Source organism: Cryptomeria japonica, chromosome 11 (genome assembly GCF_030272615.1).
Source record: "Cryptomeria japonica chromosome 11, Sugi_1.0, whole genome shotgun sequence".
Lineage (NCBI taxonomy): Eukaryota > Viridiplantae > Streptophyta > Pinopsida > Cupressales > Cupressaceae > Cryptomeria > Cryptomeria japonica.
In genome coordinates this window covers 515404658-515476746 of record NC_081415.1, presented here as the reverse complement: position 1 = coordinate 515476746, position 72089 = coordinate 515404658, and positions in this window count along the sequence as shown.

The following is a 72089-nucleotide window of genomic DNA, read 5'->3' as shown; positions in this document are numbered from 1 at the left end:
AAAACCCAACTCTGTTGTAGCCAAAACCGCAAAAGGATTAACAGATGTAGAAATTGGAAGGGTCGAGTTTATACCCCCCAAATCATTCTCAATTGAACAAACAACTCTAACAGTAATACCCTCATCCATTTGATGTGCATGATTGTTAAAAATATCATTTACTTGCTGAACCAAATTCTCATCTAGTATAATAATAGGGACAACCTTTGATGGATTACTATTCCCTAAGGAAGATTCATTAGCCATATTAATTTCAACATTCAGAGGGGAATTATTAGACACCAAATTCTTAATTTCCTGAACTAAGGAAGCATCATTAGGAAAACATATGGCAAGTACCTGTTTAATAGTTTCCATATCAACCACTGCATTTTTATCTAAATTCACATTCTTTGAAGAATCCAAAACCTCCTTTTGAGTGCATGAAGACAAATTGTCATCCTTACCCTTTGTGTGATTATTAGGCATCTTAGGGAAATCTATCATCAATGGATGATCTACTCCATTCATTGGGGGATTACCATCCACTATACCCTTGTTATTAGAAAATGTCTTTAGTAAAGATGAAAGTGATACCGAACCTGAAGTGTGATCATTTGGTTTCCCAGAACTACGACACAATGGATTATTTTCAAGATTAATGTGACCCATTTCTACCAATTTATGCGAAGAGACATTTCCACATCCTTCAATCGAGGATCCTGCCAACAAACTATCTTTATTAAGGGATTTAGGGATAGAGCCAACAACCTGCTAGTTTTTCTTAAAATTCATAAGTAACGGAGCATCCAAAAGTAAAGGAGACTTAAGAAGCTCTGTATCTAATTTCTCAATTGACTAGTGCCAAATACCATCATGAGACTTGATATTACAAGTACAGGGGCAAACATTGTTAGGGTTAATAAGAACAAAAAATTTTACCAGAACCTACCCCTCCACAAAGTCCATTTTAGATGTTAAAAAAGTTCCAATAGTATTTCCAATTTTCTCAAGAACATTTGGATCCATAAATTTAAAAGGAATTTTAGGTAAACCAAACCAGAAAGGAATAAGTTTCAAACTACACCAAGAAGGAACAAAAAAAGGTTTCCAAGCCGCAATTGAAATTAAATGTTTTCCAAACCAATGATGCCAAGTTCTTAATACCTCATCTCTGAAAGAAGGAGAATCAAAGACAATAATAAAAGCATTTGCAGACAGTAATTCAAAATAATGCATATTCCCCCATCTTTTCTACAATTTATGATAAAGCTTTAACAAACTAATTTGATCACCCCAAATTTCCCTAGAAATAGCATTCGTATGAAAACAATTCGCTTTCTTATTGACATAGGAACCAAAAAGATTGATACAAGGGATATGAGCCCAGACCTGTGATGAAGAAACCCTCGATAGAATAGGATCAGAAGGTATCTTACTTACCTTTTTTGGACTAGCTTCCTTGAGGTTCACATTTACCTTATTTCCCACTTCTTGTGAAGAAACAGAAACCCTAGTTGTAGTCTCCTTATTTGCCAAGCCAACAACCCTAGCAAACGTTCACTAATTGCCTACATCCAAAGACCATTTCCTCGAAAAGCCCTTGATTTACTTCTCAGAATTCCCTTGATTTGCACCATTATTGAAATTCCCTGGAGTGAATCTCCTTCCATTATTATTCTGCCTCCATGCCACACTACGTCTATTCCCAAAGAAGCCTTGAAAGTATTTTGAAGCTGGCTAAAAAACCTTGTTATTTCCGCTCCAGTTTACTTGTATCGCCATGTCCTTCCATTTGTCATTCATGTAGAGCCACTATGGAACATGAGGCAGGTCTTCCCAGCCCACATCTGCCCATGAACCCAAATATCCTCTACCAGCCATGTCCGATCACTGTATTAAATTTTTACTGAACCTAAGAGAGAACAATTGAATAAAAAAGCTACACTCTTGATCTTCCTCTGGGTTCAAAACATTGTCTGCAACTATTTATGGAGTCTGTACATTGTTTGGAAGAACAAATAATTCTCATTTTACAAGCTTAGCGTCTTCAAAATAGTGACAATGTGCTGCGATCTCATATTTATTTTTGCAGTTTTTGAGAGATCTGGAACAAATTTCTTGCCACAAGCGATCTGCACTCTTTAACATCTGCAATTATTACTATCTTCAGCTCCTTTTTGACTATTTCAGGATGAAATAAAGGCTATTGGCTTCTTTCTCTTTCCTGACCACAATGCTTCTGATAAACCCTAGCTTTGACAAATGTAGCAGTTGCAAACATCTATTGATAACAAATAAGAGAGCTCTACCCCCTCCTAGTGTAGTGATAACAATTATGAACAATGGCTATTCAGATAATATTGGAGAACAAGCTCGATAAAGTGTGGAATGATATGCTGTGTCTAAAATTATAGTTGGCTACAATGCGAATTATTATCAAGTTCAAGATGACTGTATATAAGATAATGCCTTGATCTGCTCTATAGGATGTTCCTATATCAAAGTATAATTCTTGATCTTTGCACTCTTTGGATACAATCTGCATTTGTTTGTATAGGCTTGCACCAGTAATGCCTATAAGCAATTCGCTCTTCCTTCGACAACTAAATGTAGATGTGATTGAGACTAAGACTAAGCGCAGAGCCTTCAATGTGTATCTTCCTCCCTCCTCAGTAGCTTTGTCATTCAATCTAAAATGATGAGTAGGCCAACCTCCTCTCTCTTAACCTCGCTAATCCACAAGAATAGTCTCACTGCCATTTGCAATTTCGCAATTAATTGTTAATATAACAAATTTTACTTTATGCTTGTTAATTGATAAGCATTGATTAATAAATTATTTTATTAGCAGATGTATTATGTTGTATTTTTCTATTTCTATTAAAAATATAATAAGAATTAAAGTAATATAACACGGCACAACATGTTCATTAACGGTGATCATAATTAATACCATCTTGATAAAATTTTAGCACATAGGACTCAAATTTGAGGTGAAAGATTGACATAAAAAAATTGTAGAAATAGGACATGATGATTTTTAAAGACAACCAAAATTCCAATTTTTTTAAATAGATTTATAGAGTTGAATAACACATCAATCACGTATAAGATTTGAATACTACAAGTAGATTCTAGCTACAAAGTATAATAATTGTATTAACAAATCACAATCACCTTAGATTGTAAAGTGAGCAATAATTTATTAAATTTAACTAGGAGACTAGGGTCTTATCTTAAACCCCTAAGTGATTTAATAATCAACTTGGATTTTAATTTGCTTAACAATTACAATAATTACCATTATCTAAACTGAATAATTTAACCCTATAAAGTCGTCACAACTTTTATAATTAATTAATTCGCCCAAATCAATCTTCAATTTTAATTATATTATGAGCTAATTATTATTTCTTTATAGTATTTAAATAATTCCAAAATTCTTTAAATTAAGATTAATACAAATTAATTATATTTATATAAATTATTTAACTAAACAAATGAACATAAAGTTTCCAAATCATCTTTAAATTAACTAATCCATTAAATTAATATTTAATATAAATTCATTGTTTTAATATTTAATAATAAACAAATAAAAGTAAAGTACCATACATCATTAATTTAGCTAATTCATAAATAAAGTTGCCTAGAAAATAAATCTTCCACATTTGGTGACTAATTCCCCCTCATAGATTTAAATAATCATTTACCCCAAAATAAAAATATAACCCCTTTAAATTAAAACTCCATTAAAATTAAATCCACAACCTAAAATACAAACATTATAATAACCCCTTATTTGGAATGGGGTTTCCCCCCATTTAACTCCATTAAGTATATTAAAAATACAAAACCCCTTTTAATATATTATTATTATATTTTAAAAACATGTGGGTGAACCCTATTTAAGGTTCCCCTTTTTTTTATAAACATAACTATCTATATTGTTTCTTTTATTATTTCCTTTTACTAACCATAACCTGAAAATTGGGTTAGGGTTTTCATTCTCTGCTAGTTTCTTGCAGGTCGGCACGGGGAGGAGGAGGTCAAGATTTTGGAAGGCTGAGGCTTTGAGGGAAGGCTGCTCCCCTATGGGTCGTGACCCATAGTGGCGGCTGAAGATGCTTCTATGGGACGTGGCCCATAGTGGCGGCCAAAGTCGCCCCTGCGGGTCGTAGCTCACAATGTGGCCAAAGCCGCTTCTATGGGTCATGACCCACAATGGCGACCGAAGCCATCCCTGTGCGTCATGGCCCACAGTGTGGCCGAAGCTGCCCCTATGGGTCACAGCTTGCAGTGGTGGCCGAAGTTGTCCCTATGGGTCACGACCCACAGTGCAGCCGAAGTTGCCCCTATGGGTCGCGACCCACAATGTAGTCAAAGCCACCCCTATGGGTCATGACCCACAGTGTCGACCGAAGCCACCCTATGGGTTTTGGCCCACAGTGGCCCTTTGATGACAGTTGGGAAATTCACATTTTTTTTACAGCTCTTTCCATTTTTATTTAAAATATACATACATACATACATATACATATATATATATATATATATATATATATATATATATATATATATATATTTGTGTATATGATAATATAGATAAAGTGCAAATATTTTCTTCTATTGTGTCTTCACAGTGGTTTGCCAGTCCAATATAATTAACAACAACATTTAGTAATTTTCAAGTAATGTATTTTAAGATGTATATATATATATATGCATATGCTCAAAATTGAACTCACTGCAATTTTTTTCAGAGATAGTTTATTACAACATTAGATTATATTTCTCTAACAAAAACTTTATTTTTATACCAATTTTTTATAAATCTTGTGCAAGTTAGGAAATATCAGAGAAAACTATAAAAAATAGATTTTTGTTTCATCATTCAAATAAGATATTAAGTTGTATGAATTACTCATGTGTTCTGTAAATTAATAGAAATAGTTGGTTTTGTTTTCTTTATGCAGATCTATGAAGGCTCGTGTGAATATGCAAGGTCCATTGCCACAAAATTGATGGAAGTTGTAGATTGTCCAACAAACTACAATTCTAATCTTTGAAGTACCATTAAAGAGTTGATGTATTTATACCTTAGGCGATTGACTAACAAACATTTTTTTTTTTATAGAAATGACACTTGAGACCAATTAGATGGTGGTCATATGAGACTTTAGACACAAATGATCACTGCCCTCATATTGCAATAGCTCTTAGAAAACCTATTATAGTTCATTCTTCACTATTTAGAAAATTGTGAGCATAATTATTTTTCATGTATAACTTGTGATTATTATGTGCTCGTACAAAGTCTTTGCTAATGCATACAATGTACATTTGGAGTATCTGCTCATTATTATAGAGCTCTTTTTTCTTGCTTTCTATTTATAAATTGTTTAGTTATGCAATTGGTATTTTTATGTTGTTGTTATTATTGTGTGCTCATATATCACTGTAACAACAATCAATGACTAAATTAATGACTAAATATATGACTAAATAAATGACTACCATTACTAAATTAGTGACTATCATCACTAAATAAATGACCAAATAACAACAATCAATGACTAAATTGGTGACTAAATATGTGACTAAATGAATGACCAAATCTATGACCAAATCAATGACCAAATTGATCAATCAAAACAACCAGTGGTCATGTGACCAAATTGATTTATGACTACCAATAAATTACCAGTGGCCATGTGATCAAATTTAGTCATTTATCTATATTTTTTGGTAGTTTATTTAGTCATATACTATTTTTTTTGTGCTAGTGTTGGAACTGATCTCATGCATTTTGAGATGCAATCCTTTTCAATTCAATCCTACCTATTGCAATGAGAATTCCAATAGTAAGTCATCTTTTGTATCTTTGCACTGAGCAGTCCGACAGTGAGCCACCCTTTTTTAAAACACCATATAAATAGTTATATTCTCTTAAGAGCTAACACTCTCCATGATTTTTTCCATTTGGGTTTTCCTCTTATAAATATGATGTTTCTCTTGTGGTTATGTTTTCCATGTTTATTCTACATTTGTTGTTTTATATTTTTTAAGCATAATCGATGAAGTTTGATATTTCAGCAGAAGGTTAAAGTTTGGTAAAAAAATTAATATTTGTGGGAATATTGATTCACTCCCCCCTCAGTATTATGATCCCTTCAACCAAGTCAACAAGCCTCAGTATACATGATTACTTCCTTTAAATCTCATTCTATTGCTATCATATTACATAAGGATTATAGTTCTAAGGGATCCTTGACTATTTTCTTACCTTTTCCTTTGCAGACCTAAATTTTGAATCTTTCTACTTCAAATTCTTCTAATTCTTCTTCTTCTACATCAAAATATTTCATTTGACTTTTGTAGTATTTTCTCTCTTGGATGGAGTGGATGTGAGAATCTCCTTTCTACTCTTAGCCTATTTTTCCTTCATTTCTACTAGAGATGCCTTCGCCTTGATAGGGGTAGTGGATGAATCATCTATCTTGCTTCATCCCTTAATCTTCTCAACTTATTTAGTAGTAACACCATCCTACTTCATAGGTTCATCAATAACCTTTTGAAATTTTTCTTCATATCCTTCTTTATTTGTTCCATGTGGATCTTCATGGACTATTCTTGAGCTATCTCAAACCTTTCATGAGTTTCACCAACAAGACTTTCTAATTAAAATTTTGCAAGTCCTTCCAACATCTCCTTTGAGACTTCATAGCCTAATGTCAGAATCCAATTGGTTCTTGGAATAACGACTTCCATAATACACTAATCTGTCAAAATTACAAATGTGATATCATCTTTGTACTTTTTCAAAATAGACTTGGGAATCATTTCCCTGTTATGCATTTTATATTGGAAGATGGAGAAGAATGAAGTAAATGTTGGTATTATGGATGTGTTGCATTGGTTTGGTCATTTATGTCAACACTTATAAGCACTCGAGATGTTTGGTTATGTTCACCAGCATGTTCAGTGACTTATGCACAGTCACTGATATCTGGCTCACCGATAGGTTATATTGTTCACCAGTACTGAGGATGATTTGTTATCATCTACATATTACTTGGTCATATCGAATACATTGTTTGGACACTTGGTTTTGATGATTTGGTTATTTTTCTAATCGAGTTTGCATATTTTTGTTGTTACCGACAAATAGGTCCTGGTTATGGACCAACAAGCGTTATCTATTCCAGATTAGCATGACACATTATGGAGATGTTTTATTGATTGGTTATTATTGTAAATGAATTGAGCTGACATGATGCATCATATATTGATTTATTTGTAATTGATTTAATTGTAATATTCTTAGTGAGTTGACCTACACATTTGGTCTTAGGTTTTGGTATATATGTAGGATCTCATTTGTGAGATTATGGGGAAGGAGAGAAAGGGAATGTAATAAGGTATATGTGGATATGAGCACAGCTATACATACAGACATCATTTGAAGATTCAAGGAAGGTATGAAGTGTTACTACTTATCAAGTTGCCATTAGTTTTATGTCAAAGTTATTCTATATACTCTAGTCGGTTATCTCTACCGAGATATTCAGTCGGTATGCACAGTCTAGTCAGTTATTGAAGAAAGTAGTCTCGGAATGTAGTTCACACTGAGCTGTCTATGAAGTATCATTTCATGTCTACCGAGCAACAAATATGACACACGGAGTTGATATACACCGAGTGAAATGTGTTACCAGATTCATTGAACCTAGATATACATATGAAAAAGTGTTACAAGATCGAGGAACATCTAACTGTTATCACATTGGACATTGCACTTAAAGATTGTGTATGATTTTGAGGTCATCTAACCAATGAAATATTTTGCATGGTTATTCATTCGATAAAACATGTTTGTAAGATCAAAGCAATGAATGGATCACCAACATAAGAGATCTATTTATATAGCATGAGTTAAGAATTAAAAAGGTGTGTGCATGAGAGTAAGAAGACTGTTACAGAGACACATAGGTCACTGAGAAGGTTTTCAGAGAATAGTCGAAGAACAGAGTAAACAAAAGGGTTTACCAAGTTACTATATGGGTTACCAAGGTATGCTATAAGCACGGCAATCTATTATGAGCACATAGAATCTTCTATAACATTCCAGATGTAAAGTTGCAGATATTTGTAATGATTTATTGTAATATTTTGAAGTTGTAAGAGAAACCTTTAACAGGGTAAAAGACTGTAAACAAGTCTATAAATTGTAAAGCCTCTAACCAGGTGCAACATTTAGTTTAAGTATTGTAAAATCCTTTAGCAAGGTAGATCTAACAGATCATATTACTCCTAACAAGGTAAGCTATCAAAAATAGCTAAACATGTAGTTCTAATCGAGCACTCTTTATTATTGCAGTAGTGAAGTTGTGGGTGCCATCCCCACCTCAGTTTTTCTCTCTAACCAAGAGTTTCTGCATAACCAATATCTATTTGTTTTAGCTTTATATTATGTTAATGCACTATTCGGTTTATGCATAACAGTAAAGTTATTATTGAAGAAAATTTTTGGAGTACTAATTCACGCCTCCTCTCTCAGTACACTAGCTTTCCATATTGGGCCTAACAATTGGTATTAGAGCTTGAATCTTGGAAAAGGGTTTAACTGCCTAAAGAGAAAGATCTTATCAATGGAAGGCTATAAACAATCTCAGAGAATTGTGTATCTACAAGAAGAGCTAGATCATGCTAATCAAGTGATTGCAGACATGCAAAGACAAATGCAAAAATCTCTGAAAGTAAGAAGAAGATTATTTGATGATTTGCAGGACTCTCAAGAGTTAGTGGAACAAATTGAGACATCATCTGAGAACAACATGTCTGAAGAAACTAGAGAAATGATTGGAGTATTGAGAGAAAAGAACAAAGCACTGGCTGATCAACTAAAAGCAATGAAAAGAGAACATGAACATTTTAGCACCCAGATGACTAAAAATCTTGATGCATTAAGGACAGCTGAGGATAAAGTAAGAGATCTACAAAGAGAGAAACAACAACTTGAAGTCTTAGTATTTGATAAAAATGATGAAATCACAAGGTTGATTGGAATTCAGCAAAAATTTGTCAGATCAACTAGGTTATGCACATCATGAAGCAATTCTGAAGGATAATGAGAATCAAGCATTGAAACTTGAAGTATCGAGGTTGACCGATGAACTTGAATCAAAGAAGAAATCCAAAGAAACACTGAAGAAGAGTTATGAAGCATCAAAGATGTTGGATGAGCAATTGAATACAAGAAAACCCATCAAAGATGTAGGACTCGGTTACAAAGGAAAAGACTCTACTGAGAAGGGAATTCATACCATCGAGAGGGGAGAATCATCAAAGCAAGCTAGAAACAAGAACAACATCAAAAGAAAGAAGCCTATTTGCAACTACTATGAAAATCAAGGTCACACTGCCAACATGTGCCAAATCAGAAAAGGTAAGCAACCGAATGTCACTAAGTCCAAAGGTTATTGTTATAATTGCAATAAATATGGTCACACATCTAATCAATGTAGGACAAAGTCTATAAACAATTATCAGAAGGCAAAATTCAAAGGGTTTTGTAAAAACTACAATAGATATGGACATAGTACCGAGAAGTGTTGGCTTAAGCAAAAGAACTATATGTGGTATGCACACTGAGCAAATGCTAGAGGTTACTGAACTCACACAAATCCTTACCGACAATATTCTGCAGTACCATGGGATTACAATACAAGGATATGGTGTGAATGTTGTGGAAGATATGGACATATAAGTGCCAACTATTTTATAAGGTTTGGAATGAACAACCAAAGATCATGGAGAAATCCTGGTATGGCATGTTTTCATTGTCACAAAGTTGGACATTTAGTTGGAGATTGCAGAGATCAACCTAGAAAAGACACTGAAGAAATAAAAGACAAATTAAAGATGATTTGGAAGAAGAAGGAAATTATGTCAAATGAAAAAAGCACCTTACCTACCGAGTTAGGTGCTCCTATTCCAAATTAATCGGTAAAGGTATGAAGGGACTGCATTCTATCAAGGTTAAATCTTAACAGTTCCTATTTTATTATGTAATTAATCTAAATCTGCATAATTAAGATGTATTAGTAAGTTTGAAATTCTATCAAAGTCCTTTGAAGTACTTTATAGGAAACCTGTCAAGTCGGTGAATACAGAAAGCCTGTCAAGTTGGTGAATGAAGGAAGTTTGGTTAGTTAGTGAAAGCAAAAAAAATGAAAGAAAGTTAAGTGGAACCGAGTGCATTTAATGTTTTTGACCTAACCTGTACAAAGCCCAATAATTCATATTGTGCACTTAAAAGCATCTTCGCAGTCATTTTCAACTCACCAAGATTTCAAGAGAACAGAGCAAAGTGAATCTAAGGTGATCAAACCTCCTACAAAGAAAATTCAAGGTATTTACATCAATCTCAATGCATTATTAAGCTGGTTTACCGATCTTATCAAGTTGCTATTATTTGCTAAGTGTGAAACGTCAGTCGTTTGAAATCTTGAAACCCTAAGGATTCTTTGTTAGCTTTTATCTGAAATCTAAAATGGCGCCTAAGATCCAAGATCCCATTGTTGTCAAGAATGTAGAGAAGCCCTCACTAAAATACTCTTTAACTCCCAAATTTTCATCTAAACCAGATGACAAAACCGCTTTTTCACTCATCTCGGATAGAGTGTTGTTAGTCAAGGATGTGTGATTCTTCACCAAATGTCATGTTGAAGAACTCGATCATGTTGAAATCAAAGACACCTATGATGAGCTGTGTACCGATGGTAAATTGAATAGCAAGTATGAGCACATCAAGATCAAGGGATTAACTAAAGCCCTAACGTATCCCTATGTGTTCAAACCCCAGTGGGTCAAGTTTGTTCTAAGTAGAGTTCATGATGATTTCATTTGGCTAGAAGAGCAACCATTTAAGATTACTAAGGAAATCATTCATCTGATTACCGGTTCCCCTATTTATGATCATGCCCGAGCCCAAAAGATGATATCACAGAAGGAATTGATCAGTTTAACCAAAGTGAAATCAGATTATAGAGGATTAAAATTGAACAATGTCACAGATGAAGAACTAAAATTTTCCATAAGAGTAATAGGTTACCGTTTCTTCCAATCAGCAAGGGAAAATAGTGTACCCTGTGCAGCAGTAGACCTAGCATACAAAATTGTGAAAAAGGGAATGAAAATTGATCTATGTGAGGTATTGCTGAAGAACTTGTTTGAGAATCTAAACACCATCAGGAAGTCAAAGAAAAACAACTCGGCTAATACACTAAATTTTGGATCATTACTTGTATGCATGTTTTTCTATCTTGAAAAATTCTTTCCATCAGTTGGTAAAGTTGTTTGGGAACTACACCGATGAATCACCCATCAGATCAATGACTTCATCAAGAAGTTAGATGATAATTTCAATGATATTATGGATGATTACTTCAGTAAATTTCAAGAGAAAATGCATAATGGAGAAATATAAAAATGACATATGTTTTGAAGTTGACATTGATTAATGTTATGTGAATATTGTGGAACCAAGGACTCAATCTTTGTCACCGATGGGTTACAAGATTGATTTTGACATCACACAATAGAAAATTGATGCATTTCTTACATCACCAAGGTATGCTACCGAGCTAAGGTATGGAACCTATGAGGAAGTAAAGGAAAAGGTAAAGATGAGCATTGTAGTACCCAAAGCTACAAGAAAGGCATCAAAGATGACAAAGGCATTATCAAAGAAATTCAGAGAAGACTCTTCCTCTACACCTATCAAAGGCACCATTGCCATTACCAAAGAGGAATCTGAAGCCCAAGACACAGCTATAACACTAAGCACTGAATTGCCTAAGGGACAAGTGTTGAAGAGAAAGAAACAGGACACACCAAAGGCCTCACCAACTCCACCTCCAAAGTGACCTAACACTAGAGCATCAGCGGCTTCACTGAGTAAGAAAACAAAGAGTGTTATTATTCCCAAGGTAACAAAGACCTAGAAGAAATATACTTGGAGACTCATTTTGGCAAAAGAGTCTAGTGATACCGAATCAAAGGATGCAAGCAAATTTCAATTTGTTAAAAGCAAGAAGGTAAATGTACATAGTGTTGAAAACTTCTGTGCTAATCTGAAAGAATATGGAGGATTTGGATCATTTAGATATGTTAAGTATGAAACCAGAAATAATGATGATAAGAGACAAATTAAAGAAGCTATCATCTGCACACTTCTAAAATTCCGGTTAGCTCCATTGGAACTAGCTAAGTCACTTCCGAATGAACTTTATTTGCATATTGATAATAGGTGGAAGTATGCAATGGACTCGGATAAATAGATCAGAGAAAGAAGTCTAGTTCATCTCTTTCCTGACATGTCAGTAGCTGAAATAAAAGAACATTTGACAACCTACAACTCAAAGTTTCTTGTCAAACAAAGAGCCTTAAAACTGATGAATGGGCTTTATATTGAAGTTAAAAATGAGACAAAAGCAAAGTGGTAGGAAATCTTTAAAATCAAGGATGCTGGTGAGCAAGCTACAATTGAAATTGTTGATGTCACCGAGCGAGATCTTGATGTTATCAAGCAAGACCCTACTGACACCATTCAAATAGATGAAGATGTCATGGATACAGAGGCACCAGAACAGGAAATGGTAGAAGGCAATGCACATGCAAAACTTGTATCTAGTGAATCAATCTTGGAACAAGTTCAGCCTTATCCACCGATCAAACAACCTATCTCAACCGAAACCCCTCATGACACAGAGCAAGGCACCGAAGGCCACAAGTCTACAACAAGTGAAGGTACTACTCAAGAATAGACATCTCAAGCACCTTCTAGCACTGAGAATGTTGCAACTGAGACACCAAGTACCGAGACACCGAAGGACTCTACAGAGGCTAAAGAAACTGACCAAAGTGTTGCCTCTACCGAGCAACCTATCGAGGGTCATCAAGCCTCACAAGCCATTGTCTTAGTTCCATCGGTAAATGGTAAAGAAAAGAAGATGAAAAAGCATAGTTTTAAAGTTTATTTGTCAAAACCAATAGTGTTGCCCAATATAGATATATCAAAATTAAAGGGGCAAGCACTCACTGATTTTGCTGAACTATGCAAAGCAAAGGCCAAACAAGAGAAACAAATGGCAATTCAAAAGAAAAATAAGGTACATCAGAAGGTGAAAGCACTCTTAATAGACATGCTACCTGAAGCTATAGTATCAATAGATGCAGCCATCCACATTCAACTAGATGAACTCCTAACAAAGATAGAGACATTTGGAGTAGATGCATCGGAGTATTTGAGAAAGCGAAAAGACAAAGAGCTCACTGCAAAAATGATAGAAGAGGTACAAAAAGCTATAGCTATTGGAAAAGTTAAACTTGTCAAATTTATTGTTGAGTTGACTCCTCAACTCAAGAACATTCTTTATTTATTTCAGAAACTCTCCACATTTTCTTTATTCATTAAAGACATTAAAAATAAAACAGAGGCAATTGAGAAAGAGATCACTGATCTCTCAAACAAGTTGACAACAGAGCCAAATTCAGTTCAAAATTTCTTTACAAGGTTACAATAGCTCATGGCTCAACAATTGGACCTAAGAAATGAAGAACACAAGATCAGGATGGACATAATGACACTTCAGACATTATTCCTTCCTCATCTTTCATCCATCCAAGAACAGATCAACCGAGCAACCTCCTTCTCTACTACACAAGAGGGAAGCACTCTAGATGGCTTAATATCCTTATTGGTTGATATTCAAGCACATAATTATTTAATGGACAGTGTAAAGAATGCCCTCTCTATCACTCTCACCAAATCACGGACCAGGTACAAATCCATTTTTGACCAGTTACCACCCCCGAATGGTAATTAAGTTTTGATGTTTGTCAAAAAGGGGGAGTGATATGATATAGTATTAGGGGAGTGATATAGTATTGGGAGAGTGTAGTATTCAAAGTATCAAACAAAAGGAGTATAGTATACAAGGGGAGTATATCGAGTAGAGCAAGTAGAGTATCCAAGAGTAGTGAACCAAGCAGTGAATAGGACAGTAAGCAAAGATCACGAGCAGCACACAAAACATTGATCATCGATCATGCAAAATCAGAGTTTTGTACAATATATCGATAAGGGGAGTATATCTAGATATATTATTTCATTGACTGTTGTATATACTATCAGTATAGTCAAATTTTGCAAGTATATAGATTATTGAGTTATAACTTTGAAAGCAGTTTTTGTCAAACATCTCAACTAATGTCAAAAGGGGAGATTGTTACTACTTATCAAGTTTCCATTAGTTTTATGTCAAAGTTATTCTATATACTCTAGTTGGTTATCTCTACCAAGATATTCAGTCGGTGTGCACAGTCTAGTCAGTTATTGAAGAAAGTAGTCTCAGAATGTAGTTTACACCAAGCTATCTACCGAGTATCATTTCATGTCTACCGAGCACCAAAGATGACACACTGAGTTTCTATACACCGAGTGAAACGTGTTACCAGATTCATTGAGCCTGGACATACATATGAAAACATGTTACAAGATCAAGGAACATCTAACCGTTATCACATTAGAAATTGCACTTAAAGATTGTGTATGATTTTGAGGTCATCTAACCAATGAAATATTTTGCATGGTTATTCATTCAATAAAACATGTTTGTAAGATCGAAGCAATGAATGGATCACTGATATAAGAGATCTATTTATACAGCATGAGTTAAGAATTCAAAAGATGTGTGCATGAGAGTAAGAAGACTGTTACAGAGACACATAGGTCACTGAGAAGGTTTTCAGAGAACAGTCGAAGAACAAAGTAAATAGAAGGGTTTATCGAGTTACTATATGGGTTACCGAGGTATGCTATAAGCAAGGTAATCTATTTTGAGCACATAGAATCTGTTATAACATTCCAGATGTAAAGTTGCAGATATTTGTAATGATTTATTGTAATATTTTAAAGTTGTAAGAGAAACCTTTAACAGGGTAAAAGACTCTAAACAAGTCTATAAATTGTAAAGCCTCTAACTAGGTGCAACATTTAGTTTAAGTGTTGTAAAATCCTTTAGCAAGGTAGATCTAATAGATCTTATTACTCCTAACAGGGTAAGCTATCAAAAATAGCTAAACATGTAGCTCTAATTAGGTACTCTTTATTATTGTAGTAGTGAAGTTGTGGGTGCCATCCCCACCATAGTTTTTCTCTCTAACCAAGAGTTTCTGCGTTACCAAAATTTTTACGTTATGGAGTGAATCATGTATGATTGTTATCTATTTGTTTTAGCTTTATATTATGTTACTGCACTATTTGGTTTATGCATAACAGTAAAGTTATTATTGAAGAAAAGTTTTTGAGTACTGATTCACCCCTCCCCTCTCAGTACACTAGCTTTCCATATTGGGCCTAACCTGAAGAAGACAAGCAGAGCTTAACTGGTACCGAATCTAGTATATGAAGATGCTATTTTGAGTAGTACATTATCATTGGATTTAACCATCCAATTGTAGTCCATGTGACCCCCATTTGTGATTGAGCAGTGAGCTCTAGGCAGTTGGCCTTTTAGCATGTGCATACCCCATTTGTACACACATACTATCTGCAGTAGTATCATCTGATTGTGGGTAAGGTTTCCCATTGTGGTTTTTCCCCTTACAAGGTTTCCACATACAAACATCTATGTAATGTGTTGTGGATGTTATTTGTCTTTCTATTTCATGCATTAAACTTTATCGGTACTATTATTAATTATTAAACTATTAATGAACATTAAGTTTGGTTAAGTTATATTTGGGTTGAAATTAATAGACAACTGATTCACCCCCCCTCTCAGTTGCCTCTGGGTCCTAACAATTGGTATCAGAGCTAAGTCCTCTTTTTGCAGAAGTTTAACAAATTAAGGAGATTCTATGGCAACTAACTATTTTAGGAAGGATAGTCCAAAACTTGATGGAACTAACTATGGTATATGGAAGATTAGAATGGAAACACATCTGAATTGCATTGGAAAAGACATATGGGATGTTAAAAAGAATGGCTATGTTGGTCCTACATAGAGTCAACCTAATCCACCTACCTTGGCTAAAGATCAGGAGAATGATTTCAAAGCAAGAGAAGCACTTTTGAGCGCATTGTCAGATTAGCAAATCATGGGATTATCAGACCAATCTATTGCTAAAGCTATTTGGGATAAATTGGAGACATTTAATGAAGGTGATACCACTATCAAAATTGCAAAACTGGAATGCTTTCGGGTCAGGTATGAAAGTCTAAAAATGGAAGAAGATGAAATGATTTGTGCTTTTATGGAAAGAGTTAATGAAATTGTTTTGGGTATACAATGTTGTGGAGGATCCTTAAGTGAAGATGAAATTGTTTCTAAAGTTTTAAGAGCATTGCCACTGACATACAAAATTTAAGTAACTACTATTAATGAATTGAGAACAATGCCTAATACATCAATATTTAGAGATACTTTGGTTGGAAAAAATTTCAGCATTTGAACTTGAGGAATTTGGTCCCATTGCTACAATTAAGATAGATTTGGCTTTCAAAGCATCATCATCATCATAAAAATATCATTGGAAAGCTCTCTATGTTAGAGAACCTGAAGAAGTCAGAAGAGAGAATGAAGAACTTGAAGAGCCTGAAGCACTATTTGTAAGGAAAATGCCTAAAGGTCTAGTTGGAAGTAAGTATGAAGGTAAAGAACCATTTAAATATTTTAACTGCAATAAAATTGGTCATATATGGCATCTAGGTGTCCTGATAGACATGCAAGATTCAAATAAGTAGCTAAAAGAAAATACAAGCCTAACCCTGAATATCAGAGATACAGATTTAATAAGAATAGAGAGAAATCATGTTACTATGTTGATGGAGTTATTGATGATTCTAATGAGGAACTGACAGACAATGGATGGGATTTTGTTGCAATAACAGAAGATCAACCGACACCTACTGTTCAACCGGTACAGCAGGCCCTGGCAGCTAAAATTGAAGAAAACGATGAATGGATCATTGATTGTGGATGTTCACATTATATGACTAGTGATAAAAGTAAATTCTTAACCTTTTAGGAATACAATGGAGGTCTAGTAAGATTTGGGGATGATAAAGCTTGTTTGATCAGAGGAAAAGGCACTATATCTTTTGATGGTAAGCACAATGCTAACAATGTTTATTATGTTGAAGGTTTGAAACATAATCTTTTGAGTGTTGGTCAATTAGTTGAAAAGGGATTTCAGTTACAATTCAAGAATGGTAAATGCAAAATCATGAATAGAACTGGTTTGGCAATTGCAACCAGTAATCAGACTAGAGGTAATATCTTTCACTTGAATAATAATGAGCAGATATGCTTGATTGCACATATTGATGAAAGTTGGTTATGGCATAAAAGACCTTGTCATGTAAATTTTGATTGCATTGTGAAAATCAGTACTACTAAGGCAGTAAGGGATTTTCTTAAGATTGTTAAACCTCACAATCTGGTACGTAAGGAATGTCAATTTGGAAAGCAAGTTAGAGAAACTTTTAAGAGTATTCCAGAAAAATCTAATAATGTTCTTGACTTAATTCATACTGATTTATATGGTCCAACAAGAACTAGAAATATACAAGGAGATAGATATTTTATGCTAATCATTGATGATTATTCTAGAATGTGTTGGGTTACTTTTCTCAGGGAGAAATCAGAAGCTTTTGAGAAATTCAAACTATTCAAGGCAATGGTAGAGAATGAAACTGATAAGAAAAACAAATGTTTGAGATCAGATCAAGGAGGTGAATTCACATCTAAGGAATTTAATATATTCTATGAAGTGAATGGAATCAAAAGACAATTATTAGCACCTTGGACACCCCAGCAGAATGGAGTTGTGGAAAGAAATAACATAACTATTTTGGATGCAGCTAGAAGCATGATATCAGAAGCAACACTACCTCACGTGTATTGGAGAGAAGCAATAAATACAACTATTTACACATTCAACAGAGTGCACATCAAAGATGAAACCGGTAAGACCCCTCATGAACTATGGTTTGGTAATACTCCTACTCTTAAATATTTCAAAATATTTGGAAGCAAATGTTATGTTAGGAGAGATGATTATATTGGCAAACTTGATCCTAGAAGTGATGAATGAATATTTCTTGGTTATTCATCTAAGAGAAAGGCATATAGATGTTTTAATAAGAGATTGCAGAAAATCATTGAGAATGAAAATGTGAAGATTGATTAACAATTTAGAGGTAATCCAAGGTCGATGGACTCTGAACCGGCAATTGAGATAATCACAAATGAACCTACTATGAGTACACCAGTACAGAATATTGATCCAATCACACTAGCATCATTTGAGAATTCCACAGTGACTGAAGAATAGTAGCAAGTGAATACACCTAGGTATGTAAGATTGAATCACTCTGAAAGTTAGATTATTGCGAATAAGTATCAAGGTATAATGAGTAGAGGAATGAAGAGGTATGTTTAATTTCTCAAATTGAACCAACAACTATTAATGAGGCATGTGAAGATAAACACTGGATTAAGGCTATGGAAGATGAATTGGAACAAATTGAAAAGAATAACACATGGACATTGGTTCCCCGACCTAAAAACAAAAATGTAATTGGAACTAAATGGGTATTCAGAAATAAACTTAATGAAGATGGTAAGGTAATCATAAACAAAGAAAGATTAGTGTGTATGGGATATTCACAGAAAGAAGGAATTGATTACAATGAAACCTTTATACCGGTAGCTAGAATTGAGGCAGTCAGACTATTCTTAGCTTTTGCAACACACAAGAACTATAAAGTATATCAAATGGATGTTAAATGTACATTTTTGAATGGTGATCTTGAAGAGGAAGTTTACATTGAACAACCTGAGGGATTTTCTTTGATAGATGACAAAGATATGGTTTGCAGATTAAGGAAAGCTTTATATGGATTAAGGCAAGATCCTAGAGCTTGGTATGCTAGATTGGACAAATATCTTTTGAAGCTTGTTTACACTAAAGGTAATGTTGACAATAACCTATATTACAAAGTGACTAATGATGACATCTTGGTTATTGAAGTTTTTTTTTATGGTATCATTTTTGGAGGAGAAGAAAGATTGTGTAAAGACTTTTCTAATAAGATGCAAGAAGAATTTGAAATGTCTATGATTGGGGAGATAAAATTATTTTTAGGATTGCAGATCTCACAAACTAATAAAGGTATATTCATAAATCAATCAAAGTACTTGAAAGAACTACTAAAGAAATTTGGTATGGAAAACTCTAAACCGGTAAGTACTCCTATGACTACAACTGATAAACTATCATTGAAGGATGAATCAACACCTGTTAATCCAACAAGATATAAGTCTATGATTGGAGGTTTACTTTATTTGACACAAACAACACCTGATATTTTGAATGCAGTATGTATTGTTTCAAGATTTCAGAGTAATCCTAAGGAAAATCATGAATCAATAGTGAAAAGGATTTTCCGGTACCTACAAGGCACAACTAATCTTGATTTATGGTATCCTAAAGATGAATTTTTTTATTTATGTGCATACACAGATGCAAATTGGGCAGGAGATGTAGATGACAGAAAGAGCACCATCGATAGCACATTCTTTCTTGGTAGCAGATTAATTTCATGGTTGAGTAAGAAACAAAGTTGTACATCACTATCAATAGCAGAATCAGAATATAATGCAGGAACAACTAATTGTACATAGGTATTATGGATTAAGCAAATGTTGAAGGACATAAAAGTAAAATGCAAACAACCTATAATCATTTACTGTGATAATATGGCAGCAATTGATATATCAAACAATCCGTTATTTTACTCTAAAACTAAACATGTTTCTAACAAATTCAATTTTCTGAAAGAAAATGTTGAAGCAAAAGAAGTGAAATTGGTTTATGTGAATACTAAAGAGAAGATTGCAGATATCTTTACGAAGCCTTTGCCTAAAGAAACTTTTGAATATCTAAGAGAGCAGCTTGGAGTTATACCCTCACTAGTAGAAACTTAGATAGTTGAAGCATGGCATCAGACCGACATAATTAACAGAGAAATCTTTTTTTGGCTTTGATGAAGGAGAGCTACTTCTCAGGGGGGGTAGATTGGATAAATTTGGTTATAACAATTGGTATTTGTAATAAGTTCTATGAACTGATTGTATTTGGTTTTTTATTACTTTGGCAGTTGATGTCAAAGGGGGAGAGATATTTATGGAAAAACACATCATCTTTTGGGGAGATATTATTCCTAGGGGGAGAAATATTATGTATTTTTTATTTCTGGTAATTGATCTCTTTGGGAGATTCTTGGTTTTTGGTTTTTGGCATTTCTGCTTTGGCACTTAGATGATGTTTCCATCTTGTGTTGCCATCAATGCCAAAGGGGGAGATTGTTGGTATTATGGATGGGTTGCATTAGTTTTGTTATTGATGTCAACATTTATCAACACTTGTGAACACTTATCAGCATTAGAGATCTTTGGTTATGTTCACTGGCATGTTCAGTGACTTAAGCACAGTCACTAGTATCTGGTTCACCGACAAGTTATATTGTTCCCTGGCACTGAGGATGATCTGTTATCATCTGGAGATTACTTGGTCATGTCAAAGACATTGCTCGGACACTTGGTTTTGATGATTTGGTTATTGGTCTAATCGAGTTTGCATATTTGTTGTTACCGACAAATAGGTCTAGGTTATGGACCGGCAAGCGTTATCTATTCCAGATTAGCACGACACGTTATGGACATGTTTTATTGATTGGTTATTATTGTAAATGCATTGAGCCGACATAATGCGTCACATATTGATTCATTTGTAATTGATTTAATTGTAATATTTTCTGATCTGACCTACACATTTGGTCTTAGGTTTTGGTATATATGTAAGATCTCATTTGTGAGATTATGGAGAAGGAGAGAAAGGGAATGTAATAAGGTATATGTGAATATGAGTAGAGCTATACACACAAACATCATTTAAAGATTCAAGGAAGGTATGGAGGAGACAATTAGAGCTTAACCAGTACTGAATCTAGCATATGAAGATGCTATTTTGAGTAGTACATTATCATCGGATTCAACCATCCAATTGTAGTCAGTGTGACTCCCATTTGTGATTGAGCAGTGAGCTCTAGGAAGTTGGCCATTCTGCATGTGTAGACCCCATTTGTACACACATACTATCTACACTTATATCATCTGATTGTGGGTAAGCTTTCCCACCATGGTTTTTCCCCTTACAGGGTTTCCACGTACAAACATCTGTGTCATTTGTTGTGGATGTTATTTGTCTTTCTGTTTCATGCATTAAACTTTACTGACACTATTATTAACTGTTAAACTATCAACCGACATTAAGTTTAGTTTACCGGTATTATGCATTAAGTTTGGTTAAGTTATATTTGGGTTGAAATTAATAGACAACTGATTCACACCCCCCTCTCAGTTTTCTGCGGGTCCTAATAGTAAATGCTTCTTCTTGTGCAATGTAATCTTGGCACCTCCCCAATTGGTCTACAATATGATGTGCCACAAGAATGTCTTTAATCCAAAATACCTTTGCAATTCTGGGAATCTCCTACATGAAATAAAATAGGATGCACAATTCTAGGGTTACATATTTCAATGGATACTTCTTCTCTTTGCATTACTTAAGGTTCTTAAGAAATTTTTGTTTTAGTTCATAATCAATGTTTTTCTCTGCCATTTCACAAGACATGTTGATTAATGTGGCTGAAATTGAGTTGTCCATATTGGTGAAGTGGATCTTGTTGCCAATCCTCATTGATGTATATTGAATGACATAATTTGTAATAGTGCTAATGATAAGAGAATGTCTGTCAAAGGTTTCGTTGACTAGATTCTCAACAACTTTTTTCTTTGCACCCTTAGGTGTCGGAATAGTACCCAGGAGTCACTTAATTTATGCCGACCTTCATCACATTCTTGCTAATATATATTTTTTTTTCAAGCCATATGAATACATCATAGAATTTTCTCATTGTCTTTTTGATCCATTTTTCATCAAGGCAAAAATTAGGAAAATGGTTCCATAAAACCATCTTCTTGTCAACTAGGATTTGATATTCTAGCTTAATTTTGAAATTATATCCAATCAACTTGTTAGTCCATAATTTTTTTAATTTTCCATTATCATATTCTTCCAACTTCACAATGAATGTAAGCCCTGATGTCCCTAGCCTATACAACTCCAAATGAAATGCTTGAAAGTGCACCTATCAGATTATTTTCAAGTGATTTATTCGGGTATTTCTTGACTCTAGGTTGTCTTTAAGTGTTAATATTAACAATAGTGGGAGTAGCCATTGATGTAGGTGTTGAAATTAATGAATTTCAAGAAAGAAAATAACTTTCACTTCTCATTGAGAAAACCTAACCCTTAAGTTGCCTTTTCTCCCCTTAAAATTTCTTTCACTTTGAGTCATCCTTTTAACCTTTTTCAACCCACTTGCATGTAATAAATCCAAAAAGATAGTATAACACCACATCACTATTAACTCATTTTTTTTGTGTCCATAGAGACTTTTTAGACCTCTATATTTTACTATTGTATAATGCTTTCCACTAGAATCTTCATTAATTCCCATATTTCAACTTGTTGTAACTATGACCTTGTGCTCTTTGGCAGGAAAAAGATATTTTGTGATTTGCCCCCCCTAGGCCAAATCCTTTTACTCTTAATTTCTAGAACAAGTGTCTGTATCAAAGCTAGGTGCAACCTCGACATCCTTTTTCTTCCAAATATTCTTCATCTCGGCCTTCACATCTTCCTTGTTAATTTTCTTTATTGGTTCACTTGTCTTGGTTTCTTCTCTTCTACAATATCTTTCAATATGTCTAGGATTGTTGCACTTGCAAAATTTATTTTTTCCTTGTGCTTGTCTTCACCTACATTGGTTAGCATTACATCCAAACATTTTCCATGTATAGAAATTTCTATTTTGATCTATTATAGTATGCTTCATACATTGACTAGCTTTGTGACCATGGTTGTTACAAGTTTAATATCTATCAGAGAAAGATTTGATATTTAAATTCATTCTATCTCTACATTCAAATGATTTATAACCTAACTTATGTTTGAAATTTGGAGGAATTTATTATGTGCTACATTGATGTTTTGTCATTGATGTCAACACTAGTTGCTTTGGTTGTTTACCGGTATCTGGTTGGTCCTGGTAGGATGATTGGTTTCTGGTTGGTAAGATCATGTTGATTCGGTATGCTGTAGTATGCTTTGATCTATGGAATTGATTTGGATTGGTTATTCATGTGTTCCTAATGAGTATCACTTTTAGTTGGTTCAAGAATTGATGATTTGAAAGCTATCACTTATTCTAGTAAGCCCTTTGGTTATCGGTGAGGGTTTCACCAGTAGAGATTTGTTGAAGATCTTTTGATGAATATGATAAGTGGTGTTGGTGTGGCTTCTAGAAGGGATTCGAGATGTTGATGGTTATCATGTTTGTGTTCTATTTGATCGGTGGTGTTGCAGTTAGCACCGGGCCAATTTTATTCTAGGTTATGTTAGTCTCCTAGGTTATGGACTGGTTTATGTAATGTGTGGGTTGATGCATTACCTATGGATTCATTGACTAGATTATGTTGTTTTAGTCTTAGGATGACTTGGTTGATCATTGGATTGCAGGTTTAAGTTATGAATTTATTGTATTATCTTTAAGGTGTCTGATCTAATTATTTAGGTCTTGGGTTGGTATAGATATGATGTAAGATCTCTTTGTAGAGCATATATGATCATGGTATGCAAGTGAATAATGTAATAATAATTCATGCAGAGGATTTGGTCTATCATGGGTGATTGAGTTGGATTTGTCGAAGAGATTTAAGACCTTTGGTATTGAGCTTAATTGAAATTGTACTCCGACATTGGACATGCTATACTTACAGTTCAATCTTCATTCTAGAATGTTGTCCGATGTTTTTTGTAGTCAGTGAGACTCCTTTTGTGATGAGTAGTGTGCTCTAGGCTATTGGTCTTCCTACATGTACAGGCCCCTTATTGTAATATTTATTCATTTGATCAGTGGATATATATTGTGGATCTCTAATCCCACTATGTTTGTTCCTCTTTAAGGTTTTCCATGTATAAATCTATGGTGTTATGGTGTATATCTTTGTGATTCCATTGTTGCTTCTTGTTATATGCTTTTATGTTTACTGGTTGCTAAGTTGTTTTATTAATAAGGTTAAAATTCTCCATTTCAATAGAACATTGATTCACCCCCCCCCCCCCCCCCTCTTAGTGTTCTTGGATGCCAACAATTAGTATTAGAGCTTGGTGCCTTGGAGTAATTTTAACAGCTTGAGGTAGATCTCATTTTTGAAATCTCTGGAGATTAGTTTAAGGAAGGAACTTCAAGTAGCACTTGAAGACTATGATGTTGAAAGATTGAGGAACATGAAGATGCAACATGATTTGAGATCTACGAAGGTATTCATGTTTACTCTACAGGATAGGTTGTCATCTACCCAAGCTAAAAGGAAGGAACTTTTAGAAAATCAAGATGATGGAGAGAAGGATGACCTTAAGGAATAATGTTAGAAGCTGAGCCAGGAGAATATTGTCATGAAGAATGAAATGCAAGCCCTAACTATGAGGATGTCAAAGGATGTTGAAGATCACAAGATGAATGAAGAAAACCTTGGGAGATCTATAAAAGATAGATCCGAGGAATGCATTATGTCGGTTCATGAGAATGATGTGTTGAGAACTAAATTGGTGCAATCATAGAACAATGATCAAGAATTGGAAAGAATGGTAACACTCTTAAGAGATGATCTGACTATTGCAAACGACTACAAATATAAGTTCAAGGTTAGTTCTGATAAGCTTGATGAATTATTGAAGGATCAAAGGGACATTAGAGACACTAGAGGTCCTGGATTTGAGCATGGAGAAAGGTCAAGTACTGTAAATCAGGATAATAAATCCGGTCAAAAGGTCAACCAAAATCATAGGTCATAGGTAAGGAAACCTAATGCACATAAATTTAATGGCAGATGCTTTGTTTGCAATAAATTTGGTCATATGGAAAGACATTTTAGAAATAGAGCATATCAGAATAATAATACAGTTCCTGGTCAGTGTTCAAATTTTAAGAAGTATGGTCATAGGACAAAAGATTGTAGAATGAATGTGAAATGTCATGCATGTGGAAAGTTTGGACATATTGATAAATTTTGTAGAAGTAAGAACCCACCAGTAGGAAGTGATAAATCAAATGAGAAGGGAAAGCATAAGGTTGATGACACTCAGAAGGATCATGAGAAGAAGTGTGTTATGAAATTCGAGGCTCAACCGGAAGAGCAAAATATTCTTGCACCGGCAGGAAACTCATTCGGTAACTAAGGTATTCGCCTTAGGGGGAGGCAAATTGATGACATATCTTGCACTACCCCTGGTAGTGGTGTGAAAGCCTCTTTCAGATATTTGGAATTCAGTTTTAAGGTTAACTAGAAATTATTTGTTTGATCTTGGATCTGGTTTGGTTTACTGGTAAGTCACTTTATGAGTCATGGTTTGGTCATACATATATAATTAAGTATTTCAGAATCTTTGGTAGTACATGTTATATCAAGAGAGATGATTTCATTGGAAGTTTGATCCTAGATGTGATAAAGGAATATTTCTTAGTTATTCTAATGAAACCAAAGCATACAGATGTTATAACAAAAGATTGCAGAGAATTGTGGAAAGTGCTAATGTCAAGGTGGATGAGCAGAATAGAAGTGAAATCAGAATTTATGAGCAAGAAATGGTAGTGGAATTGATCTTAACTAAACTGGTAACACCTTTACCGAAATAGAATGTTGAACCAGTTACTTTGGCAGTATCATAAAATTTATCAGTAACTGGAGATCGGGGAAGAGGAACAAAAAGTGTGTGCGGGAAATGAGGGCAACAAAAATGTAAACGTCTAATTCAAAAGGCCCACACACCAATGATACTCTTGATGCAAGTTATAGTAACTATATTGAAATATCTCAACTTCCCAAGGGGTGTCCCATTGTTCTCTATCTCACAGGATCCCTAAAGTCAATGTCTTTTCTCTCATATCATTGAGCAAAGTGACTTAGGAATGACAACACCAAGAATGAGTGATGTTTGATTATTATGTATGAATTCATTCCTAAAACCTATATCATATTGAAACTATGATGATTAAGCTAGCATAAAGATGATGATAAGATTAGCTAGTTATCCTAGCAATGATATACTAGTCTAACAAAAATATTCTATGATATTAAAATGCTTTCTAAATGCTATTATGATGATTTAACAAAGAGAGGCTAAAATTCTTAGTAAAATGACTATAAGTTTGATGCACAAAAGACTTTTATATTGAAAATGTGTAATGAGATCTCTATTTATAGGGAAAATAGGGCAATGGATGGTCAAGATTTGATAATCATAACAAGGGCCCATAACAAGGGCCAAGATTGAAAGTTAATCAATCCATGTTCACAATTCTGATTGATGAAATGGTGACAATTGTCAACAAGAGGTTTCTTGAGAGGAGATGAAATAAGCATTAAATTCTTGAGAAGACATGGAGGTTACCCTAGGAGGTAAGGGTTATCCATTGGATAAAGCTTTTACCCAAGGGGTAAACTCTTGTGCAAGGGTTAAAGGGATAACCAAGGTTAAAGCCATGAATGCTTGATGAGACCCTTGGGTTAGACTAGGGTTGAGTTAGAGAGAAAGTCTCTAATCATGCAAGAAGGTTGACTTAACCATTAATGGTTATGAAGACTTTGAGGGTTAACTTGTTGAGGATAGAAAGCCTTTAATGGTTATTGAAGACTTTGGAGAGTTTGAGAATTGACTTATTCTTTGCTTAGGATTGTGACAATAATTAGGAGATGGATTAGCCTAAATTGGAAGTGATTAGGAGAATCTAGAAGGGGGTTAAGGAGGCAAGTGGGAGATGTAGGAAAATCCAAGTGGAGGGAAAAGGATTTTAATTAAAATAAAATTACTTTATTTCAATTAAAATAGGTGCAACTTGCATAAATACAAGTGGGGGATTTAAATAAATAAATTAGATTTAATTATTTGCAAGGATCAATTTAATTAAACGCAAATTTAATTAAAAAGGGAGAAAGGGGAATTAATTAAATAAAGTGATTTATTTAATCAAATGCTAGAAAAAGCTTAGGTGAACTTAATTAAATAAATTGAGTAATTTATTTAATTAAATAGATGAATATGAAGAAATTAATTAAATAGAATTTAATTAATAAGGGGAATGGGGTAAAATAAATATCAAATATTCATTTAGCAAAGTGGTCAGATTTATACTTCTACATTTTGCCCCTCTTTGAAGTGGCATGAGTGCACATGTTGATTCAAAGAAAATTTGTCAGATATGCTGTCAAAATTTAATTGATATGATGCTTGTGTGTCGAAATATCGATATGATGTTGCGTGTCAAAATGTTTATATGATGCTACATGTCAAAATGTCAATATGATGCCCCAGATTTGATGAACGATATTAATAAAGCCCCCCTCGAGAGATGAATCAAGATTTTAGTGAATAATTGTCATGTTGATGAACGTTTTTGGATTAATTGCATTTTGAGAATATTGACTACATTGAATGTATGTTATTGATTCATCTCCCGAAAATGATGTTGATAAGGTTAAAAAATAAAAAGGTGAGGGAGAATACATGCCCTACTTATTAACCTTGTTGATTTTACCCTATAAAAAGGTAAAAAGTGATTTTGAAAAATCATTTACACACTTGTCTCTTTGCAATTGTGACATTTGAAGCTCTGATGATGATGCCAATTTCATATTCCTCACACCGATTTGAGCATATTAGGTGACACCAGAGACTGGCCGCCTATGGCCCACCAGTAAGTGGTCAAAATCTCTTCTCATTTTTTTATTGACTTTGTGCATTTTGATCATTTTTCTCAATTTTTGCACTAGATTTTATCGTGTTAGTGCGTAGGTTAAACTATGTAGTGCATATGATAGGCATGTTAGCACATAGGGTTAACCTAGGTATTTTAGCATCTAGATAGCATATCACAACACAAATGAGAAATAGGCTAGCACGTAGAAGGTTCTAGCACATGGGGTAGGTTGGGTAGCGCATAGGTTGGTTTAGCACATAGGGTTAATAGGGTAGCATAATAGAAGTACCAGTTAGCGCATGGTAGGGATTTAGGGCATAGTGTATGATTTATAGCACATTGATGAAAAAGGATAGTGCATGAGTGGAAACTTAGCGCTTAGGAGCCCTGGTTTAGCGCGTAGGGTCCAAAGTTGATAAAAAATGGATTATGAAGAATGCGCCATAAGTCGAATAGATTAGATATATGTTGTAGATGTCAATATGTGTCTACTAATTGTTTCATTATGGTTCCTAAGCCAATGTGAGTCTGGCTTTGTGATGATATCCAATTTCTAATATGCTAGTGTAGGATGATCTAAGTCTGCTGCTATTAATATAAATTGCTTTCAATATGGAGTGCCAAGCTGATTGATTTTTGATGTGGATCCTAATTTTGAGTTTGATATGGATCTTGATTTTGCTTTCTGATATGAGTTTGGTTTGATATCTGATATGATCCTAATTTGATTTTCTATATGAATCTTGATATGATGCTTACGATATGAATTTGGTGTTTCTTTCAATATGGGTCTTTGATTCTTGATATGGGTTTTGATTGATTTCTCGATATGGGTCTTGATTAATTTCTGGATATGGGTCTTTGATTCTTGATATGGGTCTTGATTGATTTCTCAATATGGGTCTTGATGGATTTCTCGATATGGGTCTTTGATTCTTGATATGGGTGTTGATTGATTTCTAGATATGGGTCTTGATTTATTTCTTGATATGGGTCTTGATTGATTTCTCGATATGAGTGTTGATTGGTTTCTCGATATGGGTCTTTGATTCTTGATATGGATCTTGATTGATTTCTCGATATGGGTCCTTGATTGATTCATAGATTGATGTGAATATGTTTATGATGTGTTCTTGAGATGCTTCAGTGTTTCAAGTTGATTTTGCTTTGATTTGATAGATCAGATGGATTTGGGAACTGATGATGGATATTTGTTGTTTTACAGGTAGAGCTTGGCATGCTCCAGTCTTGAGAGCGATTTTCAAGACCATGGTCATTGATTCCATTTTTTTCATAAGCTCATAGAGATGTTATTGAGAGATGTGGGTTGTCCTCATTATTAGACATGCCTCAGTATATCATTAACCGGGGTTTGTTGACAACGTTGCCAGAGAGGTGGCACAGTGATACGAACACCTTTCACTTGGCTACGGGCAAGATGATAGTCACACTAGAAGACTGCTATCTAATTCTTTGGATTCCTATAGTTGGGTCCTTATTGCCGTATGAGAACACTGAGGAAAGTGGGATAGAGGCTTTGTGTTGCATCTTCTAGGATGATCAGATCAACGGGTATGAGATCACATGGTAAGAGTTTTTGGATTTTGGTTACGCTTCGCTGCCATCTATACTAGCAGGGTTCATTGGTGGATTTCTGTGTCCTGACCATATGTTGAAGGGACTAGTCATGGGATGGGGACTAGTGTTAGAGGACATGGTGACACAGGGATGTAGGTTTGCATGGGGGTCCTGTATGTTGGCCCATCTTTATAGAGAGCTTCACTAGGTGGTATATCAGGGATATACTAGTTTATCAACTAGGGTGACATTGTTACAGGGGTGGGCTTGGGAGCACATTCCTGTGTCAAGACCGCTTGTAGAGAGGGATAGGCCAGTTGGGTGAGCTTATGTTTATGGGTACATGGGTGTAGTTGTCTAGTGTAAGCTGGGCAAACTAGAGCATTAACGGAGGGCATTGGATGATATTGATATGGTAATTTGTAGACTGTATATGGATTAAGAGGTGTGGGTAGAGGATGAGCTAGAGATGCCCTATGTATATATGTTGAGGTACCTAATCGGGTGGACGCCCTTTATTATTGAGCATTTCTTGCACAACCATGTTCAGCAACAATATTGTAGACAATAAGGGATGCCACAAGGAGCCTATTTATATACTCATCAGAGACAAGATGTACTAGAGTGGTAACCTACTTTGGATAGCATAGTAGCGATGGAGGAGTATATGACACTGGCAGGATAGATCTAGGATTATGGGGTTGGGGTTGTGGATGCAGGGATGACAGAGGAGTTTTCAACATATAAAGTGGCATATGAAGTGGCACGTATATCTAATATGGTAGAGATGCTAACTTCTTTTGAGGATGATGAGGATGAGTAGCCATAGAGGCAAGGGGGAGCCAAATGGAGAGATGAGGAGGGAGAGGAGGTAGGAGAGGGAAGTGGAGATGATGAAGGAGGTGATGGAGGAGGTGGTGGAGGAGGTGGGAGAGGTGGATTAGATAGAGGGAGAGGGGGAGATAGAGGAGGTGGTCGATTAGATAGAGGATGAGGGCTGGTTATTGGTGTTGGTGGGGTTGGCAAGGTAGGTGTTGTGCTAGTGGTGGTGGGTGGTATAGAGGATGTCAGGCGACCTTCCTAGAGGAGGATATCTGATGTTCTACCTCCACTGATACCTCAAATAGGGACAAGAGTGTGTGATACCATGACATAGGTACCCATTCAGATTAGGGTACCCACCCATTGACAAGATTCACATATTTAGAGTGCTACAGGTCATGGTGAAGGAGCTATAGGCATAGGTGTTAGCACAACAGTGCTAGATTATGTAGATCATCACAGAGCAGAATACAAAGAGATAGCCCTAGGTTTGGGCAAAGGATCTTGCTAACAGGTTGGAGAGAGTGATGACTAGTGCCCTAGTTCAGGACACGCTGAGAGAGATACAGTACTTAGCCAAGGAGGTTAAGTATTACATGCATTTATATGAGGAGGTGGTAGCTAGCCAATCTGGTCGTAGTAGTGGTAGCCAACAGGTCCAGCCGTAGTCATACGAGGATAGAGAGAAGAGGCATTACAGGGCCTACCCGATGTAATCAACCTGGTGGAGATGTGATCGACCTAGTCGAGATCCAGGGGCTGGGACATCTACTGCCAGACTGTCAACCTCAGGAGATAGTCATACATGAGAGACCTGTCTCTATTTTATTTTGATCACTTTGTTGTATTTTGATAGACATGATATCCCATGTACATTTTGACCATTTTTTGAGAGATATATATATATATATATATATATATATATATATATATATATATGGCATGGATTTTCTCTAATCCACATGTGATGTGTTATTGATGATGATTGATGATATGCATTATGTTTTGATATGAGATTGATGCTTAGATAATAATGCTCTTGATCTTGATGGTGATGTGAATGTATGATTCATGATGAGATGAGTGAGAATGTGATGATGTACTACACTGATTATTTTGATTTATGAGATGTATGATAATGATAATGATGTCAGACTAATGTAAAATTAAAATGATATGCAACTAAATGCAAGTTTTAAAATGATATGCAACTAAATTCATTTTTTTTACAATGATATGCAACTAAATGATCATTTCAATTCTGTCATTATCATTCCTATTTAGTCACTTGTTTGTGCTCCATTTTTCTTTGTCATCATTGAGCTTTTGATATGTTGGAATTTTAATAGAAGCATCATGGTCTAATTGAACCATAATGACCTGAGTAAAACTTACATGGATTTTTTATATTGCAAGGTGGTATAAGCATTGAGGTATATTTGAACCAAGGCGACCTAAGTGTTGCTTGCATTAAACAAACAAGAGTTAACGATTTGCATGTGCAAAGTGGAAAATGTCTTCAATGATATGTTAACAATCATGTCTCAAGACAAATTTACATTGTATGAATGATCGCCTCACAGACAGAAAACCAAAATAACATTAGATTCCTTCATTGCTTCTCTAGCTCAATGTATCCTCGAGTAGCTCAAGAGATCTAATGATTTCAAAAATTAAGATACAAAATAGTAAAAACTTCATGCCAAATGTAAAAAAATCATAATTCATAAAATCATCCATCACGTGTGTGTTAAAGTTGTAGTTGGATAATGGTCTTGTTTTCTAGCCTGGTGAGCTGTTGTTGACATTAGTTCTCTTAGCATGTTGTGATCCTTGTCATTTTTTGTTGGAATGCTTAAAGTGAGAGAAAATCTACCCCTAGTCACAGATATCTATCAATGTGGATATATACGTTGATCACCAAGCCATGGTGGGATATGATATGAATAAGTGTTTTTGGATAATCAAGGACAATGACTACACTAAGTATGTCTAGGATAATGCTGCATGAATAAGTGTTCTAGTGATGGCTTTTAGTGGATACTAGATGGATCAAAAGATTTAAGTATAGATAGATAGAGGAGGCATTCTCTCACAAATAGCACCTGTTGCCAGGTTTTCACTACTTGGTTTCATTGCACTTTTTTGTTTTGTTTTCGATTTTTTTTTATTGATTTTTTTTTTTTTTTTTTTTTGCTTTTTCCATGCATTGGATGAATTAAGTGTAGAATTTCTTTAGATGGATATTGTTGGTTGGTTCATCGAGCATGTCCCCTTCTAAAGTTGTTAACCGATATACGCCTAATCAATAGGCTGATATGATGGCAAAAGGAGCCAACCAGTTAGGTTCAAACTTCCCCTTCTTTTCTCGATCTTGTTGATTTCTCAGAATTTCCTTTAGCATGAGATCACCGATTTTGAAATTCCTAGGTATGACTTTGTGATTATAGCTTCTGCACATTCACTATTGATATGCTTTGAGATGGTGATAGGCATGTTATCATTTTTCAGCAAGAAGCTCTAGTTCATGCAACCTGTTTACTTGATATTCCTCATCTAGTATGAGGTCCTTCAAAGATACTCTGAGAGATGGAATTTCTACCTCAAGAGGTAGAATTGCTTCTGATCCATACACCAATGAAGATGGTGTAGCCCCTGTAGGTGTCCAAATGCTATTCCTATATGCCCAAAGTGTCGGATTGAGTTGTACATGCCAATCCTTACATGCATTATTTACTGTTTTCTTGAGGATTTTTAGAATTGTTTTATTTGATGCTTTCACTTGACCATTTCCCTATGGGTAGTATGGTGTGGAGAAGAGATGTTGGATTTTGAATCATTCACATAACTCCTGCACGTCTTGATTTTTGAAAGGACACCTGTTATTAGTGATGATGGAACTGGGAATGCCATATCTGCAAATGAGATAATTGAGAATAAATGAGGTGATCTATTTTCCAGTTATAGTGGTCATTGGGACTACTATTCACTTTGTGAAATACTCTCTTGCAGTGATAATGAACTTATGTCCATTTGAAGAAGGAGGATGGATTTTTCCTACTAAATCAAATCCCCATTGATAGAAAGGCCAAGATGTGGTGAATGGTTGCAGCTCCTATGTTGGTGCATGGATAAGAATCCCATGAATTTGGCATTTAGGGTATTTCTTTGCAAATTGATAGGACTCTTGCTCCATTGTCGGCTAGTAATATCCCATTCTCAGAAGTTTCTTAGTGAGAGTAGGACTACTTGAATGTGTAACATAGATACCCTCGTGAAACTCATGTAAGGCAGAGTTAGATTCATTACGTTCGAGGCATTGAAGAAGAGTACCATCCAGACCTTGACGGTAAAGTGTGTCAGTAGTTAAGGTATAGTAGATGACTTGCCAGATGAAGTTGGGTTTTTGGTTGTGGGATAGGTTGAGTGGAAGAGTATTTCTCTTAAGGTAATCATAGATTGTCCCATATAGAGGTGAGTCTGAACCGGTTAGGGCATAGATAACTTGGGATGCAAAATTGTCATAGGCTGGGGAAAACAATTGCTCTACCAAGAATTCATAACGACTTTGTTTATCTAGAATTTGTAGCAGTGAAGCAATAGTAGCCATTGCATCGACAACTCTATTGTCCAATCTTGGTATTTTCTCATTTGTGATATGTATAAAGTACTATTTGAAATCATCCACCATTCTCTTGTAAGACATTAGCTTATCATCCTTTGTTTGATATTAATCATTAATCTAATTAATAACTAATTGAGAATCCCCATAGACTCTCAATTTTATGATTCTCCATTCTACTGCCATTTTGATTCTTGTTACCAGGGCTTCATATTTATCGATGTTGTTGGTGCATGGAAACATCAGTCTTTAAGATCTTGGACTGGTGTGCCCTTCTGGAGTGACGAACAAGATGCCGGAACCCAATCCATGTTGTGTATAGGATCCATCAAAGTATAGGGTCCATTGTTTATGTGTGATAGTGAGTACATCCATGTCTAGTAGTGGTGCTTCAGCCAATTGATCTACAATTACCTATCCATTCATAGCCCAACGTTATGTGTACTGGATATCAAACTCATTGAGAATCATGACCCACTTAGCGAATCATCCTGTAAGAGCTTCTTTGCTGAGTAAATACTTGAGAGGATCAATTTTTGCTACTAGCTTGATTGTGTGAGCTAGCATGTAGTGGCAGAAATTTTGAGAGGCGAACACTAGGGCTAAGCAAGCCTTCTCAATGAATATATAATTTAGCTCATATCCATTTAAAGTTCCACTGATATAATATATAGCTCATTCCTTTCCTTCTTGATCTTCCTGTACTAGCATTGTCCCCAATGGTACTTTGGTTGTTGATATGTAGAGAATGAGCTGCTTTCCTAGTATTGGTGGTACCAAAATTGGTGGATTCATCAGATATTGTTTGAGCTGGTGAAATGATTCCGTACACTTGTCTTCCCATCTCAAATGCATATTCTTATGAAGAAGATGATTGAATGGTAGACATTTATCTTTTATTTGAGCTATAAATCACTTGATGGACTGCAACCGTCCCTGTAGAGATCTGAGTTGGTTAATGTTCATAGGAGGTGGCATCTCCATGACTGCATGTACCTTCACTAGATCTACTTCAATGCCCTTTCTTGACACAATGTAGCCTAACAATTTGCTTGATGTGACCCTGAAGACACACTTCTTAGGCTTTAGTCTGACCTGAAATTTCTCCAATCTCTGAAAGATTTAATCTAATATGCTTAGATGTTTTACCAGTATATCATCCACATATTCCTTCATGAAGGTATGAATCATATCATGGAAGATTGTCATCATGGATCTTTGATAAGTTACCCCAACATTTTTTAAGCTGAAAGGAATGATGCTCCAACAATACATTCCCCATGGATAGGTGAATGTAGTTTTATCTTGATCCTCTGGGGTAATCTTGATTTGATTATAGCTAGAGAAACCATCCATTAATAATAACATTGCATGGCCTGATGTTAGATCCATAATTCTGTTGATGCTTGGAAAAGGAAAGCCATCCTTTGGATATGATTTGTTAACATCTCTAAAATCTGTACATATTCCAATGCTTCTGTCAGGTTTTGAAACTGGTACAATGTTTGAAATCCATTCAGCATAGTCTATAGGTCGAATAAATCCAATGTCTAATAACTTCTTTAGTTCAGCTTTGATCAATAATGCCACATGTGGATTCATCTTTGTTAATTTATATTTGATTGATTTAGCTCCTCGAGAGATAAATAAATAATGCATGATCAGGTTCAGATCAATTCCAAGCATATCTACATAAAACCCACGGTGGGCGCTAGAAATGTGTGCGGGAAATGAGGGTGACAAAAACATAAAAGTCTGATTCAAAAGGCCCACACACTAATGAGAATCTTTGGTGTAGGGGCACCTCATCCATAGGAAACTCATGTCTCTAAGGATGAATACTATGATCATAGTGGTTGTTTTAGTGTTTTGTAAGTTTCATGCATTCAATAAGACCTCACGATGTAAACCCATGTCACTAATTAGGCAATTTGATAAGCCAATTGGGATAATGTGGTCAATAGGGGTAATATAATGTTTGATTTTGTGTTTCATAGGTTTTTACGATTTTTTAGGGGTGTTTGGTTTATCTAAGTGTGTGGATCCCAACCTTAGAGAGTTTGATAACTTTTTTATGCAAAATTGCAACTTTTGAAAATGCAACTTTTGAGTGCAAAAGTGCAACTTTTCAAAATGAGGTTGGTGTAAACCTTTCAATGGCTCCAACCTCCTCCAAATTCAGTTGGAAACCATTGGAGAGTTCTATAAATCTTTTGGAAATGATTCCCAAGGGGGCTGACTGTGTGATTTGAAGTTTGAAGCAATAAGACACAAACAAAAACTTAGTTTTCCCAGAATTTATGAGTTTGTAGTGATTGTACATACTAGCATGGATTGAATTGAGTCACATAATTCATGGAGTATATGGAGGAATGAATTAGATTTTATTTGGTACTCGTATGAGGTTTTGATTGTTTTTGTGTAGTGAAAACCCTCCATTTTTCTGATTGTAACCCAAAAAGTAAGGGTTTGGCTAGGGTTTTACTTGAAAATGGCCATATCTTGCATCTCTTTCCTCTAGAAGTTAATTCCTTTGATGGACTAAAATATTGGTCAGTGTAAATTAATTTTTTCATGGGTTTTTGTAGGGGAGATTTGGTTGTGAGGAGAAAGAAGAAAAACTAGGTAGGCATCTCTATGTGACTATCTTAGGTAAATTTAGGACAATCATCACAAAACATTACAGTGGTAGATTCCAGGCATGCAACCCTGGAATTAGAGGTTACTCATAATCCCGCACATGCTCATGAAGTTTATTTTCCTAATTAGATTCAAGAACTGGTAGTTTCTATTGGCAAATGCACACTCCAATGAGAAATTGAAGGTGATTGAAGGTTTTGTCATTAATGGCAACCTTGCAATCATATGATATCGGCAAGACAGGATACTGACATCGACAATGACAAAATCTACACCAGCAGTGAAAGGAAGGATACCGGTACCCTAGCCGACATGAATTTTTTTTATAATGTATTTTGTAATTAATTGTAAAATCATTGTAAGCTGACATGGCAAGTTGTAATATGAATCATATATGTATGAGATCATTTTTTAATAGGAAATGTGTGTGATAGGATGCGAGATAAGAAGACCTAATATGTGAATTATAGGTTAAAGGTTTATGTATGTGGCAGAGCTTAAACCAATACTGGATCTAGCATAACATATGCTAATTTGAAGCAGTACAAGACATTGGATTAATATAATCCATTTTTGTAAGTCAGTGTGACTTCTTTTGTAATTGAGCAGTGAGCTCTAGGCACTTGGCCTTCCTTCATGTACAGGCCCATATTGTAAGAGTAATATTCCCTTATTGGCTAGTAAGCGAATATTGTGGGTCACAAATTCCACCGAGGTTTTTCCCACACCAAGTTTCCTCATTAAAATATTGTGTTATGGTGTGCTTCTCATGTGGTTGTTGTAATTCTTGTTTACTGCATTATTTCTTGTTTACCGGTACACAGTTTTAATATACTTTTCATGTTTTAAGTTAAGTAAATTTATTAACTGGTTAGATACTCATTCACCCACCCCCCCCCCCCTCTTAGTATCTTTGGGAATCCTAACAATTGGTATCAGAGCCCGGTCCTCTATTTTTAGAAGCCTAACAACTTGAGGAAGATCTTGTCACTCAGTCATGAAAATGATATGTTGAAGACAGATCTAATGCAAACACAAAATGATAGAACTGAACTCATAAGATAGAAAGGAATCTTGGAAAGTGAACTAACTACTGCAAATCATCACAAGGAGAAATTCAAGAAAAGTTCAAAAGAACTTGGTGACATGCTAAAAAATCAGAAACCTAATGGTGATACAAATGGCCTTGGCTTTGAAGTTAGTGAAAGCTCTAGTACTGCAAACAATCATGATCATAGAAAACTGGTAAAACAACCTACTGCTTACAAGTTTAATGGAAAATGCTTGAACTGTAACAAGTATGGTCATAGAGAAAATCAATGTAGATCTAGAAATTATCATAACACTAATACACCCACCAGTCAATGTTCTAAATGCAACAAAGTTCGTCATAATTCAGAAAATTGCAGAATGAATGTGAGATGTTATGTTTGTGGAAGATTTGGGCACTTATCTAATCAATGCAGAACACATATTAGCATAGGATATGGGAAAGCTATTCAGAAGAACAATGTGACTTGTTATGCCTATAACAGGATTGGACATATTGCTAAATTTTGTAGAAGTAAAACATCACCGACAAATAACAAAGGTCCTAGTTTGAAAGGTAAAGAAAAAGTTGAAGAGGTAAAGCAAGAATTCTCAAAACAATGGATCAGAAAGTCAGATCAGAATGTTGATGTGATTACTCCTCCACCAGCAGGATAGAGTAACACTCCACTGGCAAGAGACTCTTCATCTAACTGAAGAAAATTCTTTTGGGGGTTTAGCAAAAAAATGAAAAACATGCTATTATTCTCTCGGTTGATGGTGAGAAGTTGAAATTACTTCTATACCGGCAGATGACTAAAGTTGTGACTTAACCAAAAAGCATTAAATGTGGTAGTTGGAAAAAATAACATTATAAAGCAAGTGTTTTGGCTCCTTTTTCATCCACTGAGCATTCAAATCTTCAAGAGCACGAAAATTCCCGAGCGAAGGTACTCCAAGCAAAGAAGTGAAGCAATCCATCAAATCATTCATCCTTAAGGCAAATTGAGGTCTTTAGAGATATGGAATCTTCATCCACTCCTGAATTTATTGCAAACCCTACTATTGTTGAAGTTGTTAAGCGACCTAGACCCATTTTTTAGCTAGTTCCCAAAATTGCTAAGAAAGATGGTAGCATAGGTGCATTCTCTCTAATCCCTAAAGGAGTAGCATATGCTGAAGACCCTAGAATGTATATACATTGTCATATTGATGAACTAGGTGATGATGAAATTAAAAATATTTATGAGACTATAATTTGTGATGAATCCGGAAATGTCAAACCTGAACATAAGATAGTAGAAACCCTAGGTTTCACTGAAATACTTAGTATCCTAGATTTCCCCAAGGATATCATAAGGCTTGTGTTAAGTAGAGTACATGGTGAATTCTTCTGGTTAGACTCTATTCATAAAATCACAAAAGAAGTAGTAAAAGTTGTAACAGGGTTACCCTCCACCAGCAACAGACCTGACAAAAGTAAGAAGGTCTCAAATGACTTAGTGACAAACCTAATTGGTGCAACATTTGATAAGAGATCTCTAAGGGTAAATGATGTGAAGGATGCAAATATCAGATTTATCAGTATGATCTTAGGTTATAAGGCTACACACGCAAATAGGTTAAACTCAGTTTCTAGCCTATGTATTAAGAGTGCCTATGATATGGTAAATGATAATGCAAGAATAGAAATATGTGAATGGCTCAAAGATGAGTTGATAGACAATTTGGGTAAGATAAAAAGAGACAAAAAGGTGACATTTGGATTTGGAAACTTACTTGTTTGTTTGATGCTATACATAACCAGACAAGTACCCGGTATTGGTGCTAGAGATTTTGGATTTGATATACCGATAGGAAAACAACTATCAGAACTATTAAAAAATATGGGAGAGAACAAGGAGAAAAAATTAAATGAGAATTTTCAAGCATTTAAGGCTTGAATGAAGAATAGAGTAAGAATATCACAAGCTATTGTGGATAAATATCAAAAGGAAATCTGTTTTGTGATCAAGAAAGATGAAACTTGGATGGAGGCAGTTATCCCTAGAACCATTTGGGTAACTAAAATAGGCTATGAGACAGATGATAACATCATAGAAACTTATGTAAAATCCCTCCTTGAAGCTCCTAAGGAACTCGACAGGCAAAGGAAATCAAGGAAGATGTGCTAAAACAAACTAGTATAACTGAAAGTGAGTTGGAAACACTTCAACCGGAAACTCACTTTTCACTGATTGGATCTTCTTTAGAAAGTGACATACCTGTTGAATTCAAGAGAGTTGAGAGGAAAAGAAAACCTTCACCAACACCTTCTCCTACACCAAAAAGGACAAGACAGAAGTAACAGGCAGTAAGGCCTCTGACAAAGAAGATGACTCCTAAGAAGAAAGTGAAACAAACTATTGCCCCCATTGACAAACTTCTTAGCGAAATTATAGAGGATGGTAAGCTGAAGAACATCAATAAAATGTACAATACACTATCAGCTGATGATAAGGAAAGTATAGAGAACAGTGTAATTCTACACTTAGATATATACAAGAAATTTTTGATGCAAATTGTTGATGAAATCCCAAATGACTTATATAGGAGATTAGAAGCTAGAAGATTATCTATTGTTGAAGTAGATAAAAATATTAAAATTGAAAAATTATTGGCAGTGCATCCAATTAACTCACCTGATGAAATAAAAAAATTAATCAGTGAGGATAACCAGACAGTATTCTTTACTGCTCACTAGGATGTAGCATTAATGGCTGGCAGAGTAACTGAAGTATCTAAGGAAACAACTGATGGATGGGATATTTTATTTGTAGAGAAAGAAAAAGGGGAAGAATTACTCAGACCTAAAACTATCAGAGTATATCAAAAGGAAAGAGACAAGGGTAAAGGCAAGGTAGGTGGACCACCAAGTTTTAAAATAACTGATAATATGCCCCCACCTCCTTCAGATACTCCGCTGGTAGACACTACTGCAAATCAACCGGCCATTGAGAGTATGGAGACTCTAGTAGAAGATACAAACCTTGAATTAGAAATTTTGTATACTGTAAATGTAGATACTCAGGAAGTTAATGTCGTGGTTGTTGGCAAATGCACACTCCAATGAGATATTGTATTTGATTGAAGGTTTTGTCATTGATGGAAACCTTACAATCCTATGACACAGGCAAGACAATTTACTGGCACTAGCAAGGTCAAACTCTACACCAGCACACAAACCACCGACACACAGACCACCGGTAGTGAAAGGAAATATACTAGCACAAAAGTCGACAAGAATTTTGTTTATAATATATTTTGTAAATTATTGTAAAATCATTGTAAGCTAACTTGGCAAGTTGTAAAATGACTCATATATATAAGAGATTATTGTAGAAAATTTTAATGATGGATGGAAGGAAGTTAATAGGCAAAATAAGGTAGACCTATTATGCAAATGATAGGTTAAGAGTTTATGTATGAAGTAGAGCTATAAATTGGTACTGGATCTAGCATAGTAGATGCTATTTTGAAGCAGTACAAGACATTGGATTTATATAATCCATTTTGTAAGTCAATGAGACTTCCCATTTTTGTAATTGAGTAGTGAGCTCTAGGCACTTGGCCTTCCTACATGTGCAGGCCCCTCTTGTAGCAGTAATATTCTCTTATTGGCCAGTAAGTGAATATTGTGGGTCACAAATCCCACCAAGGTTTTTCCCACACTGGGTTTCCTTCTTAAACTATTGTGTTATGATGTGTTTTTCATGTGGTTGTTGTTATCTCTATTTATTGCATTATTTCTTGTTTACCAATATACAGTATTGATATGCTTTACATGTTTTAAGTTAAGAAAATCTTATAACCGGTTAGACACTAATTCACCCCCCCCTCTCAGTATCTTTGGGAATCCTAAAAATTTGTATCAGAGCCTGGTCCTCTATTTTCAGAAGCCTAACAGCTTGAGAAAAATCTTGACACTAGTAGAGATGGAAAACTTGATGAGGCAATTAGAAGCAACTCTCTTAGACTATGATGTAGAAAAGTTAAAAAATATCAAACTTGAAGATGATCTAAAGGCTACATAGGATATTATTCAAGCACTTCAAGAAAATCTTACCATTGAAAGAAACAAGAGAAGAGAACTTTGTGAAAAGATGCAAAATGAGAATGATGAAAAGGAAACTCTTGGTGATCTGATAAACAAGCTGAAACAAGAAAACATGACAACAAAGAATGAGATGTAGGATATGACTATGAGATTTTGTAAGGAAATTGAAGATAGGAAGAAGAATGAAGAAGACTTGACTAGAAGACTGAATGATGCTGCAAATGAGAACACAAGACTTAGCTATGAAAATGATATGTTGAAGACAGATCTGATGCATGCACAAAATAACTCAAATGAACTCATGAGACAGAAAGGTATCTTGGAAAGAGAACTGGCTACTACAAATCAACATAAAGAAAAATTCAAGAAAAGCTCAAAAGAATTTGGTGACTTGCTGAAGAATCAAAAACCAAATGGTGACACTAATGGCCTTGGCTTTGAAGCTAGTGAAAGCTTTGGTACTGCAAACACACAGGATCAAGGCAAACCGGTAAGACAACCTACTGCTTATAAATTTAATGGCAAATGCTTTAACTTTAACAAGTATGGTCATAGAGAAAATCAATGTAGATCTAGAAATTATCAGAATACCAATACACCCACTGGTCAATGTTCAAAATGCAACAAAGTTGGTCATAATTCAGAAAATTCCAGAATGAATGTAAGATGTTATGTTTGTGGAAGATTTGGACACTTATCTAATCAATGCAGAACACAAACCGGCATAGGATATGGAAAAGCTATTCACAAAAATAATGTGACTTGTTATGCTTGTAACAAGATTGGACAATATTGCTAAATTTTGTAGAAGCAAGTCCTCACCGATAAATAACAAAGGTCCTAGTTTGAAAGGTAAAGAAAAAGTTGAAGAGGTAAAGTAGGAATTCTTAAAACAATGGATTAGGAAATCAAAACTAAATGGTGATAGGAGTACTCCTCCACTAGCAAAACCAAGTAACACTCCATCGGTAGGAGACTCTTCATCCAATTGAAGAAAATTCCTTTGAGGGTTTGGCAATCAAATGTGAAACATGCTATTATTCCCTTAGTTGATGGTGAGAAGTTGTAATTACTTCTATACCGGCAGATAAGTTAAGTCATTACTTAACCGAAAAGCATTAAATGTGGTGGTTGTCAAAATTAACATTATAAAATAGTGTTTTGGCTCCATTTTCACTTCACCAAGCATTCAAACCTTCGAGAGCATGAAAATTCTAGAGCAAAGGCATTTCGAGCAAAGAAGTGAAGCAATTCATCAAGCAATCATTCCTTAAGGAAGATAAAGGTATTTATAATCATGGCTTCTTCATCTGTCCCTAAATTCATAGCAAACCCTATTGTAGTTGAAGTGATTAAACGCCCTAGGTATTTCAGTTAGTTCCCAAAATTGTCAAGAAATATGATAATGTTGGTGCTTTTTCTCAAATCCCTAAAGGAGTAGTTTTTGCTGAAGACCCTAGAATATACATTCATTGTCACATAGAGGAATTAGGTGATGAGGAAATCAAGAATATGTATAAGTTTGAAATTTGTGATGAATCTAGTGATGTTAAACCTAAACACAAGATAGTAGAAACCCTAGGTTTCACTGAAATTCTTAGTATTCCAGATTTTCCCAAGAATGTTATAAGGATAGTACTAAGCAGGGTTCATGGTGCATTCTTCTAGTTGGACTCAGTTCACAAAATCACTAAAGAAGCAGTAAAGGTTGTGATAGGGTTACCTTCCATCGGTAATAGACCTGATAAAATAAAGAAGGTCTCAAATGACCTAGTGATTAACCTAAGCGGCATAACATTTGATAAAAGATCCTTAAGGGTAAATAATGTAATAGATATCAATGTCAGATTCATCAGTATGATCTTAGGATACAAAACCACACATGCCAATAGGTTAAACTTAGTCTCTAGCCTATGCATAAAGAGTGCCTATGACATGATTAATGATAATGCAAAAATAGATGAGTGTGAATGGCTTAAAGATGAGCTAATTGACAATTTGGGAAAAGTTAAGAAAGACAAAAAGGGGAAATTCAGATTTGGAAACCTACTTGTTTGTCTAATGTTGCACATAACCAAACAAGTACCCAGTATCAGTAACAGAAATCTTGGTTTTGATATACCAGTAGGCAAACAGTTATCAAATTTACTAAACAACATGGGTTAGAATAGAGAAAATAACATAGATGAGTATTTTCAGGCATTGAAGGCTCAGATGAAGACCATAGTCAGATTGTCACAAGAAATTATAAAAAATTATAAGGATGAAATTTGTTTTGTTATAAAGAAGGATGAAATTTGGATGGAGGCAGTTATCCCAAGAACCATTTGGGTTACTAAAATGGGGTATGAAATTGATGACCACATAATAGAAATATATGCAAAGCCCTCCTGGAAGCACCTAAGGAACCTAAAGAAGAGGTATTTGGTAATGCTGAGACTATTGAAAACCCAATTCAATCAAAGAAAAGGGTTAAGAAGGTTGAAGAAATAGTTAGAAGAGGATCCAGGCAAGAAAAGGCTATTAAGGATGATGTACTCAAACAAACTGGTATTACTGAAGATGAGTTAGAAGCACTTCAACCGGAAACTCACCTTTCACCAGTTGGAAATTCTTCAGAAAGTGATATACCAACTGCATTCAAAAGAGTTGTGAGAGAAAGGAAACCTTCACTGGTATCTACACCTTCTCCTAGAAAAACTAGATAGAAACAATAGGTAGTAAGGCCCACATCTAGGAAATTAACACCAAAGAAGAAGTTAACCCCCAAGAATAAGACTCAACAAACCATTGCTCCAATTGACAAACTTCTCAATGAAATAATAGAGGATGGAAAGCTGAAAAACACCAACAAATTATATGACTCATTATCAACTGATGACAAATAAAAAGTTGAAAAGAGTGTAATCCTACACTTGGATATTTACAAGAAATTTTTCATGCAAGTTGTGGATGAATTACCGACAGAACTATTCAAAAGACTTGAAGCTAGATTTCAAGTTGTTGTAGAGCTTGATAAGAAAATAAAAATTGAAAAACTACTTGCTGTATATCCTGTCAACTCACCAAAAGAGATAGATGATCGGATCTCTGAGGTTAACCGGTCAGTATTTTCAACTGCACACCGGCATGTAGCACTTATGGTGGGTAGAGTGAATGAGGTTGCAGAGGAAACAACTAATGCATGGGACATATTCCTTGTAGAGAAGGAAAAGTAGGAAGAATATCAAAACCCTGAACCCATCAAAGTATACCAAAAAGATAAGGATAAGGGAAAAGGTAAGGTTGGTGGTCCACCCAGCATAAATATAACAGATAACTTATCCCCACTGCCTCTAGATACTCCACCGGTAGTTACCACTGACAATCAACCGGCTAGTGAGAGTATGGATGTATCACATGAGGACACAAATACAGATTCTGAGGTGTTATATACAATGAACATTGACACTCAGAAAGTCAATATTGTGGTAGATAAGGATTCAACAGGGAAAACAAATATGGCAAATGAGCCACCCGTAATAGATAGCTCAGAAGGTAAACCGGCAAGTGATAACATTGAGAAACATGTAGAGCAGTAGGATCCCTCACAGCAACAGGTTCATGCAAAGACAGTGCCACTGGCAACAACTGAGCAATCTAAACCTTTTCTTAAAGAGATGCAAACACAAATTGACCTACTAGAGGTCACCACAAGCAAATAAATTGCTCCCACTGGCGGAATACAGATTGTTGACTCTTCAAATGCAGAATTCAAACTGAAAAATGTGACAGAAGTTCTTTTGGATTCTATCAAGAAGATAACTGAGTGTAGTTCACAAGCATACAAAGCAATTGATGACACAATTCCAATTTTGAAAATGATAGCACCTAAGTGTAATATAGATAATAAAGTTTCTTTGAATCAACTTGACACATTGTCTAAGTATATTACTGACAACATTGTGGCAGTTGAACAAATAAATGAGGAAGCATTCAAGGAGAAACTAGAGAAGGAAAAACACAAATTCTTTGAAGAGGAAATAAAGAAGTGTATGAGACAATTTGACACTGTTTTACTAGAACTATGCAGTACACTAAAAGAATTTAAAACCTTGTACAAAGATACATATAAAACTAACTTTTTGACAATAGATATAGACCAGAAGATCAGCAAGATACAGGAAGAAATAAATCAACTAGCTGATAATTTCATTAATTCATCTGAACCATTATCAGGTTTTGAGCAGAAAATAATAGGTTTTGGGGAGGAACTTCTAAAGTTGGAAAGAGAAAGGAGAGAATAAAAGGAAAGGCTAAAGATCTAAAATGGAGACTAAATCCAAAATTGGACTACCTCACCTGCTTAAGAAAAGAAATATCTGATGCTTTAATTCAAGGATAGAAAACACCGGCAGAGCAAATGAAACACCTCACCAGTACAATTTAGAGGATAGAGGCTGCATTAAAAGATAGCAAATGGTTCATTAAGAGCCTGAATCTGGTACTCACAAATCTTTTTCAAATTGTAACCAACCGGTTACAAGGATGAAACTGGATACCACACTCAATTGACACTTTGACAACCTTTGTCATTGATGCCAAAGGAGGAGTAGTGGAATGAGAAAAATAACCAACAAATGACTCATCAGCTCAGGGGGAGCACATATTCTTTTGGTACACAATTTTTGGCAAGACAATTCTGGCAGATTCTTTTTGGATGACAATTTTTGGATTTTTCTCATTAGTGTTGCCATCAATGCCAAAGGGGGAGATTGTTGGCAAATGCACACTCCAATGAGATATTGTATGTGATTGAAGGTTTTGTCATTGATGGAAACCTTACAATCCTATGACACCGGTAAGACAATTTACTAGCACTAGCAAGGTCAGACTCTACACCATCACACAGACCACCAGTAGTGAAAGGAAGTATACCGGCATAGAAGAAAACATGAATTTTGTTTATAATATATTTTGTAAATTATTGTAAAATCATTGTAAGCCGACTTGGAAAGTTGTAAAATGGCTCATATATATAAGAGATCATTATTGAACATTTTAATGATGGATGGAAGGAAGTTAATAGGTGAAATAAGGTAGACCTATCATGCGAATTATAGGTTAAGGGTTTATGTATGAAGCAGTACAAGACATTAGATATATATAATCCATTTTCTAAGTTAGTGAGACTTCCCATTTTGTAATTGAGCAGTGAGCTCTAGGCACTTGGCCTTCCTGCATGTGCAGGCCCCTCTTGTAGCAGTAATATTCTCTTATTGGCCAGTAAGTGAATATTGTGGGTCACAAATCCCACCAAGGTTTTTCCCACATCGGGTTTCCTTGTTAAACTACTGTGTTATGGTGTGTTTTTCATGTGGTTGTTGTTATCTCTGTTTATTGCATTATTTCTTGTTTACCGATATATAGTATTGATATGCTTTACATGTTTTAAGTTAAGAAAATCTTATAACCAGTTAGATACTGATTCACCCCCCCCCTCTTAGTATCTTTGGGAATCCTAATAGTGGTTGACAGAGAGACCACCCTGGATAAGGAGAAAGATGTGACCATAGAGTCATCGGCTGTAGAGGTTGAGTTAAACATAGAAAAACCTACACAGATAGAGAAACCAGTAGAGGATACCATTGAGAAATTGGTAGATATAACAGACAAACCATCTGAAGAACTAACTAAGAAAAGTTTAGAGGCACAAACTAAGGAACCAACAACTGAAAGCTCAGAGAAACCATCTGAGACACATTTGGAGAAACCCAAACTAGTACAGGTTGAAGCATAGGTATAGACAGAGATAGTGCCACCCGACCAAACTGAAAAGCCTAAAAATTTGTTTGTGGAAATGCAAACTCAGACAGACCTACCAGAGGTCGAACAAAGTAAGGAAATAACTACAACCAGTAGCATGGCTATTGTAAAAACTGTTGGATAAACATTTGGTACAGCTATGATAGAATTCAAACCTACTAATGTAATAGAGGCCTTATTAGACTCAATAAAGAAGATCACAGAATGCAATGCACAAGCCTATAAGGCTATTGATGATACTATACCAATTATTAAATTGATAGCATCAAAGTGCAGTGTTGAGAATAAAAATTCTTTAGGTCAACTAGACACATTGTCTAAGTTTATCACCGGCAACCTAGTAACTATTGATCAAATAAATGAGGGTACATTTAAGGAGAGAATGATAACAAAAAAAGAGAAATTATTTGAGGATATTGTAAAGAAAAACAAGGAAGAAATGGATACCCTCTTACCGGAACTTGGAGAAATAATCTATGACTTCAAGAAACTGTATAGGGATACTTGCAAAACAAATGTCTTAATAGAGGATCTTGACAAGGAGATCAGAAAAGCTCAAGAGAAGTTAAATAATATTGCTGACAATTTGATTGGAACATCAGATTCATTTTTGGAATTAGAAAAGAAAATTGCAGAGCAGGAAGAGAAAATCAAGAAATTGGAGAAAGACAAACAAGGAATAAAGGATAAGGCAAATGACTTAAAATGCAGACTTAGTCCAAGACTAGAGTATCTTATTACCTTAAGAAAAGAAATATCTAAGGCTTTGGTTCCCGAACTGAAGACACCAGAAGAGAAAATTCACATACTCATCGGTACAGTACAGAGAACACAAGAGGCAATAAAAGACTACAAAACATTCAGCAATGACATAAATTTAGTTTTGACAGATATCTTTCAGATTGTAACCCACTGGTTACAAGAATCCAAACAGGACTCCATTGATAGCGAATGAAAACCTTTGCCATTGATGTCCAAGGGGGAGTAGTGGGATGAGAAAAGTGGTCAGAAGGAAGGGACTTCATCTACTCAGGGGGAGCATACAATTTTGGCAGACTATTTTTTGATATCATTTTGGACACTTTTGTTTTTTCTCATGAGTGTTTCCATCAATGCCAATTGGGGAGATTGTTGGCAAATGCACATTCCAATGAGAAATTGTAGGTGATTGAAGGTTTTTTCATTGATGGAAACCTTGCAATCATATGATACCGGCAAGATAGGATACCGACACTGGCAACGACAAACTCTACACCAGCAATGAAAGGAAGGATACAAGCACCCTGGCTGACAGGAATTTTGTTTATAATGTATTTTGTAATTAATTGTAAAATCATTGTAAGCCGACATGGTGAGTTGTAATATGACTCATATATGTATGAGATCATTTTGTAATAGGAAATGTGTGTGATAGGATGCAAGATAAGCAGACCTAATATGCGAATTATAGGTTAAAGGTTTATGTATGTAGTAGAGCTTAAACCGGTACTAGACGTGGCATAGTAGATGCTAATCTAAAGTAGTACAAGACATTGGATTAATATAATCTATTTTTGTAAGTCAGTGTGACTTCTTTTGTAATTGAGCAGTGAGCTCTAGGCACTTGGCCTTCTTGCATGTGCAGGCCACTATTGTAAGAGTAATATTCCCTTATTGGCCAATAAGTGAATATTGTGGGCCACAAATCCCACTGAGGTTTTTCCCACATCGATTTTCCTCATTAAAATACTATGTTATGGTGTGCTTCTCATGTGGTTGTTGTTATTCTTGTTTACTGCATTATTTCTTGTTTACCGGTACACAGTTTTAATATGCTTTACATGTTTTAAGTCAAGTAAATTTATTAACCAATTAGCTACTGATTCACCCCCCCCCCCGCTCTCAATATCTTTGGGAATCCTAACAGTTTCTTTGTAAAATAAGCCTAATTGCCCTAATTAGGTCTCTTGGCCTCTAAAGAGTTCAGACCCTGAAAGTGCAAATCTGGTCAAACCATTTTGGGGATGAGTCTAACTCCCAAAAGGGTATTTGGAATGGTGAGTAGTTAGTTAGAGTGTGTGGAATATTTTGAAGTTAAGGCCAATTCTATTGCCAAATAAGACTACTAGCCTAGGGGTTAGGTTTCCAAAGGAGGTATAAGGATTTGGTGTCTAATCCCAAAACCAATGCTTGGACTAGTCTTTAATGGCAAAAAATGAACCAATTCCAAATCCCTTAGGAGTAGGATGTCATGTGATGGTGTATTGTAGGTATTGAGGCATTTATTCATCTTGAGTAGGCCTAAGCCTAATGGATTTGTGAGTAGTTTCACACAAAGGTGTGGAATCCTTCCTTGTAGGACCCTTGTGATCATTTGAGGGGTCAAAAAACTAACCTTTTTTGGACTTTTTCTTAGGTGTGTGGGTAGGGCTCTGCATCAAGTGGTATCAAAGCTTAGGAGTGTTCTATGGATAGAAGGAAAAGACAAGATGTCAGAAGAAGAGGGACCCCAATATGTCCCATCAAGGATGACCAATGGTGAGTTGAATGTCCTAGTGAAGAAGTAGATGGCAGAGAGAAGAGTAGTCAAAACTAAGAATCAGGCCTTGAGAATTGAGATGGACTGGTTGAAGGACAAAGTGGAGAGGGGAGAGAGAGTCTTTGGAGATGTTAAAGAAGGGGATGAAGAGGAGATCCCTAGGCAAGAAGAAATTGAGGTTCCTGTAGACCAGAGGCCCCTGATGAGTGTCGTCAAGTCCATGGAAAGAAGAACAATGAATGTGAAATTGGATCTGCCAGTGTTTCCAGGCAAGATGGAGCCTGATAGAGTGATGGAGTGGATAGACTCCTTGGACAACTTCTTTGAAATTGAAGACATACTAGAGCACCAAAGAGTGAAGATGGCCCAACCCAAAATGAAAGGGGCTGCACTAACTTGGTGGACTTCCATCCAAGATGAGAGGGTGAAAGAGGGAAAGAGAAAAGTGGCTACATGGAAGAAGATTATGGATTTGGTGAAGGAAGCCTATTTCCTGATGGACTATAATATCCAATTGCATAGAAGAAGACAAAATGTGAAGAAGAAGGAGATGGACATGAGTTCTTATATAGAGGAGTTCATGAAGTTATGTGTGAGGACCAAGGTGAAAGAGAGTGAAGATGAGAAGGTGGCGAGATATCTCAATAGGTTGAGATTTGCAATCCAAGAAGATTTGAATCTCCACACCTCGAAGACAGTTCAAAAGTGCTTTCAATCAGCACTCAAGGTGGAGGAGAAGTTAAAGAGAAGAAAAGAACAAAATGGCAGAGGAAAAGGGAGACAACAAAGAGGGGGAAGAGGCCCTTTCAGAGGTAGAGGAAATGGTTTTGGATACCAAGGTGAGTCTAGCCAAGAAGGCAGTAGAGGAGAGAGCAATTACAACCAAGGAGGAGGCTACAATCCAAGAGGGAACTTTAGGGGTAGAAGAATACCCTCTAGAGGAATATCCCAAGGTAGAGGAACTCCTAGATGCTACAACTACAACCAAGAAGGGAATATGGCCAATAGGTGTCTCGAGAAGGCTACAAGCTCCATGGGAGAAAGGAGAAGCAATTTGGTGTAGGAATCTGATTGCCGAAGTGTGGCAAGTGCAAACACCTATCAAAGTGTTAATGCTCCTAATTTCTATGGCTACCCTAAGAGAGGAGAGGCTCTGATGATGAGGAGAGTAGTCACCACCATGAAGGTACTTGAAAAGGAGCCTACACAAAGAAAATATCTTTTCAAAACCACTTGCAAGGCAGGAGGAAAAGTATGCAAGGTCTTGATAGACTCCAAGTCTACTGAAAGTTTTGTATCACTTGAAATGGTGGAGAAGCTTAAGCTGAGAAGGTTGCCTCATCCTTACCCCTATAAGGTCTCATGGCTCACCCAAGGTCAGCAAGTAGTGGTAGAAGAGCAGGCTTGGGTAGAGTTTCAGATTGGATCATATAAGGCTAGATTTCTATTTGATATAGCCAAGATGGATGCATGTCAGCTCTTGTTTAGGAGACCATGGTCATTTGACTTGAAGGCTTATCATGATGGGGTGGGAAACACCTATTCAATCACCAAATATGGTAAGGTAATAGAACTCTTACCTTTGATAGAGGAAGAAATGGAACCAAAAGGGAAAGATGTCAAAGTGTTGATGATATAAGGAAAGCAATTCATGAAGGAGATTGCAAAGAAAGGTGCAGTTTGCTATGCCTTCATGCCTAGTCCCAAGGTGATAAAGAAAGAGTAGTTTGTAGAAGAGAAAGAAGGAGGATAGAAGCACACAGACCCTTCAGTAAGACAACTACTTGACAAGTACAAAGGCATCATCTCAGATGGAATTCCAAGATCCCTGCCACCGGTTAGAGACATTAGTCATTGCATAGATCTAGTCCCTGAATCTACTCTTCCAAATAAGGCATCATACAAGCTTACCCCAGACTAGAATGTAGAGATGACAAGACAAATAGAGGAGTTGCTATAATCAGGGCTAATTGGCAAAAGTCTAAGCCCATGTGCAGTACCTTCTATCCTTGCACCCAAGAAAGAAGGCACTTGGAGGCTATGTACAGACTCAAGGGCTATCAACAAGATAACTATAAGGTATAGGTTCCCAATCCCTAGGATAGAGGATTTGGTTGATTGCTTGGGGATTGCTAAGTATTTCACCAAAATGGATCTCAAAAGTGGATACCATCAAATTAGAATAAGGCCAGGGGATCAATGGAAAATGACTTTTAAAACCAATGAGGGGTTATATGAGTGGAAGGCCATGCCATTTGGGTTGTCCAATTCCCCAAGTACTTTCATGAGGTTGATGAATGAGGTCTTGGTGAAATTTATAGGCAAGTGTGTCATATTATACCTAGATGATATCTTGATCTTCAGTCACACAAGGGAAGAGTACCTCAAACACATAAATATGGCTCTCAAGAGGTTACATGAAGAGAAAGTAATAATCAATTTGGATAAGTGTTTTTTCATGTAGGAGGAGATCATCTACTTGGGATTTGTAATCTCACAAGGTGAGTTGAAAATGGATCAGGAAAAGGTAAGCTCTATACTATCTTGGCCAACACCTAAAACCATGAATGATGTCTGGAGTTTCCATGGTTTAGAAACTTTTTATAGGAAGTTCATAAGAAGATTTAGTCATGTTTGTGCACTAATGATTGACACCATAAAAGGAGGACAAAAGTGCAAGTTTAGTTGGACCAAGGAGGCAGATGATTCTTTTGAAACATTGAAGAAGAAAGTTGCAGAACAACCAGTCCTTGCCCTACCAGATTTCAACAAGATATTTTAGGTGGAGTGTGATGCAAGACACATGGCTATTGGGGTAGTTCTCAGTCGAGAAGGAAGGCCAATTTCTTTGTTTAGTGAAAAGCTAAATGATGCTAAGAGGAGATACTCATCCTATGACTTGGAGATGTATGCTTTGGTTCAATCATTGAAGAAGTGGAGGCACTATTTATTGCCTAAGGATTTCATATTTTTACTGATAATCAAGCACTCAATTTCATAAGTAGAGAAGATAATTTAAACCACTAATACATGAAGTGGGTAGAGACCCTACAAGCCTTCACCTTCACCCTCAAGCACAAGAAGGGGGTCAAGAACAAAGTTGCAGATGCCTTGAGGAGGAGGGTCTTAACTATCAATCAAATCAAGATGGAGAGTGTTGGTATTGACTCCTTGAAGAATATGTTTGATGTTGATGAAGACTTTGGAGAGATCTACAAGGTATGTGAAACTATTGGTCAGAGGTATCATGTTGATTTTTCTGAATTCCTGATACAAGATGGATTGTTATTCAAAGGTGGGTAGTTATGTATCCCTAAGTGTTCTATGAGGTTGAATATCATTAGGGAGAGGAATTGTGGAGCAATGGTAGGCCATTTTGGCCTTGACAAGACCCTAGACCTTGTGAAAAGACATTAGTACTAGCCTAAGTTGCAGGCAGATGTGTAATCTATTAGAAAGCCAAAAGGAAGTCCACTAATTCAGGCTTGTACAAACCCTTACCCAATCCTTCTAGGCCATGGGAAAGCATAAGCATGTATTTTGTGTTTGGTCTACCTAGGGCAAGGAGGAGATTGAGACGATCTTTGTAGTGGTGGATAGATTTAGTAAAATGACTCATTTCTTGCCATGTAAAACCTCCTGTGATGCCTCATATGTTGTAGACATATTCTTCAAAGAAATAGTCTAGATACATGGGTTCCCTCTAAACATAGTTTCAGATAGGGATGTGAAGTTCATAGGTCACTTATAGAGGACTCTTTGGAAGAAGTTGGGAACTAACCTAGCTTTCTCATTAGCCTACCATCCTCAAATGGATAGACAAACTGAAGTTTTCAATAGGTCATTGGGAAACCTATTAAGATGTTTGACAAGGAAACATGGAGAAAAGTGGGACAATATACTATCACAAGCAAAGTTCTCAAACAATGACACCATAAATAAAAGCATCGGGAAGTCTCCTTTCCAAATTGTGTATGGCATCCACCCAAGGGGTGTATTGGAGAAGGGATTTTCTCAAGGAAGATCCCATTAGTGCAGATGGTGAATCTTTTGCATCAGCCATCAAGGAGGTACATGACCAAGTGAAGTCTCATCTCCAACAATCTGCAGTGAAGTACAAGGCTTATGCTAACAAGAAAAAGAGAGATGTGCAGTTTAGTGTTGGGGACTTGCTATGGGTACATTTGAAGAAGGAGAGATTCCCAAAGGGTAAGCACACCAAGCTCATGCAAAGGAACATTGGACCATGTCAGATTTTGAAGAAATGTGGACAAAATGCCTATGAAATCCAACTTCCTCTTGATCTTGGATTGTCACCCATTTTCAATGTGTGTGATCTTACACTTTTCAAAGGGGATGGAAATTAAGTGGAGGAACCAATGCAGGTTGCAATAGACAATGATATTCCAAGGAATAAATCACCAAAGTTGAGCAAGGGGATAGAAATTAGAGTCAAAAAGAGGACAAGGAACAAGGATTACATTGAGTATTTAGTGGCATGGCAGGGAAAAACAGACTCTGAGGTAGTGTAGATGATAGATAAACAAATTTTCAACCATGGTACAAACCTACAAACCCTGATCTCAAGTGGGATTGAGATCTCTTCTCCCAGGGAGTATGGTGCAGGGGCACCTCATCCACAAGAAAATCATGGCTCTAAGGATGAAGACTAGGATCATAGTGGTTGTTATAGTATTTTGTAAGTTTCATGTATTCATAAGCCCCATCATGTAAACCCATGTCACTAATTAGGCAATTTGATAAGCCAATCGGGAAAATATGGTCAATAGGGGTAGTAGAATGTTTGATTTTATGTTTGATAGGTTTTTAGGATGTTTAAGGGGTTTTTGGTTGATCTAAGTGTGTGGATCCCAACCTTAGATAGTTTGACAACTTTTTATGCAAAATTGCAACTTTTGAAAATGCAACTTTTGAGTGCAAAAGTGCAACTTTTCAAAATGCGGTTGGTGTAAATATTTCAACGGCTCCAAACTCCTCCAAATTTGGTTGGAAACCATTGGAGAGTTGTATAAACCTTGTGGACATTATTCCCAATGGGGATGATGGTGTGATTTGAAGTTTGAAGCAATAAGACACAAACAAAAATTGAGTTTTCCCAGAAATTTTGAGTTTGCAGTGATTGTACGTACTGATACGGATTGAATTGAGTCATATATTCATGGAGTATATGGAGGAATTAATTATATTTTATTTGGTGGTGGTCTAAGGTTTTGATTATCTCTGTGTAGTGAGAACTTGATAGGGTTTACCTAGGTTGCTCACACTTCACCTACTTGGTGTTGCTCAATTCCACCAACCTCACTAGGTCTAGCTATTCTCCAAGACCTCCAAGTCCTTCCAATCTCTGCTAGGAATTTCTCCTTACCAATCTCAAGGTGTTTACAACAATTTTTTGACTAAGAACCCTACCATTTCAATGTGTTTTCCATACGCTCAATCTTGCTATCTTGACAACAACTTCTCAATTTCTCACTTTTCACCCTTATCCTATTGTGAGTCATTAGAGAGGTGTGGAGGTGGAATTTACCATGGAATGAGTTCAATTTGTTCCATTTTTGGTTTTTCATTCACTATCTTCCTTACCGATTTCATAATTTTGCCTAGAAATAGGGCTACAAGGATGAGCCCCAATTAGGCTTCCTAAATCCGGTTTTCAAGGGTTTTGAGGAAATCAGCCCAAAAGACCCTACAAAAAGGTTTTTTTTTCTTCAACCACTCACCTATCCCCAAGATATTTTGGTGGTTTTGGCTTCCCAACTTTCTGTACATTTCCCTAACCCAAAAATGAGGGTTTGGTAGGGTTTCTAGGCATTTAACCGGCAGTGACTTTTCAACTTTGTGAAATGGGCATCTAAACATCTTGTAAAGGTTTCTCCTTGCTACTAAAACTCTTTATGGACCTCATGAATCATTCCAAATTATTTGGTTAAGGTTTTTTATTCACCCCTGCACTATGCATTCAATTTACACCATGTTTCCTCTAGCTGGGTTGCTCCTAGACTTGCCTAGAACAAGGTGGTAACCATAATGAACTCTACTTCCAAAAATCCTCCTTGAATATTTATATTGTACATAGGGTTTCATTCCATTTCCAAATAGGCCGTGATGGTAGCACAAAGGGATTTTATGGGGCAACCATTTTACAAGAATTTACTATTTACAAGCCAAAACTAGCTATTTGGAAACAAAACAATGAAAGTACCAACACACCCTATCTACAAAGAATGAAATGAACCAAATAGAACTACAACACATGAAAGAAATACAATCCAAAACTAGATCAATGGATTCAATCCATTAGTGTTCACATTTTATGCAAAAATAAGACAAAAACAGTGGTAACAGTCTGAAAATGAGTAGTTTTAGATTGTCAATCTTACAAAATCAAACTTCCAACCTTGGTAACCATGCAAAAGGAGGTTTAAATAGTCTTACCCATGTGTAGAGGCATCTTAGGTCAATATGATAACCCTAACTCCACCACTAAGCTCTTTAGGACCAAAGTTGTCATGATAACTTTTACAACTTTTCACATTTTGTCTTTTCACCTTAAGCAACCTATTACAAGTCATTACTCATGACTTTTTAAATAATCCTATGACTATTCTAAACCTCTCTAATGCTCATACCAATTTATTCCTCTTTTGACCAACAACAAGGCCATTTACCTACTCAAACTACCACCTACTCACAAAATGCAAACCTATAAGGAAAAATAACTCAACTAGGCCTACACCTAACTCAAAAAAAACTTTACACACACACCATGGACCCTCCTGTAGTCCTTATTAGAAACCTAACTTGGCTAAGGTTAGTACAAGCCAAAATTGTAGATGGACTATGAGCCTAAGTCCTAGGTGCTCCTACACCATTCTCCCAAACAAAAGAAAACTAAGTCACCTCCTCGGGGATCAGATTCTGATCAATGCCTAACTTCTTAAAATTTGTCTCAAGCACCCATGTAGCCTCAACATTATTCATACCCTGCCACCTGATTAGGTGCTCCCAATAAAATTGATGCCTTGTCTTCTTAGTGATCCTTGAACTCAATACCTTTTCAACCTTTGGACTTGGTCTTGCTGCTACTTGAAGGTTGTTTACATCATTTGATACCTCTGAGTGACTACAATTTGAACCTTGAATTGGTCATTTGTAAGTGATTAAGTCTTCTATGTTGAAAACCGGTGACAGTCCTATGTCACTAGCTAGGTCCACCTTGTATTCATTTTCTCCATACTTGGCCAGGATGGCACATGGATCTAACCTTCTCATCTGCAACTTGTTAGGTACTCCTTACTGTAGCCTTTCTTTGTTAAGGTACACCATGACAAGATCACCTACTTGGAATTATAGGTTATTCCTTCTCTCATCAACCTTTTTCTTGATTTTAGTTTTGTTCTCCATCAATGCTTGCTTGACTGATTCATGTACCTCTTTCATTGACTAAGAAAAATCTTTAGCATATCCACTCCTTGTTGCTACATTTCCTAAATCCCTTAACTCCAATATACCCCTTGGGTGAAGACCATAGACCACCTCAAAAGGACTCTTTCCTGTGGTTCTATTTATTGTGTCATTGTAAGCATATTCATCTTGTGATAGCACTTGATCCTATGTCTAACCATACTCCTTGGCAAGGCACCTCAATAAGTTTTCTAAGCTCCTATTAACCACTTTGGTCTGCCCATCTGTTTATGGATGGTAGGATGATCCAAAAGATAGGTTGGTGCCAATATTTTTCCAAAGTGTCTTCCAAAAATGACTCATGAACTTTGAGTCTCTATCGGAAATAATGCTCATGGGTAAACCATGTATCCTTATTACTTCCTTGAAGAACAACTAAGCTATATGACATGCATCATGAGTAGTCTTACAAGGTACAAAGTGGGACATCTTACTAAACCTATCCACTATGACATAAATGCTGTCAAATCCCTGCTTTGTCCTTGGTAAACCTACTACAAAATCCATACTAATGCACTCCCAAGGTCTATTTGGTATGGGAAGAAGTTGGTATAAACTGACATTTGAAGAAGTGCCCTTGGCCTTTTGACAAACAATACAAGTTTCCACATACTTCCTAACATCTTGAATCATCCTAGGCCAATAGTAATACCTCTGAACCAACTCTTGAGTCTTGTTGACTCCAAAATGACCACTAAGACTGCCATTATGCTTCTCTTGTATGAGATTTTCTCTCATTGACCCTCTAGGAACACAAAGTTGTCTTCCTCTAAACAATAACACTTCTTGCAAGGTAAAATCTGAATACTCACTATGAAAATAATTTTGATACTCTTTGCATACCTTGTAGGCATTTGAGAAGTCTTCATCATATAGGTATAGGTCTCTAAAACTGTCAAAACCTATGCTTCTTAACTGAATTTCCTGGACTGTCAAGAGTGTTTTGCTCAATGCATCAGCAACGTGGTTTAATTGACCTATTTTGTGCTTGATTGTGAATGTGTAGGCTTTCATATACACTACCCACTTCATGTGTTTGTGACTGAGTTTGTCTTGTGAGTTTAGAAAGCTTAAAGCTTTGTTGTCTGTGTAGACTACAAATTCCTTAGGAAGGAGATAGTGCCTCCACTTCCTCAAATCCTACACTAAAGCATATAATTCCAATTCATATGAGGAGTATTTCCTCTTTTCATCACTTAGATTCTCACTATGGAAAGTTACTGGTCTTTCTTCTTGGCTTAGGACAACACCTACTGCAACATTGCTTACATCACATTCCACTATGAAGAGTTTCTCAAAACTAGGCAACACCGACACCGGTTGAGTAGCTATCTTTTCTTCCAAGGTTTCAAAACCTCTATTTTCTTGTTCATTCCACTGAAAATTTTCCTTCATTCCACCTCTAATAGTGTCCAAAATTGGTGCACATATAGCACTGAATTGCCTAATGAACTTCCTATAATACTGAGCTAGTCCATGGAAGCTTCTCACCTCTATTGCTGACTTAGGAGCAACACAAACCCAAGGTAAACCAACTCCTGCTTAACAAATTCACACTTATCCAAATTCATGGTTAGCTTCTCTTCATACAATCTTTGTAGCACAATTTGCAAACGATTAACATGATCTGCCCTATCCTTGCTGAAAATGAGAATATCATATAAATATGCCACCACAAATTTACCTATGAAGTCCTTCATCACCTCATTCATGAGTCTCATGAAGGTTCTTGGTGCATTAGATAAGCCAAATGGCATTACAAGTCATTCATAAAGACCCTCTGTTGTCTTGAATGTTGTTTTCCATTCATCACCCTCCTTAATCCTAATTTGGTGGTATCCACTTTTAAGGTCAATCTTGGTAAAGTATTTGGCTTCCCCTAAATAATCTATTAGGTCTTATATTCTAGGAATTGGAATCCTATATCTAATGGTGATCCTATTTATAGCCATAGAGTCAGTGCACAATCTCTAAGTACCACCTTTCTTTGGAGCTAAGATGGTAGGTACAACACAAGGGCTAATGCTTTTCCTAATTAGGCCTTGGTCTAAAAGGTCTTGGATTTGTTTGGCAATCTCAACATTTTGTTGGGGAGTCATCTTGTAAGCCACCTTGTTAGGTAAGGATGCTCTGAGAATAAAGTCTACTTGATGGCTTATGGCTCTTTTAGGAGGTAAGGTGGTTGGCTGTCCATAACTCACTATCCCTTTGAACTTTTTCAATAGGTCTTGTACCTCTATTGGAAAATTTGGCTGCTCTTTCTTGTATTCCTCTTTAGGCTTCATTACTAATGCAAACCCTATACCTTCTCCTTCCTCAAGTGTGTTCAAGAACTATTTTTCACTCACTAAGAGGACATTAGGACCGGCTGCTCTTTTATCACCTTCCTCAAGGATAGATTGGATCTTGAACGTGACTCCATCTTTCTTGAATGAATATGCATTCTTGGCTCCATCATGAATAGTGGTAGGACCTGGAGGCAATTGAGAGGGCGAGGGGGTGAATCAATTATCTATTAATTTCAACCCAAATATAACTTAACCAAACTTAATGCATAATACTAGTAAACCAAACTTAATGTTGGTAGATAGTTTAGCAGTTAATAATAGTACCAGTAAAGTTTAATGCATGAAACAGAAAGAAAAATTACATACATAACACATAACACAGTTATTTATACGTGGAAACCCTGTAAGGGAAAAACCACGATGGGAAACCTTACCCACAATTAGATGATACTATTGCAGATAGTATGTGTGTACGAATGGGGTCTGCACATGCAGAAAGGCCAACTGCCTAGAGCTCACTACTCAATCACAAAAAGGGAGTCACACTGACTACAATTGGATGGTTAAATCCAATGATAATGTACTACTCAAAATAACATCTTCATATGCTGGATTTAGTACTGGTTAAGCTCTAATTGTCTTCTTCATACCTTCCTTGAATCTTCAAATGATGTCTGCATGTATAGCTCTTCTTAGATTCGCATAAACCTTATTACAATTATTTTCCTCAATCCTATTAATCTCACAAATGAGATCTTACATATATACCAAAACCTAAGACCAAATGTGTAGGTCGGCTGACTAAGATATTACAATAAAATCAATTACAAATGAATCAATATGTGATGCATGATGTTAGCTCAATGCATTTACAACAATAACCAATCAATAAAACATCTCCATAATGTGTCGTGCTGATCTGGAATAGATAATGCTTGCTGGTCCATAACCTAGACCTATTTGCTAGTAATAGCAAATATGCAAACTCGATTGTACCAATAATCAAATCACCAAACTAAGTGTCCAAACAATGTCTTTGACATAACCAAGTAATCTCCAGATGATAAAAAATCATCCTTAGTGCCGATGAACAATATAATCTGTCAGTGAACCAGATATCGGTGACTGTGCATAAGTCACTAAACATGTCGGTGAACATAACCAAAGATCTCCAAGTGTTGATGAGTGTTCTCAAGTGTTGACAAGTGTTGACATAAATGATGAAACCAATGCAATGCATCCATAATACCAACAATCTCCCCCTTTGGCATTGATGGCAACACAAGATGGAAAAACCATCTAAGTGCCAAAGCAGAAATGCAAAAAACCAAAAACCAACAATCTCCCAAAGAGATCATCAACTAGAAATCAAAATACAGATACAAAGGGTAACAATCTCTCCCCCAATGAATAATCTCTCCCTAAAAGATAATGTGTTTTTCCATAGATATCTCTCCCTCTTTGACATCAAATGCCAAAGCAATACAAAACCAAATATAATCAGTTCATAGAACTTATTACAAATACCAATTGCTATAACCAAATTTATTCAATCTACTCCCCCTGAGGAGTAGCTCTCCTTCATCAAAGCCAGAAAAAGATTTCTCTATTAATTCTACTGGTTTGATGCCATGCTCCAACTGTTTAAGTTTCTACCGGTGAGGGTATAACTCCAAGATGCTCTCTTAGATATTCAAAAGTTTCCTTAGGAACAGGCTTAGTAAAGATATCTACAATCTTCTCTTTAGTATTCACATAAACCAATTTCACTTCTTTTGCTTCAACATTATCTTTCAAAAAATTGAATTTGATAGAAACATGTTTAGTTTTAGAGTGAAATACCAGATTCTTTGATATATCAATTGCTTCCATATTATCATAGTAAATGATTATAGGTTCTTTGAATTTTACCTTTATGTCCTTCAACATTTGCTTAATCCATAATACCTGTGTACAATTATTTGTTGCTGCAACATATTCTGATTTTGCTGTTGATAAAGATGTGGAACTTTGTTTCTTGTTCAACCATGAAATTAGTCTGCTACCAACAAAGAATGCTCCGCCGGTGGTGCTCTTTCTGTCATCTACATCTGCTGCCCAATTTGCATCTGTGTATGCACATAAATCAAAATTTTCATCTTTAGGATACCATAAGCCAAGATTTGTTGTGCCTTGTAGATACAAGAAAATCCTTTTCACTGTTGATTCATGATTTTCCTTAGGATTACTCTAAAATATTGAAACAATACATATTGCATTCATAATATTAGGTCTTTTTTGTGTCAAATACAGTAAATCTCCAATCATAGATTTATATCTTATCGGATTAACAGGTGTTGATTCATTTTTCAATGATAGTTTATCAGTTTTAGTCATAGGTGTGCTTACAGGTTTAGAGTTTTCCATGCCAAATTTCTTAAGTAATTCCTTCAAGTACTTTGATTGATTTATGAATATACCTTTATCAATCTGCAAAATCTGCAATCCTAATTATCTCCCCAATCATAGACATTTCAAATTCTTCCTGTATCTTATTAAAAAAGTCTTTACACAGTCCATCTTCTCCTCCAAAAATAATATCATCAACAAAAACTTCTATAACCAAGATGTCATCATTAGTCACTTTGAAATATAGATTGTTGTCAGCATTACCTTTAGTGTAACCAAGCTTTAAAAGGTATTTGTCCAATCTATCATACCAAGCTCTAGGAGCTTGCTTCAATCCATATAAAGCTTTCCTTAACCTACAAACCATATCTTTGTCATCTGTCAAAGAAAAACCATCATGTTGTTCAATGTAAACTTCCTCTTCAAGATCACCATTTAGAAATGGACATTTAATATCCATTTGATATACTTTATAGTTCTTGTGTGCTGCAAAAGCTAAGAATAATTTGTCTGCCTCAACTCTAGCTACTAGTGCAAAGGTTTCATTATAATCAATTCCTTCTTTCTGTGAATATCCCTTACACACAAATCTTTCTTTGTTTCTGATTACCTTACCATCTTCATTAAGTTTATTTCTAAATACCCATTTAGTTCCAATTACATTTTTGTTTTTAGGATGGGGAACCAATGTCCATGTGTTATTCTTTTCAATTTGTTCCAATTCATCTTCCATAGCCTTAATCCAATGTTTATCTTCACATGCTTCATTAACTGATGCTGGTTCAATTTGAGAAATTAAACATACCTCTTCATTTGCCAGTCTTCCTCTAGTCATAACACCTTGATACTTGTTCCTAATTATCTAACTTTCAGAGTGATTCAATCATACATACCTAGGTGTTTTCACTTGTTGTTGTTCTTTAGTCACTATGAAATTCTCAGATGATGCTGGTGTGACTGGATCAACATTCTGTATCGGTGTACTCAATGTAGATTTATTTGTGATTATCTCAACTACCTGCTCAGAGTCCATAGACCTTCTAAACTATTCATCAATCTTCACATTTGCACTCTTAATGATTTTCTGCAATCTCTTGCTAAAACATCTATATGCCTTGCTCTTAGATGAATAACCAAGAAATATTCCTTCATCACTTCTAGGATCAAATTTGCTAATATAATCATCTCTCCTAATATAACATTTGCTTCCAAATATTCTAAAATATTTAAGAGTGGGATTATTACCAAACCATAGTTCATGAGGGGTCTTACCGGTTTCACCTTTGATGTGAACCCTGTTGAATGTATAAACAATTGTATTATCTTCTTCTCTCCAATACACATGAGGTAGGTTCACTCTGATATCATGCTTCTAGTTGCATCCAGAATAGTTATGTTCTTCCTTTCCACAACTCCATTTGGTTGGGGTGTCTGAGGTACTGATAATTGTCTTCTAATTCCATTCACTTCACAGAATGTATTAAATTACTTAGATGTGAATTCACCTCCTTGATCTATTCTCAAACATTTGATTTTCTTACCAGTTTCATTCTCTACCATCACTTTGAATAGTTTGAATTTCCCAAAGGCTTCTGATTTCTCCCTGAGAAAAGTAACCCAACACATTCTAGAATAATCATCAATGATTGGCATAAAATATCTATCTCCTTGTAAACTTCTAGTTCTTGCTGGACCACATAAATCAGTATGAATTAAGTCAAGAACATTATAGTATTTTTTTGGAATACTCTTAAAAGTTTCTCTAACTTTCTTTCCAAATTGACATTCCTTACATACCAGATTGTGAGGTTTAACAATCTTAGGTAAATCCCTTACTGCCTTAGTTGTACTGATTTTCACAATGAAATCAAAATTTACATGACAAAGTCTCTTATGCCATAACCAACTTTCATCAATATGTGTAATCAAGCACGTCTTCTCATTGTTATTCAAATGAAAGATATTACCTCTAGTTTGATTACTAGTTGCAATTTCCAAACCAGTTCTATTCATGATTTTGCTTTTACCATTCTTAAATTGTAACTGAAATCCCTTTTCAACTAATTGACCAACACTCAAAAGATTATGCTTCAAACCTTCAACATAGTAAACATTATTAGCATTGTTCTTACCATCAAAAGATATAGTGCCTTTTCCTATGATCAAAAAAGCTTTATCATCCCCAAATATTACTAGACCTCCATAGTATTCCTGAAAGGTTAAGAATTTTCTCTTATCACCAGTCATATGATGTGAACATCCGGAATCAATGATCCATTCATCCTTTTCTTCAATTTTAGTTACCAGGGCCTGCTCTATCTATTGAATAGTAGGTGCCAGTTGATCTTATGTTATTCAACAAAAGCCCATCCATTGTCTTCCAGTTCCTCATCAGAATCATCAGTAACTCCTTCATCAGCATAGTAACATGATTTGTCTCTATTCTTCTTAAATCTATATCTTTGATATTTATGGTTAGGCTTATATGTTCTTTTAGCTTCTTCTTTCAATCTTGCATGTCTATCAGGACACCTAGATGTCATATGACCAATTGTATTGCAGTTAAAACACTTAAATGGTGCTTTACCTTCATACTTACTTTCAACTGAACATTTAGGCATTTTCCTTGTAAATAGTGCTTCAAGCTCTTGATGTTCTTCATTCTCTCTTCCGATTTCTTCAAGTTCTCTATCATGGAGTGATTTCTAATCAGATTTTTCAGAAGTTGAAAGTTTTCCAACCAAAGTATCTCTAGATATTGATGCATTAGGCATTGTTCTTAATTCATTGATAGCAGTTACTTTCATTTTATATGCCTTTGGCAATGCTCTTAAAACTTTAGAAACAATTTCATCTTCACTTAAGGATCCTCCACAACATTGTATACCGAAGACAATTTCATTAACTCTTTCCATAAAAGCAAAAATCCTTTCATCTTCTTCCATTTTTAGATTTTCATACTTGACTCAGAAGCATTCTAGTTTTGTAACTTTCACAGTGGTATCACCTTCATTCAATGTCTCCATCTTATCCCAAATATCTTTAGTAGAAGATCAGTCTCCATGATTTGCTGATTTGACAATATGCTCAAAAGTGCTTCTCTTGCTTTGCAATCATTCTCCTGATCTTTAGCCAAGGTTGGTGGATTAGGTTGACCTTGAGTAGGACAAACATAGCCATTATTTATAACATCCCATATGTCTCTTCCAATGCAATTCAGATGTGTTTCCATTTTGATCTTCCATATACCATAATTAGTTCCATCAAGCTTTGGACTGTCCTTCCTAAAATAGTTAGTTGCCATAGAATCCCCTCAAGTTGTTAAACTTCTACAAAAAGATGACTATGCTTTGATACCAATTGTTAGGACCTAGAGGCAATTGAGAGAAGGGGGGTGAATTAGTTGTCTATTAATTTTAACCCAAATATAACTTAAAAAAACTTAGTGCATAGTACTAATAAACCAAACTTAATGCCGATAGATAGTTTAGTAGTTAATAACAGTACTGGTAAAGTTTAATGCATGAAACAGAAAGACAAATTACATTCATAACACATAACATAGTTATTTGTACATGGAAACCCTATAAGGGAAAACCCATGATGGGAAACCTTACCCACAATCAGATGATACTACTGCAGATAGTATGTGTGTACAAATGGGGTCTGCACATGCAGAGAGGCCAACTACCTAGAGCTCACTACTCAATCACAAAAAGGTAGTCACACTGACTACAATTGGATGGTTAAATCCAATGATAATGTACTACTCAAAATAGCATCTTCATATGCTGGATTCAATACCGATTAAGCTCTGATTGTCTTCTTCATACCTTCCTTGAATCTTCAAATGATGTTTGCGTGTATAGCTCTACTTATATTTGCATATACCTTATTACAATTCTTTTTCTCAGTCCTATTAATCTCACAAATGAGATCTTACATATATACCAAAGCCTAAGACCAAACATGTAGGTCAACTCACTAAGATATTACAGTAAATTAATTACAAATGAATCAATATGTGATGCATGATGTCGGCTCAATGCATTTACAATAATAATAAATCATCTCTATAATTTGTCGTGTTGATCTGGAATAGATAATGCTTGCCGGTCCATAACCTAGACCTATTTTCCGGTAATGGAAAATATGAAAACTCGATTAGACCAATAATCAAATCACCAAAACCAAGTGTCCAAACAATGTCTTCGACATAACCAAGTAATCTCCAGATGATAATAGATCATCCTCAATGCCGGTGAACAATATATCCTATCGGTGAACCAGATACCGGTGACTGTGCATAAGTCACTGAACATGCCGGTGAACATAACCAAAGATCTCCAAATGTTGATAAGTGTTCTCAAGTGTTGACAAGTGTTGACATCAATGACAAAACCAATGCAACACATCCATAATACCAATAGGCATAAAGTTGAAGACTTTACTGGAAGAACTTAGAAAGTGTATGTATATATCAAAAAATTTCTCCATTCAAGGTTTTATCAACTGGAGGAGAAAAGGTACACAAGTTTCTTCTTGATCTTTCTTATTGATTCTAATATGTCAAGTGTAACTATTGCTGCAATGAAGTGTGTTTGTTCATTTCTCTAGGATTTATTAATAATGGATGAATGTAATGGCTTTGTTCATCCCATGGGCATTCCTTCTATTGTTTATAACTCGAACCCTGGTTATTGCCATGATGATATGTATCCTAGTATTACTTTGTTGCATTGAAGTTATGCTCATGCTCCTCTTGTGAATTTAGATATGCAAATGCCTATGCATAATCATAATAGAATGGCCAAAATGTTAAAAGCCTTGGCCCAAATGGATAGAAAGATTAAGGAGCTAACTAAGATTCAAATTTGAGGATCCCCAAATGTCATGCATTTGAATGAGAGGTTGATGTATTCACAAGATCAGTTGAGTTTTAATCATGACCTAACTCCCTTTCAAACAGTTGAATCCCTTGTTCATTCTCTTGATTCGTTGTATGATTAGTTGGACCTGTCATGGGTAGAGCATGAGTTCCAAAGCATGCCAACTCAAATTTATAGTCAGATGCACAAATTTGATGGTTTCAAAATATGTGAGGGGGATGCACATGTCCAAAGGTTTTATAGTTTCATGAAGAAACATTTGTTTAGAGAAAAAGTGATGCAGGAGCATCCTCGGTTCACAACAATCTTGCATCAACCAAAAATATTTCCTTTCTATTTTGTTTGCAATTTCAGTTTTCCTTTCTGTGTGTCCTAGTTTTAGCTCATCAGATCCTATGGAGTTAGATTCTACATGAAGACTTTATCATCTTTACTGATTTCATACCACATCTCTTTTGGATCGCTTTTCGACAAGATATCGCTACCGGTTTCCATGACAGTTTCTTGTTACCAATTCCCTGAGACTTATTCTGGTGATCTACCAGAACCCATTCCAAAGCTTGCGGATCCTTGGACGTTGATATTGATATTTCTTGGCATGTGGTCGACCTTCTACATTTCATCCTTTGGATTTTCTGAAGGAATCTCTTGGCGGAGGCCGACCTTGTTCATTTTGCATGTTAGGTCTTGTTCTTCGGGTTTTTATCCTTTTTGGGCTGACCGGATCCTTTGGATCGATATATATTTATAATAATTCTTTAGAATGTAATCAATTGAAGATCAAGAAGTATTAGATAGATATTTTGATTCAAGGTCTCGGTGTGACCTATTCTACTAGGCCTGTGTGCTAGTATGTTGTAACCCATTTGTTACTGGTTGGATGTAATCAAAATTCATGTAATAAAACTATCTATTCTATATTGCTTGCATCATGTCTGTGTGGTTCCATTGTGTTTACTCTTGCTGACTGGTATGAACTAGTCTCCTTGAGGTCCCTCCTCACCGGTGACTACTTCAAGTGGTATTAGAGTGAAGTTTTAATTCAGGAGGTTGCATGTCCTGAAACTTTGTTGTAGGGTGGCAAATTGTGGATCCAACCTGCAATTGCAAAGGACTAGCATAAATCAATGACACAAAGAGGAACTAGGAATGGTGGAGCATGTGGGAATGCAGATCATGATGGAGATGTTGCGAGGAATAACAACCTGGTTAGAAGCCATGGAGACAACCTAGAGAAGAGGCCAACATATTGAAGATGTAAGCAAAGATGAAAGAGAAGAAGGCCTAACAAAACAAGTGAACCTACTAATAGTTGATCCGGAGGAGGAAAGGTTTATAAGGGTTTTGAGTATGGAAAAAACTAAACCTCATTTGACTCCACCAGAATATGATGGGAAGTTAGATTTGGATGAATTTATGATTGGATCTTGGAGATGGAGAAGTATTTTGATTTTGAAAAGACTGTAGAAGGGAGGAAGGTGAAGTATGCCTGTACCCAATTGAAAGGACATGCATCTCTTTGGTGGGAGGATTTGCAAGTTGATAGACAAAGAAGAAGTAAAGAAAAGATTAAGATATGGGATCAGATGATTATTAAGTTAAAATAAAGGTTTGTCCTAACAAATTATGAAGTGGATTTGTTCTAGAAGTTGCAAAATCTGAGACATAAATAATCTAGTGTGAAGGAGTACACCGAAGTCTTTTACAAGTTGAACATCAGATCTAGACATGTTGATGATGAAGTTAAACGGATTGCTAGATATTTGAATGGATTGCAGATGTCTATACAAGATGAAATCGGTATGATCAAATTGGAGAGTGTTGAAGAGGCTTACCAATATGGAATAAAGGCTGAAGAGAAATTGAATAAAATACATGAGTAGAGACAAAGAGGTAGAGGTGGAAGGTTTACCGGAGGAAGATTTTAAGGAGGAAGACTATATACTAGAGGAAGAGGAGCTGGTATAGATTACAACAAGGATGAGGAAGTGAGCAAAGAAGGTCATTCATATCGGAAGGATGATAGAAATTTCTATAGGAGGAGAGAACCAGATGATTACCAGAATGAGAACTTTGGAAGACAAGACAAGAGGACATTTAGAGGAACCTACTTTAAATGTGGAGGAGAAGGACACCATGCATTTGAATGTAAGAAGACAGAGGCTATCAAAAGAGTAGCAGTGGTGGAAGAAAACCTTACCAGATCAGACAATAAACCAAAAGATGGAGAACTGTTGATGATGAGGAGAGCTTTGTGTCATACCGGACAAGATGAAGAACCATTGCAGAGGAAAAATCTATTCAAGACCAGATGTAAGGTATCTGGTAAGTGTTGTAAAGTTGTTATTGATAGTGGTAGTTCAAATAACCTTGTTTCAAAAGAGATAGTGAATAAGTTGAAATTGGAGAGATTGAAACACCCTAAGCCTTATCAGATAGCATGGATTCAGGATGAACATAAGTTGTTAGTAAGTGAATAGTGTTTAGTAAAATTAAAAATTGGGAATTATCATGATGAAGTTTTGTGTGATATTATTCCTATGGATATTTGTCATCTTTTGTTGGGAAGACCTTGGCAGTTTGATAGATAGGCAATACATGATGGGAGGAAGAATACATAAACTATTGTGGCCAATGGAATGAAGCAATCCTTGTTACCTTTGGAGGAACCTTTGAAGAATGAAGTCTATACGAATACTAGAATCTATTTAGTAGATGGAAGGAAATTCATGGATGAACTGAGACATGAGAATGTGTGTTTCACCTTAATTCCTAAGAAGATTGAGATACCAGAATCAGAAGGAGAACACCTAGTAGAGATAAAAGATTTAGTGAAAAAATATGAGGACATCATTTCGGATAAAGTATCTAATGGATTGCCATCTGTTAGAAGTATTAGTCATTGCATGAACTTGGTTCCCAGAGCTATCTTGCCTAACAAAGCTACACACCAGTTGACACTAATAGAGAATGAAGAACTGAATAGACAACTGCATAAGCTATTGGAGAAAGGTTTGATCAGAGAAAGTTTGAGCCCTTGTGAAGTGCCAATAGTATTAGCACCTAATAAGAATGGATAATGGAGGATGTGTACCGATTCAAGAGTAATAAACAAGATCACAGTGAAATACCGATTTCCTTTGCCTAGGATGGATGACATAATAGACTATTTGAGTGGAGCAAAATAATTTACAAGGATAGATTTGAAGAGTGGATATCATCAGATCAGGATCAGAGAAGGTGATGAGTGGAAGACAACATTTAAGACAAATGAAGGATTATATGAATGCTTAATGATGCATTTTGGATTGACAAATGCACCAAGTAATTTCATGAGGCTGATGAATGAGGTATTAAAGAAATTTGTGGGTAAGTTTTTTATTGTGTATTTGGATGACATTGTGATTTTTAGTAAGACAAAAAGAGGATCACTTTTTGTATTTAAGACAAGTTTTGCAGAGGTTGAGAGAAGAAAAGTTGCTGATCAATATCAAGAAGTGTACTTTCATGTAGGATGAGTTAGTATATTTAAGATTTGTGATATATGAGGATGGTTTGAAGATGCATCCTGAGAAAGTGAAAGCCATTGTTGAGTGGCCTACACCGGAAAGCATTCAAGAGGTAAGATCATTTCATGGATTGGCTAGTTTTTACTAGAAGTTTATCATAAATTTCAATTTAGTTTTTAACCCTAGACCAAGACCATGAGAGGAGATTAGAAGGAATTCAAGTGGACCATTGGAGAAAACAAAAGTTTTGAATTGTTGAAGTAGAAAGTGACTGATCAACCTTTGTTGGCTTTACCCGATTTCAATAAGGTATTTCAAGTGGATTGTGATGCAAGTGGAATAGCAATAGGAGCACTTTTGAGTCAAGAAGGGATAGCAGTAGCATATGTCAGTGAGAAATTGAATGATGCTTGGAAGAGAGATTCAGTGTATGATCAGGAATTTTATATCATAGTTCAAGCTTTGAAGAAATGGAGACATTACTTGTTGCTTAAGGAGTTTGTATTGTATACAAATCATCAAGATTTGCAATATTTGATCAGTCAAAGTAAGTTGAATCAGTGACAAATGAGATGGGTAAAATTATTACAGAGTTACACCTTTGTGTTGAAGCATAGAAGTGGGAAATCTAACAAAGTTGCTGATGCATTGAGTAGGAGAAGGAGTTTGCTGATATATATGAGAGTGACAGTATTAGGTTTTGAAGATTTGAAGACCTTGTATGATGAAGACCTAGATTTTGCAAAACCTTTGAAGGCATGTAGAGAACCGGCTATAGTTGATAGAATCAAATGGTTGGATTATTTCATTAAGGATGGGATTTTTTTCAAGGAAGTTCAGTTATGCATACCTAAGAGTTCCATGAGAGAGAACCTAATAAAATATAATTAGAGTAGAGGTTTAGCTGGACATTTTGGTATTGATAAAATAGTTGTATTGGTGAGTGAGTAGTACTTTTGGCCCCAAATTCATAAGGATGTTAAGAGATATGTGCAGAGTTGTAGAGTTAGTCAAGTTGCAAAAGGTAGTAGTCAGAATGTGGGATTGTATAACCCTTTGACAGTACCAGTAAGACCTTGGGAGGATATAAGCACAAATTTTGTTCTTGGATTGCCTAAGACATCGAGAGGGAATGATTTGATATTTGTGGTAGTGGATAGATTTTTAAAGATGGCCCATTTCATACCCTATAAGAAAACATCAGATGCATTGCATGTAGCACACCTATTTTTCAAGGAAGTGGTGAGATTTCATGGATTACCTAAGATCATAGTTTCAGACAGAGATACTAAGTTTGTTCTCTATTTTTTGAGAACACTTTGGAAGAAGATGAAGACAAATTTGAAGTTGAGTTCTACTTTTCATCCACAAACTGATGGACAGACCGAAGTAGTTAACTAGAGTTTGGGAAACTTGTTGAGATGTTTAGTGGGAGATAAAACCGGAAGTTGGGATTTGATCCTTGCACAAGCAGAGTTTT